The 60,948-nt window shown below is 36.1% G+C and overlaps 3 protein-coding genes across 5 annotated transcripts; 2 read left to right on the forward strand and 1 right to left on the reverse strand.

The window, feature by feature from the left end:
- Positions 1-27,190: 27,190 nt before the first annotated feature.
- On the reverse strand, positions 27,191-36,150 carry LOC136235521 (vacuolar protein sorting-associated protein 45 homolog). Of its 2 annotated transcripts, XM_066025234.1 has the most exons (14): positions 36,132-36,150; positions 35,805-36,016; positions 35,123-35,324; positions 34,951-35,030; positions 33,362-33,589; positions 32,840-32,965; positions 32,639-32,719; positions 32,391-32,532; positions 32,102-32,280; positions 31,391-31,546; positions 30,577-30,684; positions 30,359-30,480; positions 28,068-28,199; positions 27,191-27,590 (listed from the first exon to the last, which is right to left on the reverse strand). In XM_066025234.1, the coding sequence occupies exons 2-14, from the start codon at positions 35,892-35,894 to the stop codon at positions 27,530-27,532; spliced, it is 1,707 nt and encodes a 568-aa protein (XP_065881306.1). In that variant the 5' UTR covers positions 35,895-36,016; positions 36,132-36,150; the 3' UTR covers positions 27,191-27,529. The 2 variants fall into 2 exon arrangements, with proteins under 2 accessions (XP_065881306.1, XP_065881305.1); XM_066025233.1 differs by lacking the exon at positions 36,132-36,150 and having other exon boundaries at positions 35,805-36,111.
- Positions 36,151-40,759: 4,609 nt separating this feature from the next.
- LOC136235770 (putative UDP-glucuronate:xylan alpha-glucuronosyltransferase 3) lies at positions 40,760-44,272 on the forward strand. 2 transcript variants are annotated; one of them, XM_066025778.1, is made up of 4 exons: positions 40,760-41,039; positions 41,608-41,808; positions 42,127-42,764; positions 43,148-44,272. In XM_066025778.1, exons 1-4 carry the CDS (start codon positions 40,981-40,983, stop codon positions 44,188-44,190), a joined length of 1,941 nt encoding a protein of 646 aa, XP_065881850.1. In that variant the 5' UTR covers positions 40,760-40,980; the 3' UTR covers positions 44,191-44,272. The 2 variants fall into 2 exon arrangements, with proteins under 2 accessions (XP_065881850.1, XP_065881851.1); XM_066025779.1 differs by lacking the exon at positions 40,760-41,039 and adding an exon at positions 41,091-41,381.
- Positions 44,273-46,568: 2,296 nt separating this feature from the next.
- LOC136201541 (uncharacterized) lies at positions 46,569-50,010 on the forward strand. Its single transcript, XM_065992232.1, has 5 exons — positions 46,569-46,934; positions 47,168-47,235; positions 47,325-47,500; positions 48,512-48,620; positions 49,326-50,010. The coding sequence occupies exons 1-5, from the start codon at positions 46,661-46,663 to the stop codon at positions 49,623-49,625; spliced, it is 927 nt and encodes a 308-aa protein (XP_065848304.1). The 5' UTR covers positions 46,569-46,660; the 3' UTR covers positions 49,626-50,010.
- Positions 50,011-60,948: the final 10,938 nt, after the last annotated feature.

A 60,948-nucleotide genomic window follows, 5' to 3' on the forward strand; every position in this document is an offset into this window, starting at 1 on the left:
TAATAAATGATAAATAAATGATAAGCTCTATAAAAAATCGTACTTCTAACCTATATGTTCAAAACCGACTCAAGGTACACTCTTTCTAGTGTATAGTAGAAAGTCTAGTAAATATATATATTTTTTTTCATAATAGAAAGTCAATTAAGAAAAGAATAGTAAAAGAAATAAATATTAATCTGCTCAAAAAAAGAAACAAATATTAATAATAATAATGTTACTCGACAATATCATGCACAAGTTTTAGTGAAGAAGGAACACAATCTCAAAATTGCGTCCATAAAGAGTTTTCAAATAATAGGAGTATATCATAAAAATTCTTGTAATATTGATATTAAAAGTTAAAACTTTTACGAAATATTTTATTAAAAGAGAAAAAAATGCTATTAAGATATTAAATTATTTGAAATTATTTAATTATTTTCAAATATATTATAAATTGTTGTTTATGATCATAATATCATGAATTAGTTTTATTATCCATTAAATATAATTTGGATGAAAATATTAATTAAAAAAATCAAATTAGTGATTTTACTTAAAAAAAATACCGAAATAACTTAGGAGGCGTTTGGTTCAAACTTCGGAATCAGAATGTTACGGAATCAAAATTGGAATGACTATTTATTTGTTTTGTTTGGTTTAATCCGGAATCGGAATCTAATTATATTTAAGGTTGTTTGGTTCAAATTTCGGAATTGGAATCAAAATCAAAATGGAATAAAATTAAAATTTATTTTCAAACTAATAAAAAAATTCATTAAATAATATAATACATTAATATATGAATTAGTAAATTTAATATACCATATTTTATGTAACACTTGTTGAAAAAGAATCACATCTAAAAAATTCATATGAATTAATATGTACATATATGCAGTTTTTTATTAGTATTATTTTATTTATAAAAGCATATATATGGTAGTCGTTTTTAGTGGAAGCAATTGAAGTGATTTTAGTATGATGTATAGAAAACGTGAGTTTCTTAGTACAAAAACCCGTGGGTGTTTTAATTCTCAAAAGGAATGGGAATACAATTTGATTAATGCGAAACAACGAGGGAATCAAGAATTCTAAAGATGGGGAATGTAATTCTCATTACTAAATTAAATTGATAAAATCAAACCTCAAGAAAGGTAATGAACCATTTACATTCCAGTTTCCTATTATAAATTTGTCTAACCAAACATCGTAATCAAATTTTAAAATATTATATTTTTTTTTATTAATTGTACAGTTTATTTAAATTTAAGTTTGGGTTAAGGTGCAAAAATACCCCTAACGTTTTGGGTCAGGAGCAATTTTACCCCTAACGTCTAAAATGGTGCAATTTTGCCTCTAACGTTTGTAGCCAAGAGCAATTTTACCCCTAACGTTGATAAATTGGATCAATTTCAGAAATAATTCATCAAACTGTCTTCTCGGTAATGAATCTTATCATCTACACTTCACATGTGCGTCATTTTATCAATAACAAATCATAAACATATGTTGGGATGTGAAAAAAAAATAAAAAAAATAAAAAAAAATATAATGTATTTTGTATGAATTAGACAAAAAAAATTCAATAAATTCACCGAATTTATAAATATTAATCTCAAATTCTATTATTAAATTACAAAAGAGATGAAATCCTTTTTTTAGAATGAATTGATATGCAATTGGTGCAAAATAATGAACAAAAATATCTGTGTTTTATAATAGTGTCAAAAATTGACCCAAATTACTAACGTTAGGGGTAAAATTGTTCTTGGTTACAAACGTTAGGAGCAAAATTGCACAATTTTAGACGTTAGAGGTAAAATTGCTCATGACCCCAAACGTTAGGGGTATTTTTTCATCTTAACCCTTTAAGTTTTGTAAATGATAGCCGAAATACAAGGAGTCGACATTGTCACTAATCAGGAAGTTTCATTTACAGAAATATGTTTAAAGTGGAAATATTATAATTAGAGATATAGTGTAAGGATTGCTCGATTTACACGGATATATCATATGAATAGAATATTAAGTTATTTAGGAAGAAGTTGGAAGATAGATTAGATTTGACAGAAAGAATGATTACTGTACACATCTATTAATTTATTTACGGCTGCTCTGATTACAAACTCACAGAGAATCTAAAGATCTCAGACACCTAATTCTATCCGATCTCAATCTCATCAACCTCAAATAGTACCAAAATTTATACAAGCAATGAAAGGATTAACTATCATTTATTCTAATCCAATTATGAACACTAATAAATCCTTGTTTCTTCTACTTGTTTAAAAAAATCAATTACCCCTTTACTTTTAAAAATATCTTATTTATCTTCCTAAATTTCTTCAAAATGTGATTTTTATACAAGTACAAATAGTTAGATATCTATTTGACTAGTTCAACAAAAACTACACCTAACTATTTGATTCAACTAGTTGTTTGTAGGCTATAAATGAGCCGAACTCAGTTCGGTAGTCGGTTCAATAAAAGTTTGGATCAACTCGATTCGATTTATAAACGAGCCGCTCGCGAACATGATTTAAAGGCTCGATTCATAAACGAGTCGAGCTTGAGTATGACATACTTCTGCTTGAGAGCTCGCAAGTAGACTCAATTATAGGTTCGTGAACAAATTCATAACCAAGCTCGATTATAATGTTCACAAACAACATTGATTTAGGTTTTTTCTGAATCATCTTCATATCACTTCATGTCTTCATCACTTTTCACTTCTCTTTCAATTCCTCTTTTCATTTTCCGCCCCCCTCTCCTTACAATATTTTTTATTTAATAATTAAAATGAGCTTTTAATGTTTATGCATGTAAAATTGTATTATTTTATTTGCTAAACATGCTATTATGTTATTTGATATTTTTTCGTTCGTGAACATTGGGGTACATATTGACTTACAATTCTCAAGTTCATACTTCTTCAATATCTCCTTAGCATACTTAGTTTGACTGATGAAGATGCCATTTTTCCCTTGTTTGATTTGAAGTCCAAGGAAGAAATTGAGTTCTCCCATCATTGACATTTCAAACTCATTCTGCATCTGCTTACTAAATTCCTTGCACATTGACTCGTTAGTGGCACCAAAAATAATGTCATCAACATATATTTGAGCCAGCAGGGTATCTTTACCCTTCCTCTTAATGAATAAGGTTGTATCAGCTTTACCTCTGACATAATTTCTAGTCAGCAAGAAACTGGTCAGCCTCTCATACCAAGCACGTGGTTCTTGCTTGAGGCCATACAGAGCCTTTTTTAGCTTATAAACGTGGTTTGAGAATTTAGGATCCTCAAACCCTGGAGGCTGATTAACATAAACTTTCTCGTTTATAACTCCATTAAGGAATGCACTCTTAACATCCATTTGAAACAGTTTAAAGTTCATATAGCTTGCATATGCACATAAAATTATAATAGCCTCTAGCCTTGCCACTGGGGCAAAGGTCTCACCGTAGTCAATACCTTCTTGCTGACTGTAGCCCTGAGCTACAAGTCTTGCTTTGTTTCTGACCACGTTCCCTTGTTCATCCAGTTTGTTGCGGAAGACCCATCTTGTTCCTATGGTCTTCTGGCTTCTTGGTTTTGGCACTAGATCCCATACTTCATTTCGTCTGAATTGATCAAGTTCTTCTTGCATTGCATTCATCCAGAATTCATCATACTCAGCTTCAGCGAAATTCTTTGGTTCCTGGATTGAGACGAATGCTATGTTGCTGAGGTATCTCCTGAGTTGATTCCTCGTCATCAGGGTATTCTCAGCGGCATCAAGAATGGCACTCTCTGAGTGACCTCTTGGTATCCTGGTCTCCTTTGGTAGATTGATGTCTTGCGCTGGTTGTGTTTCAACAATCTCTGCAGGTGTAGATTGGTCAGTGAAAGTAATTTGAGTTTCACTTTTACCTTTGGTCAGCCCTTGAGGAAATGACTCAACGGCAGTTTCTTGTCAGCGGGTGCTGAGTGTGGATCATCCTCGGTCAGCGGCTGGTATCTTCCTGCAGGGTTAGTTTCATCGAACTCAACATGTACTGACTCTTTTAAGACTTGAGTTCGTTTATTGAAAACTCTGTATGTTTTGCTGTTTGTTGAGTAGCCTAAAAAGATAGCCTCATCAGCTTTTGAGTCAAACTTAGCTAGGCTGTCTTTAGTATTCAAGATAAAACATTTACAACCAAAGACACGAAAGTATCCAATGTTGGGCTTTCGTCCTTTCCAAAGTTCGTAGGGGGTTTTCTTTAGTATAGGTCTAACTAGAGCCCTATTAAGAATATAGCACGCTATGTTGACAGCTTCTCCCCAAAGGAACTTTGGAAGCCTATGCTCACTCAGCATTGTCCTGGCTATTTCAACCAAGGTTCTGTTTTTCCTTTCAACAAGCCCATTTTGTTGAGGCGTTCTAGGAGCAGAGAAATTATGGTCAATGCCGTTGGTTTCACAGAATTCAACAAACTGTTGGTTCTTGAATTCTCCACCATTATCACTTCGGATGTGAGCTAACTTAAGGTCTTTATCATTTTCAAGTTTTCTTACTAAATTTGAAAACGTCTCAAAGGTTTCATCCTTGCTACTCTTCAAGATGATCCAAGTGTACCGAGAAAAGTCATCTACAATGACCAAGGAAAATCTTCTTCCACCCAAGCTCAGCAGCTGGACTGGACCGAAGAGATCCAAGTGTAGCAACTCTAATGGACGCTTAGTTGAGACAATGTTTTTACTATGAAAAGATTGTTTGGTTTGTTTTCCAGCTTGGCAAGCGTGGCATAATTGATCTTTTTCAAACTTAAGTTCTGGCAGTCCCTCAACCAATTGCTTTCTTGCTAATTTGGCCAGGAGGTCCATGCTTACATGACCAAGTCTCCTGTGCCATTGCCAGGAATTTTCTTCCTTTGACATTAAGCATACAGTTTTTGAAAACTTCTTTTCTAAGTTCAGCATAAAGACATTATCAATACGAGGGGCAGTTAGAATTAACTCATTTGTTTTACCCTCAAATATTTTACATCCAGTTTCATCAAATATAACTTTTCTCCTATTGTCACATAGCTGAGCTACGCTGAGTAAGTTATATTTGAGTCCGCTGACTAGGGAGACTGACTCAATAGTAGGATTACCACCAATGGTTCCTGACCCTACTATCTTACCCTTCTTGTTGTCTCCAAAACTTACACTTCCTCCTCGTTTACGCACAAACATGATGAACTGAGTTTCATCACCAGTCATATGCCTCGAGCATGCGCTGTCAATGTACCACATCTTTGACTTCTCAGCACATCACAGGCTTACCTGCAATATAGCTAGTTGCTTTTAGGTACCCAATTCTTTTTGGGTCCTTGCTTGTTAGGTTCAACATGTAAAGCATCATATTTCATTTTATGATGACATACTTGGACAGTATGTCCATTCTTTCCACATAAGTCACAGCTGACCTTCCGTTTAGGATGTCTCACTGACTTGTCAGCATCCCAGTGCTGAGCGTGCCAGCACACCTTTGTGGTGTGTCCTTTCTTCCCACAGAAGTCACACTAGACATTCCGCTGAGGATTCCATCTCTGCTGACTAGTACTTCGGTACTCAATGTTCAAAGGAATATTTCTTTTATTCGGAACCTTAAGTTGGTTCTGAATTGATGTGACATCCTTTCTCAGTTTCTTAGAATCTGATTGGACCTCAGAGACAAACTTTTGCATAATTTATATATTACTATGCAAAGTTGAGTTGTCATGGAGAAGATATCGAAGGTCACTCAGTTTGACCTCCTCAACCTCGTCACATCGCCTGCTGAGTGCTCTAACCTTTTTAGAGGTCACTCAGGGCATTAACCATTTCATTTCTGAGCAGGGATAGTGATAATACCTCAGTTGAGTGTTCCTCATCGTCAGATGCAATGGAGGGGTCAGCATGCTCAGAAACACATGGCTCAGCAAGTTCGTCAGCCATGAAACAAATCTTTGCTGACTCAGTGGCATCAGCTTCTAATGATGAAGACTCATCATTGTCGCTCCAAGTTGCCACCATTGCCTTCTTGCTGTTCTTCTTTCTTTCCTCAGCGTGGGACAGCTTGACTTGATATGGCCAGTTTGATGACATTCAAAGCATGTAATGGGCTTTGAGCTGTCCTTCTTGTACTTGCTATCGCTGGACTCAGCTTTGTACTTATCAAACTTCTTGTAAGGCTTCTTAGAATATTTGTCATTCTTTCTGAACAGCCTTTTCATCTTTCTAGTGAACATAGCCATTTCTTCATCGTCTGTTGAGCTCCCATCAGTGGAGTCAGCTTTCATGACAGAGACTTTTGCTTCTTGTCTTCAGACTTCTCCTTCACCTCGAAGTTCTTCATTGATATCTTGTGGGTCAGCAGCGAGCCAATGAGTTCATCATACTTGTAGGTGGTTAAGTCTTGAGCTTCCTCAACAGCAGTTTTCTTTGCTTGCCAGCTTTTAGGAAGACTCCTAAGAATCTTCTTGACTTGCTCTTCCTCAGTGAAGATCTTTCCAAGTCTCTTGAGCTCGTTGATGATGTTTGTGAACCTTGCATTCATGTCAGAGATTCCTTCATCATCATTCATTTCAAACAGCTCGTACAACCTCATGTGCTGGTTGACCTTGGATTCCTTCACCTTGTTGGTTCCTTCATAGGTGACCTCAAGCTTCTTCCAAATCTCCTGCGCTGACTCACAACCTGAAATCTTGTTGTATTCTGCAGCATCTAAAGCACAGTGAAGCATGTTTATAGCCGAAGCATGATTTTATAGCTTCTTGAGATCATCCTCTGTCCATTTAGTCTCAGCTTTGACAACCGTTTGGCCATCAACAGTTTCAACAGGAACAAATGGGCCTTGGACTATAGATAGCCATGCACTCATATTTGTTGCCTGAATGAAATTTTTCATTCTATTCTTCCAAAAGGTATAGTTAGACCCGAAGAATAGAGGAGGCCGAGTTATGGACAGACCCTCAGGTAAAATCTGAGTTGTCAGATTTCCTGGGAGAAACCGAGTGCTGTTCTCAGCCATAGTGGGGATCAGCTCAAGGTAGTTACACCTTGCACAGTGAGCTTTTAAGCTCTGATACCACTTGTTGGTCCCTTATAACGTGACAAGTTAGTTCCAAGGGGGGGGATATGAACTATTTAAAAATTTGTCCGTTAAGGCTGACTTCTTTTCTTATGAAAAGGTTTACACAGCGTCACTAAGTAGATTCAAGACACAAGCTTAGTCAACTTGTGACTAAGTCTGCTTCTTTACTTGAGTCAGGAAATAGCACTTAGAGTCTATTCCTGAACTCAGCTTCTTAGTACTCAGCGTGAGTTCTTTACTTAGTCAGTTTTATAGCAAGCAATATATATTTAAGGAGTTTAAGGGTTAGAAAGATATTACTCAGCAGACTTATCCTGGTTCGGCCTCTCCGCCTACGTCCAGTCTCCGGAACTCGTTCCGAGCTTTTTGAATTCTCTACTGAGCTCTTTAAAGGTAGAGCACGAAACCTTTTATAGATAGAAGCTGAGTATAACAAGAGTACCTTCCTCTATACCTCTACTCACTCCTATATCTACGCTGAGTACTATAACCGAGTACTCAGCCTCTCCTTTCTATTCTTCTAGAAATGATAAAGTATTTGCCCTAAACAACAATTGCTAAGACACTTTAGATGATTGAAAATCACTCTAGACTTTTACACAATAATATGGAAATTGGTGTAAGGTATTTGCTTTGCTTTTCTCATAGTAACTTCAAGTATGAATTTGGTCAGCGTTTCGACTAATTGAAGATCTGCATCGATTGAAGCAAATGGATGGCCTTTATATAGTGACACTTGAGGCACCTGGTCATTTCGAATTTCGAAATAACCGTTGGAGGGAAACGGCTTCCTGTCGTTATCACTCTGGGCATGCTCAGCGTCGTTGGCCAATAGGATTCTTGCATCTTCTGTCTTCGTCAGTCTTCGGCAGAATGTTTCGATATTTAAGGAAAAGTCCACGAGACAGCTTCCTGCGCCTTCTGAACTTTTCCCAAAGTAGAAATACTTTGTCTAGAAGTTGAACATAGTCTGCTGCTGTCCAGACTGCATTGTCGTCCAACTCAGCAGCTTCCACTTGAACCTTTTGCTTCGAAGGCTTCTCGATCCTTCTTTTGCTGAGTCATCGTTTTGCTTGATACGGCTTCGTTTTGAACTCTTGGGCCGAATGGTCTTGATGTGTTGACTTGGGCTTGACTTCCACTTTAAAGGCCTTTGGGCTTTTTAATCTTAATGTCTTGTAGACAATTAAACTCAACATTGAACAAACACATTAGTGTAATAAATCAAAGCATTTAAATTTAATGTGTTAGAATATTTTTATCATCACTTAAATAATTTTGTCAAATCAAAATAATGTGGAAATGTGTTTCAACAAACTCCCCCAATTTCATGTTGGCAAAAATATTCAGTTGAGGAACTCAGTGTTGAGCTCCCCCATGATAGTTGACCTAATTTTATCAAATAACTCCCCTGTAAGGGTTGAGCTGCTGACTTAGTTTTACTCTAAACATTTTAAGGTTTAATCGAGTAGGTCTAAGGTCAGTTTTCAAAAATAGGTCAGCTCATGGAACATATTCTATTTAACTCAATTTTATGCGGAAGGTTTAAATATCAGAGAGAGCTGAGTAAGCTTTGTTCAATGAGTTTTTCTTAAGTGGACATATAAGAAGTAGTCAACATATTTGATCAACACAGCAGACATATCATTAATCAATATAGACAGTGTAGCACAGTTGATTTAATGAAGATGCGTTTTAACAAGTTATAACAATCACTTAAGTAGGCATCGCATAAGAGTAGACAGTATGAAAGAGATGCATATACTTTGTTTGAATTTAAAAGTCAGCACAACAAAGTTCACAAACAGAACACAGATATGAAGGTTAAAAAAAAGCTAGCTATTCTAGTCAGTGCAAGTGAAGCTATTTCTTCTTATGAACGGCATGTTCTGTAGTAGCTTTGCCTTTACTCTTGACTGTCTGCTGACTAACTGAAGCTTCTTCAGTTCGCTAAGTTCTTGGGGCTTGTTCTTTCTCCCCCGTTTTGCCAGCATCGGTTTTGGCAATGAAGGTTTCTTCAATGGCAGCTTGAGGTAGGCGTTTAGAAAATTCCTTTAGCCTTCTTGTGCTTTCATTAATTCCGTCAAAGATTGGGACACCGTCATCCACAATAGCTCGAGGAATACCGATAGAGGCAGCACTCAGCATACTCAAAACAGCGGCTTGAGACTTGCCAACCCAGTGTATGGTTTTGGTGAGCATTGCAAAAGCTTGATGAAACATTTTTAGCAAAGATGAATCATAATACTCACGCTGACCGTTGATTTGGCGCACATGATTGAAAGTCACCCGAGAATACTTCAGAATCTCGTTGGTTTTAATCTCGTCAGTTGCCATCTCTTGCCTGTTTAAGTTTAGCAGACGTACAACCTCGCTAATTTGCTCAATGGAGCATTGGGAGGAGGTGGAAAGCTGGTGATTTGTTTTCTCTTGCTCAGTATGAAGCTGGCTGAATAGATGATGGACTTCGGCAGAAGTGGCATATGCTGAGTTCGCAGCTGACAATTGATGAATCTGCCCTTGCAGTGAGTTCATGTGGTTTACCATGGTCAGCTGGAGTTCGGCCAGCTTTGTTATAGAGTCTTGCCTGAGCTGTTGAGATTGTAATGAAGTCATGACACTCAGAAGATCCTTCAGACCTTTGATCTCAGTTAGAAGCTGAGTGACAGACGAGAGTGGAGTTGTCTCAACATTAGTAGACCCAGCGGCATTGGTACTGGTTTGATGGAGGTCCTGGATAAGAGCTTGGGCTGAGTCAACGATTCTTCGACCAGACTCAGAGGCATTCAAATAGCTTAAGGATCCATCATTGGTTGACCCAGATGCCGGAGGAGGAGTAGAAACGAATGAAAGCGGTGTTTGGTTCTGCTCATCATTAGAAGGCCCAGCATTATCAGCAGCTGGCCTAGAATTAGGATTGTTAGTAGAAACTGACTGAATTTGATTCTGCACGTTGAGTTGTGGAAGTGGAGGATCGGCAGAAAGTGTTACTTGCTCAGTGTCAGGCTGAAACTGACTGGATTGTGGAAGCTGAGGAAGTTCAGTGTTCACCTTAGCAGGTAATTCCTTGGCTTGCTCAACATTTTGAGGAGCGGAATCTTCGAGCACTTGCTCGACATTACTTTGGTTGGCGGAAGCATTTAAGTCAGCATGTTCCTTCGGCTGAGAAACAGAGGCTTGATTTTCTTGTTGCTCTGGTTGAGACTCAGGAGGGATTGAGAAGTACCGAAGATGTACGTCTGTAAGGTCAGAGATCTCATCCCTTAGCGGTGAGTCACCCATGAGGTCAATGACAGGTGCTCGAAAAGTCTTCTTCTTCCTCAGTCTCTTTAGCTTTGGAGGAGTAGGGTCATAAGGAATGGACTCAATGGAGTCAATGGGTGAAGCTTCCCTTTGAACAGCGAGAGCATTTGCTGTGTGATCAGTTTTTGCTTCGTCAACCAACTCAGTGTTGATTGGTTCAAGGTGCTCATCATCAACTGTTTCTTCAGTGTCATCCTGACCACTCTCTTCTTCTTTAGACTCATCATCCAGTTCTTCTTCCATAAACTGTTCCTCCAGCTCTTCCTCGACAAACTGACCATCTAGTTGGTCTTGTTCTTCCTGATCATCTAACTGTTGCTCAGCGTCAACGTCTTGACTTTGTAGGTAATGTGAGTTAGGAGGAACGACGACATCAGTTGGTAGTGCATCGGTAGGTCTTAACTCAAAATTGAGCTGCTTCTTCCTCTTCTTTAAAGGTTGGTCATCAACCTGTCTTTCTTCTATCTCAGGCTCAGCTTGCCTAGGACTTTTCTCAGCTGACCTAGATCCACCCTGTCTTTGTTGTATCTGAGGCTTAGTTCCTCCACATACAAATTTAAGCTTCTTTGGGGCAGAAACAGCATCTTTAGAGGTGCTCTGGACAGCCTTCCTTTTTCTTTGAGTTCTTCCCTTTCGAGTCACCGCCCCCTCAGCGTTCTGGATAGCTTCCCCTTTTCCTTTCTTCGGCACAATAGGTAGATCATGTGCCAAACCGAATAGGGCACCAGCTGTAATCTCTGTTCCTCGAGTGCTGATTTCCGCAACCATGTCCACATTGTGATCCCTGAGGATTCGGGTGATAAAAGAGCCTAACCTAAGAGTTCCTGTACTTCGTAGAAACCCACCGATTATGAATACGAGCATGTTTATCGGTGTGTAGGTCAGCATGTGCCATATAAAACACTGCTCAAAGTTGGTTGCTGAGTTGGTGCAGTTGATTTTAGGGAAAAGGAAATTGGTCAGTATGTAATGGGCCATCTTTTGATGCTGACCCATGGAAGTGCTCAAGATTTCACCTACATGACCCTCAGGTTTACAGAAGGTCTGAACGTAGTCGGTTTTCTCATGGTCACTAGATTTACGAAGTATAGCTCCTTCGTTTTTCAGCTTGAACAGTGAGGCAAGATATGCAGGGTTGATGAAGATGTCCTTTCCTCGAACATGAGAAGCTAGGTAGTTTCGGTCATCATCGGTGACCTTTAGGTTGGCATAGAATTCTCTTACCAGCTCAGGATAAGTAGCATCGCGAACTGAGAACAGCTCGGTCCAACCATTGTTCTTGATCCACTCACAAAAAGGTTGCTCGGCATCCACGAATCCCTGTGAGAACCATCGTGAGTAATCAATCTTAAACCCCCTCACACTCTCGAAGATCTGAGTGTAGGTGCGTTCTGCTACTTTCTTGCCCTTGTCCTTTTGCTGTTGTTTCCCTTTGGAAGAGGTGGCTTGGGCAGCTTGAGCTTTCTTGCTCGGCGTAGTAACTCCAGCGTGGTCATGCTGAGTAGGAGAAGTGGGATTGTCATCGGAGCGGTTATGGGAGAGACCGGCACCGGAGATGTTTAGAGAAACTCTTGTCATATTCTCGGAGAAGTTTTGGGAAGTTTGGGAATTTTTAGAGAGAGAGTATGAATGCCAAAGATTTCTAAGCGTAAAGAAATAAAAGTGGGAATTCATCCACTATTTATAGAGATGTTGAGTTAATCCAAGGTGTTGGGTTGTCCGTTTTACCTCGAGATTCTCAATCGATAAAGATTCTGGCATTTATGACACATACAGTGCGTGTATTTTCTAATTATAGCCTATACGTCATCCTAGGTGGCTATTTAATTCGCGTGCTTTGCATTAAAGTTTGCAACGACTCTTCACTCAGTGTTAAGAATTTCAAGCGTTTAAAATTCTGAGTAGTCAGTGTTATGCAAAGGAATAATTCTTATGCTTAGTTGCTCAGCTTAAGATAAACACACAGCATGTAATAGCATAAATCATTCAGCATGGTAATTCACTCAGCATGCATACTATACTTGAAATTTATTGAAGAGGATTAAACATACCAATGGCTTCTCTAAGTATGTTGAATTGCTCACGAGCCAGTGGCTTTGTGAAGATATCAGCAAGCTCCTCATTCGTTGGGACATAGGTCAGCTTGATCTCTCCCTTGAGTACGTGATCTCTGATGAAGTGATGTCTTATGCTGACATGCTTCATCCTGTTGTGCTGGATTGGGTTCTTTGATAAGTCAATGGCACTTTTGTTGTCACATTTGACTTCAATTGTTTTAGTCCGAACGCCAAAATCTTCAAGTTGTTGCTTAATCCATAGGACTTGAGCAACGTAGCTTCCAGCAGCAACGTACTCAGCTTCAGTGGTTGACAGGGCTACTGACGCCTGCTTCTTGCTGAACCAGGACATAAGACAGCTCCCAAGGAAGTGGCATCCTCCTGAGGTGCTTTTTCGTTTAAGCTTGTCTCGTCCGTAGTCAGCGTCAGTGTATCCAATGAGTGTGAAGTCATGAGTATTGGGACACCACAAATCTGCATTCACTGAGCCTTGCAAATATCTAAGGATTCTTTTTACACCTATGCAATGAGATTCCTTAGGGTTAGATTGATATCTAGCACAATAACATACCGAGAACTGAATGTCCGGCTTACTAGCAGTTAAGTAAAGTAGAGAACCGATCATACCTCGGTACAATCTGCTGTCTACTGACTTACCATTCTCATCAGCGCAGAGGACAGTGTCAGTGCCCATTGGGGTAGATATTGACTTACAATTCTCAAGTTAATACCTCTTCAATATCTCCTTAGCATACTTAGTTTGACTAGTGAAGATGCCATTTTTCCCTTGTTTGATTTGAAGTCCAAGGAAGAAATTGAGTTCTCCCATCATTGACATTTCAAACTCAGTCTGCATCTGCTTACTAAATTCCTTGCACATTGACTCGTTAGTGGCACAAAAAATAATGTCATCAACATATATTTGAGCCAGCAAGGTATCTTTACCCTTCCTCTTAATGAATAAGGTTGTATCAGCTTTACCTCTGACATAATTTCTAGTCAGCAAGAAACTGGTCAGCATCTCATACCAAGCACGTGGTGCTTGCTTGAGGCCATACAGAGCCTTTTTGAGCTTATAAACATGGTTTGGGAATTTAGGATCCTCAAACCCTGGAGGCTGATTAACATAAACTTCCTCGTTTATAACTCCATTAAGGAATGCACTCTTAACATCCATTTGAAACAGTTTAAAGTTCATATAGCTTGCATATGCACATAAAATTCTAATAGCCTCTAGCCTTGCCACTGGGGCAAAGGTCTCACCGTAGTCAATACCTTCTTGCTGACTGTAGCCTTGAGCTACAAGTCTTGCTTTGTTTCTGACCACGTTCCCTTGTTCATCCAGTTTGTTGCGGAAGACCCATCTTGCTCCTATGGTCTTCTGGCTTCTTGGTTTTGGCACCAGATCCCATACTTCATTTCGTCTGAACTGATCAAGTTCTTCTTGCATTGCATTCATCCAGAATTCATCATACTCAGCTTCAGCGAAATTCTTTGGTTCCTGGATTGAGACGAATGCTACGTTGCTGAGGTATCTCCTGAGTTGATTCCTCGTCATCAGGGTATTCTCAGCGGCATCAAGAATGGCACTCTCTGAGTGACCTCTTGGTATCCTGATCTCCTTTGGTAGATTGATGTCTTGCACTGGTTGTGTTTCAACAATCTCTGCAGGTGTAGATTGGTCAGTGAAAGTAATTTGAGTTTCACTTTTACCTTTGGTCAGCCCTTGAGGAAATGACTCAGCGGCAGTTTCTTAGTCAGCGGGTGCTGAGTGTGGATCATCCTCGGTCAGCGGCTGGTATCTTCCTGCAGGGTTAGTTTCATCGAACTCAACATGTTGGACTCAGCGGCTGGTATCTTGGTCAGCGGGTGCTTGAGTTCGTTTATTGAAAACTCCGTATGCTTTGCTGTTTGTTGAGTAGCCTAAAAAGATAGCCTCATCAGCTTTTGAGTCAAACTTAGCTAGGCTGTCTTTGGTATTCAAGATAAAGCATTTACAACCAAAGACACGAAAGTATCCAATGTTGGGCTTTCGTCCTTTCCAAAGTTCGTAGGGGGTTTTCTTTAGTATAGGTCTAACAAGAGCCCTATTAAGAATATAGCACGCTGTGTTGACAGCTTCTCCCTAAAAGTACTTTGGAAGCCTATGCTCACTCAGCATTGTCCTGGCTATTTCAACCAAGGTTCTGTTTTTCCTTTCAACAACCCCATTTTGTTGAGGCGTTCTAGGAGCAGAGAAATTATGGTCAATGCCGTTGGTTTCACAGAATTCAACAAACTGTTGGTTCTTGAATTCTCCACCATTATCACTTCGGATGTGAGCTAACTTAAGGTCTTTATCATTTTCAAGTTTTCTTACTAAATTTGAAAACGTCTCAAAGGTTTCATCATTGCTACTCAGCAAGATGATCCAAGTGTACCGAGAAAAGTCATCTACAATGACCAAGGAAAATCTTCTTCCACCCAAGCTCAGCAGCTGGACTGGACCGAAGAGATCCAAGTGTAGCAACTCTAATGGACGCTTAGTTGAGACAATGTTTTTACTATGAAAAGATTGTTTGGTTTGTTTTCCAGCTTGGCAAGCGTGGCATAATTGATCTTTTTCAAACTTAAGTTCTGGCAGTCCCTCAACCAATTGCTTTCTTGATAATTTGGCCAGGAGGTCCATGCTTACATGACCAAGTCTCCTGTGCCATAGCCAGGAATTTTCTTCCTTTGACATTAAGCATACAGTTTTTGAAAACTTCTTTTCTAAGTTCAGCATAAAGACATTATCAATACGAGGGGCAGTTAGAATTAACTCATTTGTTTTACCCTCAAATATTTTACATCCAGTGTCATCAAATATAACTTTTCTCCCATTGTCACATAGCTGAGCTACGCTGAGTAAGTTATATTTGAGTCCGCTGACTAGGGAGACTGACTCAATAGTAGGATTACCACCAATGGTTCCTGACCCTACTATCTTACCCTTCTTGTTGTCTCCAAAACTTACACTTCCTCCTCGTTTACGCACAAACGTGATGAACTGAGTTTCATCACCAGTCATATGCCTCGAGCATGCGCTGTCAATGTACCACATCTTTGACTTCTCAGCACATCCCAGGCTTACCTGCAATATAGCTAGTTGCTTTTAGGTACCCAATTCTTTTTGGCTCCTTGCTTGTTAGGTTCAACAGGTAAAGCATCATATTTCATTTTATGACGACATACTTAGACAGTATGTCCATTCTTTCCACAGAAGTCACAGTTGACCTTCCGTTTAGGATGTCTCACTGACTGGTCAGCACCCCAGTGCTGAGCGTGCCAGCACACCTTTGTGGTGTGTCCTTTCTTCCCACAGAAGTCACACTGGACATTCCGCTGAGGATTCCATCTCTGCTGACTAGTACTTCGGTACTCAGTGTTCAGAGGAATATTTCTTTTATTCGGAACCTTAAGTTGGTTCTGAATTGATGTGACATCCTTTCTCAGTTTCTTAGAATCTGATTGGACTTCAGAGACAAACTTTTGCATAATTTATATATTACTATGCAAAGTTGAGTTGTCATGGAGAAGATATCGAAGGTCACTCAGTTTGACCTCCTCAACCTCGTCACATCGCCTGCTGAGTGCTCTAACCTTTTTATTACACTTTTTGACAAGTGTGTAGAGGTCACTCAGGGCATTAACCATTTCATTTCTGAGCAGGGATAGTGATAATACCTCAGTTGAGTGTTCCTCATCGTCAGATGCAATGGAGGGGTCAGCATGATCAGAAACACATGGCTCAGCAAGTTCGTCAGCCATGAAACAAATCTTTGCTGACTCAGTGGCATCAGCTTCTGATGATGAAGACTCATCATTGTCGCTCCAAGTTTCCACCATTGCCTTCTTGCTGTTCTTTCTTTTTTTCCTCAGCGTGGGACAGCTTGACTTGATATGGCCAGTTTGATGACATTCAAAGCATGTAATGGGCTTTGAGTTGTCCTTCTTATACTTGCTGTCGCTGGACTCAGCTTTGTACTTATCAAACTTCTTGTAAGGCTTCTTAGAATATTTGTCATTCTTTCTGAACAACCTTTTCATCTTTTTAGTGAACATAGCCATTTCTTCATCGTCTGTTGAGCTCCCATCAGTGGAGTCAGCTTTCATGACAGAGACTTTTGCTTCTTGTCTTCAGACTTCTCCTTCACCTCGAAGTACTTCATTGATATCTTGTGGGTCAGCAACGAGCCAATGAGTTCATCATACTTGTAGGTGGTTAAGTCTTGAGCTTCCTCAACAGCAGTTTTCCTTGCTTGCCAGCTTTTAGGAAGACTCCTAAGAATCTTCTTGACTTGCTCTTCCTCAGTGAAGTTCTTTCCAAGTCTCTTGAGCTCGTTGATGATGTTTGTGAACCTTGCGTTCATGTCAGAGATTCCTTCATCATCATTCATTTCAAACAGCTCTTACAACCTCATGTGCTGGTTGACCTTGGATTCCTTCACCTTGTTGGTTCCTTCATAGGTGACCTCAAGCTTCTTCCAAATCTCCTGCGCTGACTCACAACCTGAAATCTTGTTGTATTCTGCAGCATCTAAAGCACAGTGAATCATGTTTATAGCCGAAGCATGATTTTGTAGCTTCTTGAGATCATCCTCTGTCCATTTAGTCTCAGCTTTGACAACCGTTTGGCCATCAACAGTTTCAACAGGAACAAATGGGCCTTGGACTATAGATAGCCATGCACTCATATTTGTTGCCTGAATGAAATTTTTCATTCTATTCTTCCAAAAGGTATAGTTAGACCCGAAGAATAGAGGAGGTCGAGTTATGGACAGACCCTCAGGCAAAATCTGAGTTGTCAGATTTCCTGGGAGAAACCGAGTGCTGTTCTCAGCCATAGTGGGGATCAGCTCAAGGTAGTTACACCTTGCACAGTGAGCTTTTAAGCTCTGATACCACTTGTTGGTCCCTTATAACGTGACAAGTTAGTTCCAAGGGGGGGGGATATGAACTATTTAAAAATTTATCCGTTAAGGCTGACTTCTTTTCTTATGAAAAGGTTTACACAACGTCACTAAGTAGATTCGAGACACAAGCTTAGTCAACTTGTGACTAAGTCTGCTTCTTTACTTGAGTCAGGAAATAGCACTTAGAGTCTATTCCTGAACTCAGCTTCTTAGTAGACTTAACTCAGCGTGAGTTCTTTACTTAGTCAGTTTTATAGCAAGCAATATATATTTAGGGAGTTTAAGGGTTAGAAAGATATTACTCAGCAGACTTATCCTGGTTCGGCCTCTCCGCCTACGTCCAGTCTCCGGAACTCGTTCCGAGCTTTTTGAATTCTCTACTGAGCTCTTTAAAGGTAGAGCACGAAACCTTTTATAGATAGAAGCTGAGTATAACAAGAGTACCTTCCTCTATACCTCTACTCACTCCTATATCTACGCTGAGTACTATAACCGAGTACTCAGCCTCTCCTTTCTATTCTTCTAGAAATGATAAAGTATTTGCCCTAAACAACAATTGCTAAGACACTTTAGATGATTGAAAATCACTCTAGACTTTTACACAATAATATGGAAATTGGTGTAAGGTATTTGCTTTGCTTTTCTCACAGAAACTTCAAGTATGAATTTGGTCAGCGTTTCGACTAATTGAAGATCTGCATCGATTGAAGCAAATGGATGGCCTTTATATAGTGACACTTGAGGCACCTGGTCATTTCGAATTTCGAAATAACCGTTGGAGGGAAACGGCTTCCTGTCGTTATCACTCTGGGCATGCTCAGCGTCGTTGGCCAATAGGATTCTTGCATCTTCTGTCTTCGTCAGTCTTCGGTAGAATGTTTCGATATTTAAGGAAAAGTCCACGAGACAGCTTCCTGCGCCTTCTGAACTTTTCCCAAAGTAGAAATACTTTGTCTAGAAGTTGAACATAGTCTGCCGCTGTCCAGACTGCATTGTCGTCCAACTCAGCAGCTTCCACTTGAAGCTTTTGCTTCGAAGGCTTCTCGATCCTTCTTTTGCTGAGTCGTCGTTTTGCTTGATACGGCTTCGTTTTGAACTCTTGGGCCGAATGGTCTTGATGTGTTGGCTTGGGCTTGACTTCCACTTTAAAGGCCTTTGGGCTTTTTAATCTTAATGTCTTGTAGACAATTAAACTCAACATTTAACAAACACATTAGTGTAATAAATCAAAGCATTTAAATTTAATGTGTTAGAATATTTTTATCATCACTTAAATAATTTTGTCAAATCAAAATCATGTGGAAAGGTGTTTCAACAACACCCTGGTTCTATACCATGTAGATATTGTCCGCTGTGGCCCAAATCCAACACATTGGGCCTCACGGCTTTAAAACGCATCTTCATGTATTGGATTACCATCTTACTAATAAGCCGCAATCACTTTCTCTCCACTTCCGATGTGGGATTCAGTTCGTTTCTGCCACCTTCGCCATCCCTTAGGGCCGCTCCTTGCTAATGCCTTTTACCTCGGTGCCACCCACTCCGGACCGGGTCGTTACAGGCCCACCAGCTTCCGTCTGGTTCGTCCCCGAACCACACATCGTACGTGGAGAGTAGGCTCTGATACCAATTGTAACACCATGTTCCAATACTATGTAGATATTGTCCGCTCTGGTCCAAATCTAACACATTGGGCCTCACGGCCTTAAAACGCGTCTTCATGTATTGGATTCCCAACTTACTAATAAACCACAATCAACCCTCTCCATTTCCGATGTGGAATTCAGTTAATTCCTGTCCCCATCGGCATCCCTTAGGGTCACTCCTTGCTCAGGCCTTCTACTCTGACCCCACCTATTCCGGACCAGATCGTTACATTTTGCGTCTAAGACTTGACTTCTAAAAATCGAAACGATGGATAAAGGACTTAAAGATTGAACGAAGAATCCTCATTGGATTTATAACTCTACTATAAAAAGCTTAACTATATGGTCACTAAAAGATAAAAAAAATAACACAAAATATTTTTGATTTTTTTCTTCTTATTAATTTTTTAATAATATTTATAATCTATAATATTTGTGATTATAAATGGTGAATTAGGAAGAATATCAATAATTACAACCGAACTAATACATTAATTTCGTAGAGAAATTACATTTAAATAAAAATAATTGAAATAATTGGAATTGGAATGATAAAATATTGATATGACTGAAATTAAATTGACAAACTTGAAGTAGAAAACAAATATCAATTCATTTAGTCTTGGAACTAAAGTTAACTTTATAGTTACCGACGACATCCACTGTGAGTAGAATTGAGTGATTATATACCAAAAACTTCTATTAAAACGGTTTGGAAATCGCAGCAAAAATAGTCAAATAATAATGCAGCAATAGTGTTGGATGATTGGGGGGTAAAAATGGCTGGTTTTGGAAGTAAGAAAGATTATTTTGAAGGCTTGAGGCTGCTGAAATTTAGTGTAAAAATAAGGTAAACTTAGTTTTGAGATGTGTATTCAAGTTTGAGAACAGATGGAATTAATCAAAATGAAAGTCTTATAAATGATTTGGGAGCTTGAAGAAAACAAAAAGCAGTAGTGGAAATAAGAAGATGAAGTTTGAGGACTTAAAAAATGGGCATAATAAGAATCTCAATTTTATTTTGCCTTTTGTGATGGAATATGTTGGAAAATATATGAAGATGGTAGTTTTAGGGGTTTCGGCCAATGATGTCCAAAAATTGGGGAAAATGCATTTTGGTCTCTTCTCTTTCCTTTTTCACCATGAAAATGTTATAACATGTTAGAAAAGAGAAAAACAAAGCTCAATTTCTTGAATATTTCTCTTGAAACACTGAATTTTTAAAGTATTTCTTGAATCTCTTTCTTTTGACTGCCCCCAAATCACGATCATAAAAATTATCTTTATCCTGATTAAATTATAGTCATTGAAAATATCTTCATCTTCTCCTTGACTTTCTAAAGGTGCTTCTTCATCAATATCAGATTTTTTTTTTCATAAAAACTATTCATTTTAGAGAATTTACAAGAGTGAAAGACTCTTCTAAAATAAATTCTTGTTGAATCTCTTCCTTATGGATGCCCCTGAGCTGAAAATATCATCCTCTTGATTTTGGCAATCATGTCATCAAAGTATATCTCGATTTCATCTCTCATTATATCCTTGAAGATCTTATTCACTAGTCGATGGTAAGTTACTCTAGCTTTTTTTAGACCGAAAGGCATGAACTTATGGTATATGTCCTTTCTAGGGTGATAAAGCTAGTTTTTTCCTTGTCCCTTTTGGGCATTAGAATTTGGTGATATCTGACTATTGCATCTAGTAAGGAGTGAATGGCGTATCCGGTTGAGGAGTCGATCAAAATACTGATGCACGGGAGAGGATACGAGTCTTTGGGGCATGCCTTGTTGAGGTTGATGAATTCAATGAATAATCTCCACTTGTCGTTGGTATTTTTAACTAGGACCACGTTAGATAGCCATAGAGCATAGTGTACTGCCTCTATATGCTCGCATGCTAGCAGCTTGTCAACTTTAGCCATGATTGTGTTTTGCCTCTCTGGTCCATGGTTTTGTTTATTTTGCATGACTAGATCTGCATGTGGATGGACATCCAAGGTGTGTGTCGTTACTTCTAGTGATACCCTCGTGACATCCTTTGGGGACCAGGCGAAGATAGATATATTTTATTTTAATGTTTCAATAATTTTCTCATTTGCCTCTGCATGAAGCTCGACTTCTACTTTTACAGGCTTTCCTTTAGCCAACCATACTATTTCTATTTCTCCCACTCGTTCCTCCCTTTTTCCGAATGACATCATCCTTGGGCTTCATTTGGAGGGAAGCATGCCATATATTTCTTTGGTGATTGTTTGATTCCCCTTAGTCATTTCCATTCCTCCCTCTACAAGTATTTGCATAGTTGTTAAACCTAGACCGAATTGGTCGAGTGAACTAGAATTAGTCATATTTCCAGCCATTCGATTACTAGAGCATCTTCATGGGATTATTTTGACGTACCTTTTCAACTGATCAAATGAAAACTCAGATAGATAATCATGCAGTCATTGTTAATCATCATACACTCTATATTTTTGCTGTATGATCATCTAAAGGTCCTCTAATAATGACGTTGATTACCCTATGAGGTGCCCGCTCTTTTGTGGCAAATTTATTTCTTTCTGTTGTAGCTGCATTTTCTTCCATTTGTAAGAAGCGATCCAGAATCCCTCGTCCAATGAGCTTGTCTAACTCAATGGCCAATTTTTTACAGTCTTTTATGTCGTGTCCTTCCCCTTTGTGGAAGTTTCAATAGGTCCCATTACTTAGGTGCCTGATTTGTTTAGCTTCGGAGGGTAGTTGATCTGTGGTTTGTTCTTTTTTTGGAGTTTTGAGGGGTATATAATTTCTTTCTGGCTGGTCTTTTAGCTTCCAGTGATCTCGGTCTCTATCCCCCATTCGATGTTGTTTAGGAGAATGTTTAGTTTGTGACAATCCCACTTGACGAAGTCTCTAGCCCGTCGATTAAGTCTGGAAAGGTTATGGGATGTCGAGTTGTGAGTTCTTGGAAGAGTACTTCGCTCCGAAAGTTTATGGTCATGGCTTATATTGTCACATAGACACTCAAGTTTTGGATTTGAATACCTACTCCCTAGAACTTTTCCACCCAGTCCTTGAGGGATTCTTTTGGTTCCTGCACAATGTAGTTGAGGTCTTGTATGGTTTTATTTTCAGGAATTGAGGTGATGAAGTGTTGGGTGGAATCGTTGACCAACTGATCGAAAGATCTAATGGACACCAGAATTAGATGTTCGTACTAGTATGAGGCTACTTTTTTAGTGTGGTTGAAAAGAGGCGGTACATGACTGTGTTTGTTGCATTGGTTGTCTCTAGGGCCCGTCGTTAATTTTTTATGTGGGTTATGGGATCTCCGGACCCTTCTACCTATCTAAAGTGGGGTATTTAATTCCCTATGGGAGTATCTCTCTCCAGAGACATGGGTAAAGGGGGGAAGTTGTATTAGTGATTTCCAGTGTTAAGGATCAAAGTGCCGAACCTCCCAAAGCACCTCATATTTCTCTTTGGATGAGCTCACCATGGACTCATTTTCTTTGATTTCTTGCTTCTAGAGGCTCTTTTCGGTGTTTGAAGTGTCGATCATTGTAGGATTTGTGACCTAGAGTTTTCTTTTCTTGATTAGTTCAGTCGATGGAGCCGCATCTCTTGATTAATTTTTTTATGCTAGGGACAAGATTTGGAGTCGATTGGGCTCTTTTGGATTCTACACTTATGACTTAGAGCCACATTAGAGGGGGCCTACTCTTCGCTCTGCCTTCTTTGGATGAGCGACGTTATTTGTTTGCCTTCTTTATCATGTAAGCAATGTGGGGGAGTCGTCATCCCCGAAGGACTGCTTCTAGTTATTCTCGTCGTATGCGGACGAGAAAGGCATAGACCACTTTCTACTATTTTTTTGAAGCGGGAGGATTTTTATTGCAAGATCTGCTTCTTATACTGTCCCTCACATATTCTTGGGATATGTTTCTATTGACTGGGCGATCCAAGATTGAGTTTGGTCGGGCAGAGCGAGCAATGGAGCTTTGGTCTTTGGCCAGGCAAATATATTCTTCCGCCACGACCAACTTCTCATTCAATTCCGCTACGAGTGCGACTTGCTCATTGGTAACATGTTGCATCATGCCCATGGTATAGAAGAGTTGTTTAGTGATTCGGTCCTTGAACTCTCTATCCTCTAGGACGAGGGAACGTAGAGCGGTGCTAATACGTTAGTTTATATCCGGGGTGATTTGGATGAAGGGACGGTCTCGTTGTTGGTGTTACTATTAGGGCCAAAATCTTGGGAGGAAATAGGGATGTAGTTGTTATTTTGTTAATTCATGGTCGCTTTTGTTCGATCCACGCTCACCGTACCAATTTGATATTGTTAATTTTGTTTGTGAATATTCCGATGAATGATGTGGACCTTCCGGTGCCTGAGATAAGATAAAGAAAATGCCAAAGAGAGGTCATTGACAAACGACTCCATTCCGATGATAAAATCATATGAATGTCGAGGTAATTATGAGGCTCCGTGTATAATGGTCTAGAATGTGAGTATGTGCCTTCACTATGAGAATCTGGGATATATTTATTAGGTCTTAATGGCATTGATCTCCATAGATGATAGTTGGACACATATAAGACAAGTCGTATTCTATTTTGTGGCGGATTCCTTAGAGTCTGGGCGGATTTGACGGGATATAATTTGGGCAGAATTTGGAGTCCCTCTCATTGATCCACGTGTTAGAAGGAGAGAGTCACATTGTTTGGGGATATCGGGCGGTTATGGTTGTTTCGGTCAGTGATGACTTTTTGAGATTGAAACACTACATGATAGTTGAGATTTTTATGAATTGAAATTATTTTGGAGGTATAGAGTAATAGCAAATGTAAAGGGTATAAGAGAATATTTTGTAGATGTTAAAAACGTCATGGACCATTTATAAAAGTAAAAATATGACAAGAGATAGATATATTCATATAGGTTAGGGAAAGAGGATAGGATAGGATAATGTAGAAAAGATGTTCCCAAATAGAGAAGTAAAAAAATGTCTAGTAATGGTAAGGATTTGGAGATCTGAAATGAATGAAGAGTGGGAGCTTCAAAGAGACAAAGTGGTTGGAGTTGGAGATTTCATGATTGTAAATTAGTAGTAGGTAGGTTATGCAGTGCATAGCCAAACCTATAGCTGCCAGTTTTTGCTTACCCATATAAATTCATCAGCAAATTACCACTAAAGGTACCTGCACTGCACTCATCTCATCCTCTAACCAACATGTCTAATCATCAAAATCTATTTCAATTTCTGAATCACTACCATGCTCCATCCAATTCCCATTTTTTCTTTCTTTCCTCTTCTAATTGTGTTTTTTTTTTCTCTCCCGTACTTGTAATTAAAACCTAAGTGTGGTGATAATTAGCACAATTCAATGACGTTTTTTTTATTGTAACAAAAAAAAAAAAATTACTGGTTAAGGTATAAAAATAACTTTAACCAATGTGGTTATTGTAATAAAAAAATTTAATGGACAAGGTAACTAATATCATAAATAGTATATTTGAAGGTTTACCGTTGACAACTTTCATCAATTTAAAACGTTATTAACTTAGCGCTTTTCACATGTGATAACTTGTTACCTGATCTTGGTTACGTGTCCAAACTGTGATGCTGATCCGACATCATGTTGAGCCTACAGGTCAGACGTGCCCGAGGTCCTGCAAAATCGTTTCGATGTCTAAGTCAGTTTGTGATGTAGGACAGAATGGAGGGGTATGGACTAGTTTAGAGATATTAGTTAACGTACAAAACCTTATGTCTATACATGTGTATTTATAGTGTTTGATTAGGTTTAAGGTTGTCACCATCTTTGGGAATCCTTACAGAGCTAGGATTCATGATCATTTAAGGAGTCCGAACCTTGGAAGGAATCCTTTGGTTCGTAGGATTCTAAAAGATTCTTTGAGGCACCGAGGTTAGAACCTTGTGAACCATGATGGCCCGTCACTCGTTGGGTTTAGGCCACATTGATCGTTTAAGACTTGTTGAAGTGAGTCTAGAGTTATTTTGGATGTTTTTGGGGCCTTATTACGCTTTGGGTTTGGGCTGCAATTAGGATAGTGATGATGTCACGCATGTGATATCATTTAGGCTGATATCAACATAGAAATTCGACTTAAACGATGATTAACCAAATCCTCCTCGCTAAGATCAGATATTCAATTAGTCCTTCTAAAAGCGCATTGTTTCTTAATTAGGGTATTTCAGTCATACTCTAATTAGGAATATGGTAGACACAATTATCTCTTAAATGGATGTTATCTTGCCTCTTTGAGGATTCATTCTTATACAGATTAGAGTCCGTTTGTTTAGGTTTATAATATTGACTTTCAACTCTTATATAAAAATGTCTTACTCCATTAAAAAAATACATTACTCTCTTGCATAATACTTCCCGTTAGTGTTGCTATCTTAGTATTTATCTTAATATTAGAACCAAGTTCTCAAAGAGTCCCTCGATGGGATCCACCTAATCTTTGTCTTACATGAATGTTGGATCAACGTTGAACAGGATCTTCCAAAAAGACTATCATAATTTTTGTGATATTTTTTACCTAGGATACCATTGATGCAATGAACGTAAACCTAAAAAAATAGAAATCATCATGAGTTCAACATGAATCGATTCTAAGTGATTTGATTCGTTACCAATGCAATAATAACCAACGACTTCATCATTCCCCAAAATCCCAAGTTCATCTTACCAAATGAGTTAGAAAAACATCTCTTAAGTAGAATTATAAGCATAAAATACGAAACACTATATAAATATACAATTATAAGCATAAATACGTATACAAATATCAAATACTATATAAACATAACATTAAGTAATGAATTGTATTAAGCACATACTTTCTGCATGAATCCAGTGCTCTCGCTCATCTGTTGTAGCAGATTAATGAACCACTTCCAAGTATCCATAGGTTCATGGTCAACTTCTGCCCAATCAATGGGAAAACATTTGTGAATTTCCAGACAACAACCGTCCCTTACAAAAATACATAAGCATACCAATGCATTTTTGCATCTCCACAACATTTAGCTCTCATTCTATGATAGTCATTAGGTCTTATTGTCAAATGTTCACCTCTTCGAAATAACCTCTTTAAATTCATATACACTTCGAAATAACATACTAAGATCCAACAATGGCTCCTCATACATTGGATCATAATGGACCCTTCTCGTTCTTCTTCTTTTTGGTCCATCTTCATCTTCTTCGTCATATAAAAAAAATCATCTACATTTGATGATCCAATTAATGTACTCTTCATACCACCAAGTAATCATTAATTCCTTGTTTTTCCTATGCAACAACTCAGTCCCTTCCAACCTTTTATCCCAGAGGTCCTAATTTCACTTCTCCCTTAAATGAAGGTTTGTTTCTCTTAATCTCTCTTGTGGCTTGCAACACTCTATCTGACTTCTACTAGCTCTTTATCATATTCACTTTCAGTCCAATCCTTTCCTTCACTAAATGAATAGCTTCTTGATTTTGAATGTGTATTTGTTTAGAATCAGAATTTTGATAATATTATAGTTCATAAATTCATTCTTTTTAGTTTGAGTGTATATGATGGATGAGAATTATGATTTCTTCAAATGTTTTTGTTTAAAATTGCTTTAACTTTAGTTTAAAATTGCATTAACTCTTTGTATTCGAAATCGAAACATGCTTTTGTTATTGGAATACTATGAGAAATCAACATAGAATTTTGTTTTCCAAAATATATATAATTAACTTCATTATTAAGCATTTATGTAATATTTGATATTTTAAGAAGGTTAGAAAACACATTTTAAGAATGTTGATTCTTATTTTATGGTATTTGGGATATTTTTAGGTGCTTTGTAGTATTTAAGTGAATCCCCAATAATAAAGTTGGATGCTTAAAGAGAAATTTTAAAATACTTCTGAAGTACATAAATATATATAAAAAAAAAATCTATATTTTTTATTATACTCTAAAAAACCTTAACAAAAACAACTTACGCATATATTTTTAAAAAACACCATATCTAAAAGTATCCTTAGGCACGCTGCAATTCCAGCAAAATGTCACGTTCAAACAAAAACACAGAACAAATGTTTCACCAAAAATGTCCAAGATATTGTCTTTGAAGCCAAGTGGTTAATTTTTTTCTGTTTTCTACACATACTGAAGACGATGACAGCCATATGGAAGTATACAACACTGCATTACACAAATGTATAGTTGTTCTTTTTCTTTTCTGGTGTGCCAAATTACAACTTTCTTTCTTTCTTTCTTTCTATACCATTAAACATACAAATTTCTGCCAACTCACTATCAAGTATAAACATCTAAACATAGGTATAAAGTTCAACGTCGTGCTTCCTGTGGGTCAAATGGAAGGCAAAAGACCTATTCCTGCATATGAATTTTTTTGATCGGTTTAAGGCCTTGTACCTTTTTTTTCTCATTCTGTAATTCCAAGACAAGTGGGAAAAATTGGACCGGCTGGCAATAATCTTTGTCCCAATGGTGTGGGTTTATGTCCTTCAAAGCACACTTGGGCTGGATTTAGCTATCCTTTGAGCTTCTTCAAGGTCCTTCAAAAACCTGCATTTCCCAGAAACAAATAAATATACACTAATATGCCAAAAAGATTTCTCATTTCATTCAGAAACCTTGGTTCCTTTCATTTTTTTTATCACAAGAATATTTGGAGAAGGACAAGCATGTTCTAACTGCGAAAAGGATAATAATGTCTCCTATCAATTATATACTCCGAAGCTTCTTCTTTTATCCCTTTATGATGAGGAATTTAAGCATTGAAAATAATCTAGAATGCTAATGTTATTCTGTTCGTGCAGCTTAAAGGCATGCCAAGTGGCAAGCGCAAACATACACCAGCTTAAAATAAGCCCAAATAGAAATAATTTGTTCATCCTGAAGCTGATGGAAGAATGGCAAAGGCTGTATGGACACGCATATGATTATTCTACAGTTGGTGTTCCATGCAAAATTTGAGTAGCACTGCTGAAGGTCACCCTTCTTACATGTGAATATCCATGAGAATGGAAAAAACAACCATACCTCTTGGAATTAAGAACTACGGAACCACCAAGCATGAAACGAACTCCTGAATTGGTAGCATTTTGTAAAGCAACAGAGCGAGATTCTTCATATGTTGTCCCACCAACAATGAAAATAATCACATCCTGTGGCCTGCACCAAGTTTTAATATAGTATATGTCATTGCCTACAAATGATTTAGCTCTGCTTCTTCCACTAAAATTACAATATTATCCCATGACAGAACAGAATTAATCACTCAGGCTACATAAATGAAACCCCAAAAAGAATAAGAGCAGTGCAACAGAAGGAAACAAGAAAAAATAAAAAATGCAGATACAGATATCTTAAGGGTAAATTACATACGTGGTGTACAAAGTTTACCTGTTTTCACACTTTGGTGTACAACCAAAATTTTTTCACACTAGTGTACAACCTTCAGATGACCTCCCACTGAAGTCTACAGCCGGTTTTTGTGACCGGTCAATGCAAGTCAACTATGCCACGTCATCATTTTTCACCTTTTCTAATTTAAAAAAAAAAACCACTAAAAAACAAATGACCCTTATACCCTTCTATTGTTTCCCTCACTGGAATCCAAATTTCTCCCATATTTTTAATCCATTCATCTCCAATCACTTGATTTTCCAGAAATTCATTCATTAGATTAAAAAAAAAAAATCATTTCTATTTGTTTAACTTTTCTAGAAAAAGGAGAAGAATTCATTTATTCAAACTATTGCTTTCAATCCCAAAACCTAGATCTGGTTCTGTTTTCACCTATGGTCATCATGAACATACAAGAACCAAAGAAGGAATTAATCCATCTTGCCAAGCACCAGAAGCCTAGATCTGAAAAAAAAAATAGAGCTTCAGATCAGAATCAAACTAAAGAAGAAAGATCTGAATGAAAAATCAAAATGTAGCAAGAAATCGTTGAAATGAAAATCGAAGGAGACAAAAACGAGAAAAGGAAGTTTCTACCTTCATCGGAATGAGTTGAATCGGCGGAGGAAGAACTCTATTGGAACGTTCATCGGTGATATGAGGAAGAAGAGCATGCAACTCTGTCGCTGTCACGGAGAGAGATAGACCCTGAAAGGGGGCTGAGCTATGGTTTCAATCTTGTGAGAAAGAAAGAAGAAGATAATAGGGGACTGTCCGTGTTTTTTGAGAGAAGAGAGAAAGAAAAGATAGAAAGAAAGAGAGTGTAAGCAGGGAAGCCATAGAAGAAGTTCTGCATTCTTTGGAGAAAAGAAAGAAAGAGATGGAGGCTCAGAGAATGATTTAGGGTTTCTATAAATAAGGGCATAAAGGTCATTTGGTTTATATTAGGTCACATTTTTTAATTAGAAAAAGTGAAAAATGATGACATAGCATAGTTGACTTGCGTTGACCGGTCACAAAAACCAGTTGTACACTTTGGTGTGAAAATTTTTTGGTTGTACACCAAAGTGTGAAAACAGGTAAACGTTGTACACTAACTATGTAATTTACCCGACATCTTAATGAGACAACGTTTTCTCAAGTAGGCAAGTCTGAAAGAAATAATACTGTTGATGGAATCAATTATAAGCAAGCATCAAGCTGGAAGAATTGCTATGAGCCAACGCTGCTATTACATTGAGCAATGGAACAGAGTATAGTGTCTTGGCACACAATTTGACTTGAGCCACCTTTAAATTCCTCAAGTAATATAAGTTCCACCCACGTGATTGACCATCATAAAATCTAATACCTCTGGTGCACATACCATCTATTTTTCCCACCTCTTATTTTGATGCTCTAATTATACTTGGATAAGAGGAACAAAAGCATTATACACAAAAATAAAGAAATAAATAAATAAACACAAAAAATATGATTGAGATTGAATGAAGAGACACTCCACTAACTATGTAACTTACCAGCTAAAAATACAGCATAAGTTCATGCCATACATTCTAACCATCTATTGTGATTGAGAATTAAGGTAAATAAAGAAAAAACAAATTGTCATTAATAGTAATGAGTTACTTCTATGTCTATCCGGAAATGGGGAAAAAAACCCTATAAGGTATGGTAAGGTTACGCCTAAAATAGTTGCAACATAATAGACGTCAACAGCATGTTAAGTGGATCAGATTGAATCACCTAACTTATTATCAGCTAGCATTTGACTTCATAACTATAAAAACTGTTGCTACACGGATCTTACTTTTAAGGATCCCCATTGCACGACACAAACTCAAGCTATCAATACAGATTGCAACTTCACAAGACAATCTAAAAGCGTACAAGATCAACCAATTTACAAAACATCTACTACAAACCTTCCCTGTTGATAATGGTTCCCAACAAAAGGGTAGTCTACATCTTTCATCCGGTTTTTAATTATGCTTTCCATGGTTTGCAACAGAAGAGGCTGATGCTGGGTGTAAACGTTTTCAACCCCCTACAGAACAAGTGGAAAATATTTCTATAGATAAATAATATGGATTCCGAAGAAGGATGTTATATCTGAGTATTTTTGTGATTTTTCTGCACAAACCTTCAAGCCACGAGCCATATTACGAGCAATATTCAAAAAGTCTCGATTCCCATAAAGATCCCCAGTCCTCTTATCTACTCCAGCTTGCTTCAAGAGAAATTGGACAAGCTGCCATTCCATGATGATCAAAAAATTTAAAATAGCAATTTTTTTATATAGTTACAAATAGAACAAACTCTCTTAACATAATTAAAACCTAACTAAGACAGTAAACTGCAAATGTCTACGTATAAGAGCAATTGGAACAAGACAATCTGCTTCATCTATTTTAAAATGCATCTTCATTACATCAAATGAGATAAGAGTATTATTATAGAAGAGGTACAACAATAGTCAATTTCACAACTAGCCTAACTAAATCTAATCTTCCAATTACCAAAGCAAACGACACAAAAAACCACTGGTGGGCACACAAATATGTATTTGCAAGAGCTAAAGTATTTTTGACACTATCAGAAATAGTAGAACTATCCTTAGGATCCTCACCTACAAGTTCACTTTTAGATTCAGTGAATCTTCCATACCAAAAAGATCCAAAGTTATAATCTTAGGCACCACCATCTCATTAATTAAAAAACTTCAACTCAAGGTAAAGTGAGCATGTGCTTATCCACGCACTTCAAACCCTAATGGACATCTGCATGTGGGGGATCTCTTAGAGATTATAAAGCTTTTCTTCAGGCTTTTCGCTTACATGCTTAAGCTTTTAGGTTGATGCCTCTTTGACATATATATTACTCGGAGATTATACATTGGCAGGATAATATAGACGCAACTCTAAGCAGGCAGGGAATAAGCATAGAATATCAATTACCCCAGGCTTGTACTTGGGACATCGAGAAGCTAGTTTGTTGAAAAGCTGCATTAGCTGAACAGGACTCTCCTTCTCATACCGCAAAGCATATAACATCACCAGGCGTAGACGGTCAATGTCAGATACATTATCATTGTTCAAAAGATTCATCACAGCCTACAAAGAAGTATATGAGAAAAGAAGGGCATGATTCACCACTGTCAAATATTCTAACTGCAATTCAGATTCGCACTGATATTTGGTCAGCTAAGATAAAGAGTCCATTTCATACTGCATTTGGAATGATAACAAAAGTTTGCTACTAGATGGTAGTGCAATTTAAATGTCAAGACAGAGATCCATAAAGCCAAATGATAACTGCAATGTAACGGGAATGATAATTAAACAGCAACAATCTTATGTAATCAATTCTGCATTGTAAGATAAATTAAGCACAAGACTATTATTACTCCGGGAAATTTTGTTTATACTGACAATGTTAATTTTTAAATTTATGCAGATTTCCTGCATATACCTCATCAACACATCATGCCATGAGGAATTTTTGGAAAAGATTAACTATATGAGGAAAACATTTTGCTAGATGTTGGTTTCATTTAAATATATGTTATCAACTCTCAATCCCCCAAGGGCCAAAATGGAATTTTGCTCTCTCGTGTAAATATCGTTTGCAAGGTATAGAAAATTGGATTTCGGTTCATATTAGACTACCTCAAAAGCCGCCCCTTGCCCACCATTGCAAGCCAACTCCTGTTCTGTTTCTGAAACTACCATAAGCTTTCTCTCTTCAACAATCTTGCTCATTTCTGTTACCAATGTCACATGCTTTGAAACATTCCCATGCATTTTTCGGTACTCCGGATAATTATCAACAAATTTGGCCATATCTTCTGCAGAAATTCAAAGCATGTACTGTTTTAATAGTAACCCAAAATTTGAGTGTCGTATAAACAACCAAATTGCCATGTACAGGGGGGAGTTTGCAATGCTACGTACTAACCTACTGTCTGGATATTTTGATTACTTTTTGCAACTTGCTGGAAATCATCTACCATCCGCTTGATATTCATTCCAATATCCCCAAAATTCTCATACATGTTAACTTTGAAGAAGGCATCTTGCTCTGATGAAAGCACAACCTCCTACAACAAATACCAACAATATGAAGATAATATTAATTCATACCACCAATTACTATAGTTCAGTAGCATTTAAAGCACGAGATGGAGGGAATGAATAAAAACCAACCTGTTGGTCTTTCGATAATTTGCCAATGTTTCTTAAATCTACTTTATTGTCCTGAATCCCTATTAACTCATGAACCATAGCCTGCATATAAAAGAAAGCAATAGAGTTAGGATATCAATGTGGGAGCAAAATTATTCGAGAAACATTACCCATTTATGAACAGCACATAAATCGTATCAAATGGACAGTCACAACATGTACCTGATATGTCCATTGATTCAGCAACGGAGTCACAGGGTCATCCCTCCGATCAAGTATAAGCAACAACGGAGATATTTCTGTGCGCCTGAAATCAAACAGGGCACTTTCCTGTTGGTACATCAATTTCTGACGTACCATAACAAATAAAAAGAAATCATTTTCTGTGATGTCAAACCATACAGCATTTTGTGACTAGCGTGAAAATAAAATAAAATATATAGAGACACGTAAGGTTATATATATGAATTCAGATCATATGCCTATAATTCTATGAGGCAGCTTTAAGAAAAAGCAGATGCAGATATATTTACTGATTTGGTATGTTTCAAGCACATATATAATGTACGTATAATGCATAAATAATATATCCATGATATTATCCTGTGAATTATATCTATGAAGAAAGAAAGAAAAGAAATGCAATGTGAAGTGCAATATCAACATGAGATAATGGCTTCCAATGATTCAACAAATGCTAATATGCTGCTTATGTAGTAATATTGTCGCTTAAGTTTTACTCACTGCTGTTTCTTGTGCTATCCTCTTTGCAATATCTGAGGTTCTTTGATATCGAATAACAGGTCTTCGTTTAAATGCCAAAAAAACAGCAGCAATGCCATCAACAACTCTTTCACAGAAATGCTGCAAGCCTGAAGGATCTACAACTGCTGGAAGCATGTAAATGTGATTTGAAGGAATATTCAAGGTAAAATGATAAGGATCAGCGGCAACAAAGTCTGCATAAAGTTCCTGCAAAAAGAAAATAACTGCAATAAAAATCAATTTCCTATCAAGGACTGAAAAAACCAAGACCAGGATAAGTAATAGTAATAGTAAAAAAAGGAAGAAATGGTGTTGGACCTATCATAGTATTACACATGTATAAAAGACTTACCACACTGAAACGGATGCAATAAACATACTCATGCATGAAATGCAAATCTACTCTGTAAGTACAAGTCCCAATCAAATAGCAAACGAGAGACCAATTAAATTTTGGCATATTATGGTTTAGTTTTCTGAGCAGCAACATCACATACCAAGCGCTTTGCAAGACAATATATCTCTTAGCACATTCTAAACATCAGAGCAATATGGTTGCAAAGGCTTTATCATGTGAAGAAATCTATAATAAATAAATAAAATGCTGATGCTTAGAAAGGGATATCTGAGAAACCAACAGATCCAAGCTTAATCATTCTCACTCAGAGAGGTTACCAGCTTCTCTAATGCATGTTAAGCTGCACAGCCAAATATAATACAATACACTAATATGAACTTGGACATAAGAGTGAAGACTGCAAAACTGCACTCATGGGGAGACTAAACCAGAGTACATCCAAGAGGCCACTTCTTGCATTAGGCTTCTGAAGGATGGAAATTCTTATTTTTGAGTTCCTATTGTTCATTCCTAATAACTGAAGCTAAGATGCTTCCCTAAACACTAAGCATAGAACATCACTCTATCAAACGGTTTCTTCCTCTTTAATCAATTGAGGCTCCAAATTTTATGCATTTTGCAAGTAACCGCTGTCTGCAAAGACTGATCCCAAAGAACTGTATCCTCTCAAGTGCTCAACATGAAAAACTAACACATCAACTTGAAGGGAGAAAAGAAAACAAAGATGCTTATTTTAAACAGAAATAGGCCTACTTAGAATGTTGGCTCTTTATGGATGCAATGTCAGCATGATCAATCAAACCAGAGCAATCTCTATAACCTTAATGTTCCTATATTTTATTGAGATATACCATAGTATAAATTGCAATTATCCATACCTTCAAATAAAGCACATTTTCTCAAAGGTCTGATCTAGATACCTCGACATCTTAACACAAAAGTGGCTCAAGAGCACAAGTTTGCAGTTTGACCGTAACATAAGACATTTAAGTTTTTATTCGCACTTACCATACTTTTCATACATACATGGCAGTTTATAAAATACTAAGTTCAAATTTTAATTGTAATGTCTATGATGTGTTAGTAAATTTAGAAACATCAGTTTCCATATTAATTACATTATTCGACAATAAATTATAGAACATTTACTCAAGAAAAAGAAGCCAGAATAGAATTTCAATAGAACAAATATAACTAAATGACAAGTTACCTGAACTTGCTGCACAACTTCTTGTTCATCTGAATCAGCTAAAATGTGAATCTGTGTGTCCTTCAACATGTTCGAGAAAACTATACATGGAACATAAAAAATGGTATTGGTGACTGGTTACAGAAAACTCTAGAAATTGATAAATTGAATTAAAATTCTCATAAAATCATACACAGGTGATACTCCCCAAATCTAGGAGTAGCTAGCTGCCGACGCAAATGCTGGATATTCTCTGAGATAGGGCGAAGGAAGTAAACTGCTTTCAGATGCGACATAGATTCTTTTGACATGGAAATGGAGTCTACCAATTCTACCAAAAACACTTCCTTTTGAAGAAGCTCCGATTGTGAATAGACAATACTTACAATACTAACCTGAAGCTCATATAAAAAGAGAACAGAACTCAAAAATTAATATTTTCTCACGACATTGGTTCTCTGAATTAATAGCCAAAAACAGGGGAAAAAAGAACAAGTCAATCAATTGCCACATGTTCAAGATAGCCAGAGATTACATGGCCTTTGTGTAGAATTTCAGTCACAATTCATCATCACTTTTGCCCGTTTGGCAAGCCGTGCTGACTTTATAACACCTAAAAACGGATGAACTACCATTGCTAGACTATCAATCCCAAATTTATATGCATCTATACAAATATCAGTCTCTGTTTGAGCAAACTTGGAACAAAACTTCCATTGATCCAGCCATAACTACAGTGCACAATCAACCTCATTGCAACACAGTTTTTTGTGAATTAAGCAAATTAATTGAAGCAACCAGCAAAGAAATGAGAACAGTAAAAACAAATGAGGAAGTCATGGCATAAAGAAAAATAATAGCACGCAAGAGATTACCGTTTGCGAATCGAGAATGAGAACCTTCATGCCGGAAATGTCCTGCAGCATGCGGTTAACGTAATCCCGTACCGCCGATACCAGCACCATCTTCCGTTACCCGGTGGTAAATTGACGTTTAGATCTAAAAATCAGATTATGCTGACGATGGCTGAAATTGAAAGGAAACTTGGAGTAATTTCGTTCGAAGTGGAGCACAGAGACTAGCAGATCTGGAATTAAGGATCAATTTAATTCAAATAACACTTGTTAATATATATGATCGAATTAGGTGTAAAAAATGGTGCTCAAAATTAGCTTAAAAAATCCACACAAATTTTGACATACCGAAGCAAATTTTATATATTTTTTTTTTTCTGGTTTTCTTTTAAGAGTTGTTTGTTGGATGGGGTGTAATTAAAGTATGATCGGTAAGGTAAAGGTGAAGTTTATAAAATAAATTGTTGTATTTTGTTAGAATGTATCATAAGTTATGATTTAATAATATAATTATGTTTTTTTTATATAATAAGATAATTATGTTTAGTTTGAGGGTAAAATAAGGTAAAGTTATGTATAAAATTACTTTTATATCTTTATTAGAGGAAAATTATAAAACTATGTCAAATGAAAGGCTCATTTACATATTTAATCCATTTATTTAACCTACTATACTTCTCCAAACGCGAACGGTCTCTCCCATTTTCTTCTTGGTTGCGCGAAACGGTTGGCAGCTCCTCCATTAATGATTCCAAGACTTTTGATCTTCCCATCTTCCTTTAAATTGCACGAAATCTCCACAATTTCTCCAACTCATAATGTATTTCTCTTCTTCCTCTCTTCATCTCTTGATTCTGCAACTTCATAATCCTAGAAAACGAAGTCATGGTTCTTCATCTTCCATTTCCTGCTCGTTTCTTGGTTTCTTTCTTCTTGTGACCATCGAAGAAATGGTGATTCTACGTTATTTTCATCATTTTCCCCAGTTTATCATATTGGTTTCGTTGAAAAATGTAAGTATATACTGTGTTTTCTGCGTTTTTCCTATAAATCCACTTAGCATATGCGGTTTTCGCGAGGTCTGTGGGGAGAAATTTATCGATTTCACTTCGTGAAACGATGATTACGCGAAGTTTGCGAGGTAATTCGATAAATTTCTCTCGCAGACTCCGCGAAATCATCGTTTCGTGAAGTCAGAGCGTCACATTTCTCCTCGCAGACTCCGCGAAACCATCGTTTCGCGAAGTCAGAGCGTCACATTCCTCCTCGCAGACGTCGCAAAATCATTGTTTCGCTAAGTAAAATCACCCTCTTCCTTGCACATTTATGTTCGCATACTTAGCGAATCATCATTTTGCGAAGCCAAATCTTCTTTTTTTCTGACTGGGAGACATCCATTCCAAAAGGCCTGGACTTCCAACCATCAGTGGTGAATAGGAGTCTACACCGTGGGACACGTCCATCCCTAAGTGGTTAATAAGAGCCTATGTATTGTGAGACATCCATCCATCGTTGATGAATAAGAGTTTATGTATAATGAAGTGATTTGTTAGGAGTTTATTGTGGCAATCTTATTTTGTACCGTGAGACATATCCATCCATCGGTAGTGAATAGGAGCTTATGTATTATGAAATGATTTGTTAGGAGTTTATTGTGGCAATCTTGTTGTAAATTTTGATAATGTTAGAATCCATTGTTGTTTGGCATTTTTTTGTTATATAACACTTCGCGAATTAGCTTCAAAACACATTCAGGCTTCGCATATGCTAACTAAATTCATCAACTAAACCAAACATTAGCTTCGCATATGCTAATTAAATCATCAAGTAAACCCAAACATTAGCTTCGCAGGCTTCGTATAAGATCGAATCTGCGAAGTCAGACGGGAGGGAGACAAACGCGCGTAAATATTAAGGGTATTATGGAAAAGTCACATAAAATCAGTCTAGATATGTAGTAGGTTGAGTAAATGGGTTAAATATGTAAATGAGCCTCCCATTTGACCCATTTTTGTAAGTTATCCCTTTATTAATGATAACTTCTATCACGAGGGCCTTATCTTTATAAGGAACTGTATTAATATTTATAGTTATAACATGATAAATTTTTAAAGAATTATTGAAAGTGTATGGACTGAAAATGAGAATTTATAAAGAAAATATACTTTAATCTAATATTGAATGATATTGGCAAATATCGAATAAAACACAAAAATAATGGACTGTTTTGGAAAAAATATAATTTTTTAACCTTGGCTCACTCCGATTTGGGGTGCAACAAAAATAATGGAAAACTTCCCTTCAGAGCAACTCTAATGGTGTAATTTGCTGGTTACTTTTGGTAAATTGGTTATAACCACCCATTAGAGAGCTTGTAACCGATAGGAATGTAAACAGGGCAGGACGGAGAATGCATTTTCCATCCCCATCCTCGACTAGTCGGGGATTCACCATCCCCATTCCCGCAAGCTAAACGGGGACAAAGTTATCTCCATCCCCGTCCTGCGGGGAATCCCCGTCCTCATGGGGATCCCCATTCCCCGTTTACAAATGTTCCAAAAACGTTATCCACATTCCACATTCCCCGTTCACTGCATGGAATCACCATTTATTCTTAAAAAAATCAGTAAAGACAAATATGTTTAAGAAACAATGGCTAATAATACCAAGTATTAACAACCATTCTCAAATCTTTCAAATAAAAATAAAAACTAAAAATTGAAAAGAACCAATCACCTAATTAAAATGTACTTAAATCATCCAAAAAAATCAATTATCACAGGGAATAATTGGGGATTAACGGGGCGGGGACGAGGATCCCCGCGGGGTGAGGTTACCTTTCCTCATCCCCATCACGGGGGACAAATGTATCCCCATTCCCATCCCATGGGGATCCTTATCGAGGATTCCCCGTTCCCATCGGGGCGGGTCACCGATGGGGACGGAGAATCTCCGCCCCATTTACATCCCTGGTAACCGATATTGCTTTGTTACTAATTTTGGTAACAAGCATTTCCTTGGGCTTATTACATGAAAATTATATCTAGTTATAAAATTACAATTAAATCATATTACAAAACTTAATTCTCAATATGTCACTATTTTATATCTATATATATGATTTTATACCCTAATTTATAAACTTTAGAGAGAGCAACTGTTCGTGAACTAGCAGATAGTGCAATAGCTCGGGATCAGGCAGAAAATGCAGCTGTTTGTGATATTGTTATCTTGAAGGAAGAATCAGGTCGTGATCCAATAGAAATCATAGAAATTGCAGGTGTCCGTGATGCAGTTCAGGTTTCGGCAGAACTTGTAGTTAGTAATGCAAGTACAGTTCGTGATGAAGTTTAGGTTTCGGTAGAAATTGCAGGTCGTAATTCTGCAGAAATTGATGCTTGCGATGCTATTTGTGACTAGGTAGAAACTGTAGTTGTTTGTAATGATGTTCGTGATTTGGCGGAATTTGCAATTCGTGATGAAATTACAGTTTGTGATGTTGCTCGTGATGCAGTTCAGATCTCGACACAAATTGCAGGTCATGGTGCTGTTTGTGATTCAGTAGAAATTGATGCTCGTGATACTGCTCGTGCTTCGGCAGAAGCTGCAACTGTTCGTGTTTCGGTAGAAACTGCAGTTGTTAGTAATGTTGTTATCTCGGAGGAGTGGCATCGAAATCTGGTAAGAAGTAGGCCCACGAATGTTACTAGGATGCACATGGATATCCGCTGGAAAGAGCCGTTATTTGGGAGTGTGAAATGCAATATAGATGCAACATTATTTGCTGAGACAAGGACTTTTGGAGCAGGGGCAGTCCTTCGTGATAGTGCGGGATCTTTCCTCGCGGGCTTTAGCATGCATGCTGAAAGAGTTAGGGTTGTGCATCGGTCTAAAACCGAACCGAACCGAATTTACCGAATACCGAAATATCTAAAAACCTTGTACCGAACTAAACCGAAGTAAGAACATAAACCAAACCGAACTGATTTTTTCGGTTCGGTTCGGTTTTTCTCAAATTAACTGAGTTAATATAAAACTTTACAAATAATCTAAAAAGCACAAAGCTTTAATTCATATACTAAGTAAGATCATAAATTAATGGTTATATTAAATGTTTTTTTAAGATAAATAAGTGTTAGATTAGAATTTAATGGTTATATTAAATATTTTTTTTGGTAGAATCATAAATTCAAAAATTAGCAGGTTGTGTAATCATTAGATATGTGGTGTGTATAAATTTAGGAAGGATTAGAATTTTTTTTTCCAACGATACATGTATAAAACGACATAGTAGCAACTAATCGGTGCGGTTCGGTTATTTCGGTTTTTATTAGAAACCGAACCGAAAACCGATATTTACCAAAATAACACACCGAATCCGAACCGTGTAATTATAAAACCGAACTGAAATACCGAATAGTGTCGGTTCGGTTCGGTTTTACGATTTCAAACCGCATAATGCATAGCCCTAGAAAGAGTGGTGTCGGTCAAACTCGCAGAAGCGATTGTATTAAAAGAAAGTATCGAATAGGCTCAGACTTTAGGCCATCATAACATTGTTTTTGAGTGTGATGCTAAACTAGTAGTCGATTGCATTTTGACACAACGTAGAGATCTCACGGAGTATGACAACGTGATTAATGATGTGAGCTCACTACTAAGTAACCACCCTAAAATCTCGATGGGTTTTATTTCAAGGTTAGCGAACGATGCGGTCCATGTTTTGGCACGAAGCGCACTTTCTATGCTAATTTTTTTTTATTCGTTATTCTATTCATGTATTCATTGGAAGCAAACTAATTCGGATAGTTGTCTTAGTGCTTAATAAAGTCATAGTTGATTAAAAAAAATTGTAATAGTTAATTTGATTTATTCAAAAAAATTATTCCTAAGAAAAAAAAAATATATAGAGAAAAATCCAGAGATAAAAGGTTTTAAAATAGATAAAATAATATGAGCAAAAATAGGCAGATGCATATTAGTTGCCCACCCTGTCTAAATATTAAGGAGTTCGCTGACTGGCGATTCTCTCTCTCTCTGTCTCTCTATAAGCTTGTTGACTTGCGATTTCTTTCTGTTTCCGAAAAATTTCCATATTCATTTTCTAGTGTCTTTATTACTATGATTTGGATCATGAATGAAATTAAAATTCAATCAGATGCCGCCTTCCTCAGCTTGTGACTGAATCTTCAAGAAGATGAGAGCAGGCTCCTCCCCCAGTCCCATTGAACCCAGACTCCGTCTCTCTACTTCAACGTCAGTTTCTCTCTCTCTCTCTCTCTTATCTCTTTTACCCCATTTCTTCTGTGATCTGTTTGGGTAATAACTTCAGCTGAAGCTCCATTCAGCTTGTAATTTAACTTATAACTACTACTATTTTGATTATACTAAGATCTACTTGTTGAGGATATTACTTTCTTTTGCTTCCGTTTTTTTGTTGATTCTAACAGTTTTGTGAAGTTCGGTTCCCTTCTCTTCTTTGCTGAAGCCTTTTCATAGCTCGCTAATGATTTCGCTTAATGCTTGCTAGAGCAGCAGAAAAGAGTGTTTCGATGTTGCTTACCCTATGAGTCAACTTAATTATTTAAATTTTAAAATGTGAGTGTCCATAGCATATCCTAAGAAACTGAATCAGCCCTAGTTATGTAATGGGATAAATTTTGAAGTGTGGAACTGCTTCCTGTTTCTCTTAATTGTTATAGGGAGGGATTGATTTTATGCAAGTACTATTGTTGGTTCTTTCAGTGATTGTCAGACACTTCCATTGGAGCTTTTTTATTTTGATTTTGCTGATCTGCACTTTTTTTTTTCTGGTTTTGTGTAGAGAAAGAAAGTCGCTAAGAGAACGGAGCCTTAGAGATGTGGAAAAAGACCTTTATTTTCCTGTTCAATATAGGAATTTGAAGTGCAGGATATCTACTCTGAAAATCGTGTTAGTCATTATTGCATTGGGAACTTTGGTGACTCTTTTCCACTCACCAGCAGTATATATTGCAGATCACCCTTCCACCTCCGGATCTAGGAGGTATGCTTTATTGCTATTAAGCTTTTTACTATGTTGTAATTTTCATTTTGACGTAAGATTCTCTATCAAAATTTTCCATGTTGTTTGGCACTTAAGTTCTTCACTTAATATCATGCTATTAGCTGACTTAATATCTGACTCAGTTTTTAGATTGTAAGGTCACTCTTAGACAGAAGGAATGGTGCATTTGTTTTATCTCTAAGCAAGAAGTGAGAACCAAATAACAAAAATCTTAGCTACAATTATGTACCAAAATTGAGAAGAAAAAAAAAAAAATTTGTGGAGCTATAACTCGAATGAAAATGTTGATGTATACAGGCCAACTTTTGTTGACCTATGGACAAGGGATGATGCTTCTGCAGATCCTCGTTATATCTCAACTACAGAGGTTGACTGGGACCAGATTTCAGACATCATTGAAAGACTGAAAGATAGTAATGAATATCAGGGCATTGGCTTGTTAAACTTTAATGATAGTGAGATTGATAATTGGAAGCAGCTGTTACCAGATATTGAGCATGTTGTGCTACACCTCGACAACATAGCAAAAAACATAACTTGGGAATCTCTATACCCAGAATGGATAGATGAAGAAGAAGAATTTGAAGTTCCCATATGTCCTTCATTGCCCAGAATTAGATTTCCTGGCAAACCACGCATTGATGTTATTGCTGTCAAGCTTCCATGCAATAAAGCAGGGACTTGGTCAAGAGATGTAGCTCGTTTGCATCTGCAGCTTGCAGCTGCAAGTCTTGCTGCTTCTGGTAAAAGTTATCATCAGGTTCGTGTGCTTTTGGTGACTGATTGCTTCCCAACGCCAAATCTATTTATTTGCAAGGAACTAATTTTGCACGAGGGGAATTTATGGCTGTATCAACCCAACCTCAATACTTTGCGGGACAAGCTACAGCTACCAGTAGGATCATGCGAGCTTGCAGTTCCTCTCAAGGCTAAAGGTCAGTTTTTAAAGTATCTGTTTCTAGGTTTTTTGCTTTGTTGTTTCTTCCAGAGATTTTGGTGCACTGGAACCAGCTATCAATTTTCTTTCCTATGTTCATATGCTTCTAGAATTTTTTAGCTCCATGGAACTAGCCCTTTAGGCATTTATACCTTCCAATTTATGTCAATGGGACTATGGGAGGTTGGCATAAACAGATGGAACTATATGTGTTAGTGCATGATCATTAATAGTTCGGATCTGTAGAAGTGACCCACCAAGTGATCATTCTTACTTCTCATTGGTGATCCTAATTCCAAATCCATCTTAGAATTTTAATTATTGCAATATTAGTTCAAATGTCAAATGCTAGAAAAAGAAACTAACTAAAATTTCCAACAGAGAACTTCTATTCAGAAAGAGCACACAGGGAAGCATATGCAACAATCCTGCATTCTGCACATGTTTATGTTTGTGGGGCAATTGCTGCTGCTCAGAGCATCCGTATGACAGGTTCAACACGAGATCTTGTCATATTGGTTGATGAAACTATTAGCGAGTATCATAGAGGAGGCTTAGAGGCTGCAGGCTGGAAAGTTCATACAATCCAGAGAATCAGGAACCCGAAAGCCGAACGAGATGCTTATAATGAATGGAACTATAGCAAATTCCGTCTCTGGCAGTTGACAGATTATGACAAGATCATTTTCATTGATGCAGACCTGCTTATTCTGAGAAATATCGATTTCTTATTTGAGATGCCAGAAATATCTGCCATAGGGAATAATGCTACACTGTTCAACTCAGGGGTGATGGTAGTTGAACCATCAAATTGTACATTCCAGCTGCTAATGGATCACATCAATGAGATTGAGTCGTACAATGGGGGAGACCAGGGGTATCTGAATGAGATCTTCACATGGTGGCACCGGATTCCTAAGCACATGAATTTTTTGAAACACTTTTGGGAAGGTGATGAAGAGGAAAAGAAAGAAATGAAAACTCGTCTCTTTGGGGCTGATCCTCCTGTCCTTTATGTTATTCACTATCTGGGCAATAAACCATGGCTATGCTTCAGAGATTATGACTGCAACTGGAATGTGGGCATTTTACAGGAGTTTGCAAGTGATGTAGCTCACAAAACATGGTGGAAAGTGCATGATGCAATGCCAGAAAACTTGCAAAAGTACTGTTTACTTAGGTCCAAGCAGAAGGCAGCATTGGAGTGGGACAGGAGACAAGCTGAGAAAGCTAATTATACTGATGGTCATTGGAAAATGAAGATCAAAGACAAACGTTTGGAAACTTGCTTCGAAACCTTTTGCTTCTGGGAAAGCATGTTATGGCACTGGGGTGAAAAGAATTGGACTGATAATGCAACTGCAACTGCAACCCAATTGCTTCCTCCTCCACCAGTTAACACGAAATCTCTCTCATCTTTATGATCCATTATTCTTTTATACGTTAATTTTACTTGTAGATGACATAGAATTCGATATATTGAGACTTCTTTATATGTTTCAATTCGATATATGAGTACGTAGAAATGATGCCATTAGAATATATGCAAGCTTTCTCTGGTGACTGTCATCAAGTAAAGTAGCATGTTGAATTATATAATTAAAATTGATTTAAATATGTATACGTAATATGATTTAATCGCAGTTATATCACTGCCATTGAGAAACTTTAATGGAAGTCCAAGTTTATTACTGTTTAGTTTACATGTTTCATGAGAGTTGAAAGGCCCTCTCTCGTTTACATCTCACAACTGGACTACTCCTTTCCTTAGGCTGTCTGGGAAAATAGCCATTCTAACGTAATACTCAAGATCTATTATTGAATATTTCAAGCATGATATTGCTTTCATTATTTAGAAAATCTTCTTTCTTACTTATTCGTTCTTGCATTTTTCTTTGATTCTGGTAATTGTGTATAAGCCACTTTCTTTTCCTATACTTGTTATGGTTTTCCTAAATGTAGTGTAATATCACTCCTCTACTCTACTATATGATATTAGTAGAAAGAAGGTTACAATTTGTAGAAGAAAGTGACAATTAGTGGAAAGAAGGTTTCAATTAGTAGAAAGAAGGTGACATTTACGGCTTGTTCTCGTTTCTTTCTCTATTCAAAGGTCCCCTCTAGCCTAAGCACAGCAAAGGTCCTAGGATAAATTACATCCACGACAACTAAACTTTACACATTATAATATTATGGTCACTGAATTTCAATTTTTAACAATATAGTCGCTGAACTTCACACCATTTAACACCGGTTCTCTCTCTAAAAATTTACTCTCTCCTTTAACCAAATAACACATAAATGACCTCAAAACGAAAATTTTCAAGCATTAAAGTTTTTTAGAATATCATCAACTTTTCGAATTTTTTACTTTGAGACCGTCAACGGTCGTTTTGAGGCATTGAGTGGCCACCGGTGTTAAAAAGTGTAAAGTTCAGTGAACATACGGTTGAGAATTGAAGTTCAATTGTCAAAATGTTAAAATAGGTAAAGTGCAGTGGCCATGGGTGTAATTTACCCTAAGTTTCTATCTGTTCATTTTTATTCAACCTTCCTATCTCACCCCACCGAATTAATGGATAAAAAATACTTCTGAAATTGTTTAGTTAAAATCTATATATAATATAAAACACTAAGGATCGAACTGAGGTGTCACTTGCTCATCTTTTACGGATAAAAAATATAATATAATATATAATAAATTACTTGTAATTATATTATTATATTTATCTATAAAAAGTGTATTATATTTAGATTAATTCTTAAATTCTCTAGTAAAATCTCTCTAATTCTATGGATATCTATATATAATATAAAGCAGTAACGATTGAGTTGAAGTGTCCATTCTTTATTTTCTACTCATAAAATATAATATACTATGAATTTTAATTATATTGTTATATTTATCTATAAAATGATTATTTTAATTAAATGTAAAAATAAAATAATAGAATTTAATTTAATTATTTAGATAACATGTTATTAATTTTAATTATTAAATTATAAATTTTTTAATATTTATATATCAAAATGAATCTGTACGGTGTACGAAGCAAAAAACTAATTGAAATTTAAACATCAATTTAATCTTAAATTGCTAATATTTAATAAATTAATCAGTTTTAACTAATTTATCAAATATTGATACCTAAAATACTATTTGATACCAAACACTTTTTTTGGATAAATTACCCATGATGAATTTTACCAATTTTAACATTGCCATTCAACTTCAATTCTTAATAATATGACTACTAAACTTCATACTTTTTAACATCGGTAGCCACTCAATTTTAACTAACTCCTCAAAATGACCGTTAACGACATTAAAATGAAAATATTCAAGAATTAGAGTTATTCAAAACAACATTTACCATGAAACCACATTTTTTATTTTCCAAACTCACATTTTTTGAAGCTTTCTCTTTTTAAAATTCACACTATCTCCTCTAACCAAAGAACATCTAAATGATCTCAAAACAAAAAATTTCAAAAATTAAAGTTCTTTAAAATATTATTAACTTTTCGAATTTTTTATTTTGAGGCGTTGAGTGACCACCAGTATTAAAAATATAAAATTCAATGATTATACCGTTAAAAATTAAAGTTCAATGGTCATGATATTAAAATTGATAAAGTTCAGTGGTGATGCGAACACTTTTTTTACACTTAATTCCCTCAAACTGTTGACATCTTGGACTATCATACGATTTCGTTCCATTGTAAAGTTGAACGACGTCGTTTGAAGAACGACAAATTTTCTTATGCTGCTACAATAAGCATATCTGCACAAAATATCACTTTTTTTTTGTTAAGAATTTGCTCGAATTCTTGTTCTCGCACCGCCTGCATTCAGGAAGGAAAAAGAGCAAAAAACCCTTCCAAAATCAAAATATGGATTTGATTCCACATTTGAATCTCAGAACCCCTTTGTTTTCCTTTCGACCAAGCATAAGCTTCTCCAACAGAGCTTCTCTGTTAAACCACAACTTCCCTTTCTCGTTTCGGATTCAGCAGTTTAGTGAAACTCCAATCAAATCCTACAAGCCTGGTGCCAAGAAAAAGAACTCGCAACCTGCGCCTGCTCTTGACCCCACATTAATTGAACAAGTATCAATGGATCCTGATGATGAAGGCCAACTGCTTTTATCTGAAGATATTGATGATGGTATAATTTTTCTCATTTTTCTCATTTCAAGAAGTTGGTAGTAACAGTTCGAAGTTCACATTTATAACATGCTCATCCTTTCAGTTTAACCATATTCCTGGTTAAGTAGCTACTTTTGGCTGGCTTGAATTGCTCTTAATGTAATGGAAGTAGTGTAGTTATGTTCATGGCTTTTAGTTTTTAAAGATATTGGAGCTTGAAACCAGTGTCCAAATGAAATTTTCATTCTTTAGAGGCATTTTTGGATGGAGAAGATGAGAATTTTGAGGATGAATATTTGGAAGATGAAGCAGAACTATGTGTAAGTTTTTGCAAGATCTAATTTTATGATTTTGTTACTTTTTCAATTCATAGCCTGATTTTGTAATCTGCTTTCTTGTTTTGCTCAAGGTTGGAGATGGGAGCGGGGGAGGTGGAACTTCCCTTGCTGGCACATGGTGGGATAAAGAAGCACTAAGAATAGCTGAAGAAGTTTGCCAGTCCTTTGATGGTCAGTTGAAATTATATGCCTTCAAGACATTGTCAAATTCCACCATACAAGTGCGCATAGAGAGACTTACAAACAAGTAAGAATCTTTTGCCTCTCTAGGTTGTCATATCATATATCTACACATTTATTTTCTGATATGCTATGACTAACAACTATCAAATGGATGTGAGAGATATACTTGATCTCTTTTACATGGCTTATGGCATCTCCTATAAATTGGAGTTACAAGTCAGAGGCTTAAATTGCATCAAATTTCAAGAGAGCGGTGCGATTGTACTTGTACAGATATGGCTAATCTGATAAAGGCTTGAGCTTGAATAGTATTGATATATCTCTTACATTGTCTACCCAAATTTGCATCTTCATTTGTATGCCAATACTGCCGTAAAGTTATCACATATTTTGTTCTTTTTGTCCTCTGATATGACACAAGCAAAATGGTGCTAAATAACTAACCCTTTTCAAAGACTTTAAATTATGAATGTATCTTCCCAATAACAATTTCTTAATTTTTGGACAAACATCTTGAGATTTAAACTTTCTGATTATGATCCTAATAGAGAGTTTATGAAGATTGATTGTTTGTCAACGAAAGTCTTGAGTAAACTAGCTCAATTTTTTTCTCTGGGTTTTCTGGGATAATTTTTCTTAACCTTCACTTATAATTTCCAGCTAATCTTTCATTTACCCTGAGTATTGTATTTTAATAACTTCTATATTTTACTTTTGGAATTGTAATTATTTAAGATAAACTTCTGACACCAGTTGACAAATTTATGTGCTCGAGTCCAAATGTTGGAACTTAAAACTTGTTGACAGTGATCCTGGTGTTCCTATACAGTTAGTGCATTAGCCTTGTTACTTATTTTGTGATATTTTCTGGAAAAGACTTAATAGCTTCTAAGACTGCATCCTCAGGGATTGTCAAGAAGTGAAATATGTGCAAGTCATCAGTTTTCTATGTTTTATGACTTGGATGTTTTTCCTGTTGATTAATGATTTTTAGTGGTGTATTCACTTTTCCTTTTCAATAAATTGCACATGATAAGGAATGATCGGATTTCTAACTCAGCATTATATCGCATAGATCTGGTTCCCCTAATATGGAAGATATTCAAGCTTTTTCGAAAACCTATAGAGAATGGTTGGATGAAGCTGAGCTTGCTAAATCTGTACCAGAAAATTTAGCTTTGGAGGTAATAAGTCTTTCCGAGCTATTTTGTTCCTTTGTTTTTTTCCTTGGGGATTGCTTTGCATACGAGGGGAGGGATGTATCCTTGCTAGCCAAATCATGAATAAAACTTAGGGTGTGCATAGTGCATGCACTACGCTTAACTTCATATTCTATTCACCAAAAATGATTCTTCTTGTATTCAGTTTTATCTTCTAAAAAAAGATTGGGAGAAGAAGCTGCTTTTTTAACCCGTAGTCTGACTTGAAATAATCTCTGACCTACTAATTTCAGTAATTTTGTGTTTTTCAATTTAATGGTATCTTATCATGACTTACTCTTTTAATAACAATTATTTCCTAATCCATGGGTGTGTCATTTTGCATTTTTCGCTATATTTGTGAGTAGACATCACTTCCGTCATTCTATAATGTAAAAACCTGTGCTATTTTCATCAAGAGCTACTCATTTAGCCTAATATGCTAGATAAAATGGGGGGGTTAAGCAAGCAACAATTACAGCAAAATACTAGTCTATTTTGTTATATGTATAAAGATAGATTTGGATTAAAAAGAAGACTCAAAATTAAGAATATATTGAGATGTTACTGTAACTCCCGCTATCTAGCTAGCTTTTAAAATTGAAAGTTGAAAGATGTTTGCGTTCTCAAAATTCTAAAAATTCTAAAAATTTAAATGTTTGATACAGTTATTGATGTTGTTTGAATCAGGTGTCATCACCTGGTGTTGAAAGGGTAGTTCGAGTTCCGGATGAGCTAGATCGGTTCAAGGATAGGGCAATGTATGTGAAATACATGAGTGAAGAAAAATCATCATCGGAAAGTGATGGTGTTTTGAGGCTGATTTGTTTTGACATAGAAACAAAATGTTGCACTTGGGGTTTAGCTGATGTGAAGATAAATAGAGAAAAAGCAGGGAAGGGAAGACCACTTAACAAAAAGCAAAAGGAGTGGCGATTGATCACACCCTTTGATTCTTTGCGTTTAGTTCGAATATATCCTCAATTTTGAATATGAACTCAAAGAGTGTATGTAGCTCTCCACTCCACTCCACTCCTTCTATGGGCATGAACTTTTCCTAAAGTAAATAATGAGTATGCCATTGTACATATTTGAGTAAAGCTCGGTTTTGAAAGAGTTGATTGGTTATGCAATTAAAGTACAGGAATAAGAAGAGATTCTATGGTGGAACTTGATCTTCAAAACTACTCCATACAGCCAGAGATTAAACAATACAAATGAGCAGAGGCTTCTTCTCTGATAACTGTTTCAGATGAAGTGTGTGCATACATTCAAGTACTACTGTAGCCTGTTTAGGTATGAAGGTACCGATAAAAAGTATGTTTTAATTTTAGTTGAGAATAAAAATAAAGAAACAGAAAGAAGATAATTAGAATGTCTTGCTATTGATGATGGTTTGCTCTTTTCCGCTGCTATTTCGTTTCTCCATGGATCTTGAGACTGAGTTTGGGAATACTGTGAAACTCAAGAGCCCCTATTATAAAGAACACATTTGCAGATCTTTGGTGTCCGTCCAAAGGATTGCTGATTGAGGATTTGGGGCAGAATCACTTTGGATTTGAATTTTTTTTTTTTTTTTTTTTTCCTCATCTGTTGGAGCGTGATAGAGTTATCAAAGGTGGTGGCATCCACAAAGGTGGTGACCCGTGGATGTTTGAACAACATTTGTTGGTGATTGCTAAAGTGGAAGCGTTAGAAAATTTAGGATCACAAATATAAAATAGGGACGTGATTAATCATTGTCTTTAAGGAAATATTAGTCTCCACTATCAATTCCTATTGGGTTCTGATTAAGTTTTCTCTAGGATTTTCCTAACGTGAAATTAATGATAGCAATTCCATTAATTTTCCTATGAACGTATTTGAATAATTAAAACACAGTAGTTAAAAGAATATGAAGAATTGATGATATTTATAACCAAAATGTTGGTTGCCAAACAGTTATAAAACTGTTTATTCTTATTTAAAATATAGATGTCTTCAGACAATATAAAATACTGATGTCTTCAGACAATATAAAATATGGATTTTCTTTTTATTCTTTTCATGTGAAATTCACACAACACTAGTATTAAAGACTAATATCCAACAATCTCTCACTTCGGCTTTATTTATTGATGTTTAAACAAATCTCATTAGAGTTGTGCATAAATATCGGTATCTTGCGATTTGGACCTCCACTTAGTGTAACTCTTCAAGGAAAAACAAAATTAACTCTTCAAAGAAATGACTGACATCGGTTGTGGCCATAACTTAATATCTAATAGCATATTGCTCAGCCATTCAGCTTTTTTCCTACTGCCGCTAAGGTCAAAAATTCAGCCTCCATTATGGAATGAGTAATACAAGTTTGTTTCTTTGAAGCCCAAGAAACAGCTCTTCCACCAAGCATAAAAATCCAACCACTTGTGGACTTACTATCACGGATACTATTTATCCAACTAGCATCTGAATAACCCTCAAGAACTGCTGGAAATTTATTATAATATAATCCAAGGTTTTTGGTTCTCTTTAAGTAACCTAAAACCCCTCCCAATTGCTTTCCCATGTTCATGACTTGGATTACTCGTAAATCTAGAAAGTTTACAAATAGCAAATGCAATATCTGGTGTAGTACTATGTGATGCATACATCATACTTTCAATCGCACTTGCATACTCAAGTTGAGCAACACCTCTTCCTTCATTTTTACTAAGTTTACAAGATGAATCATAAGGGGAGTTAGCCTCTTTAAACTTTAAGTGCTCAAATTTATTAAGCACTTTTTCAATATAATGAGATTGACTCAACGCAAAACCCCCACTTCATTTAAATCTTTCATTTTAAAACATGAAGTCAAATAGTTCTTAGTCTCATCAATTCCTTCTATATTGGTTCCAAAGATTAACATGTCATCAACATATAAACATATGATGACACCATAATCTTTTATGAATTTAGAGTAAATGCACCTATCTGCTGAGTTATAAGTAAAACCATGTGACAAAATAACAGAATCAAATTTTTCGTGCCATTGTTTAGGCGCTTGTTTTAATCCATACAAGGATTTAACTAATTTGCAAACTTTATTTTCATTTCCAGGGAGAAAAAAACCCTCAGATTGTTTCATGTACACTTCTTCTTCTTCTAAATCTCCATTTAAAAAAGTCGTCTTCACATCCATTTGATGTATGTATAGGCCAAAAATAGAAGCTAAAGCCATAAGTACTCTAATGGATGTAATTCTAGCCACGAGTGCATAAGTGTCAAAATAATCCACCACTTCTTTTTGAGTAAAGCCTTGTGCAACCAATCTAGCTTTGAAAGAATTTATAGATCCATCTGTAGTATATTTAATCCTAAATATCTATTTGCATCCAACAGTTTTGGACCCCGGAGGCAAGTCCGTAATATACCAAGTATTGTTTGATATCAATGAATCCATTTCATCATTGATTGCCTCTTTCACTGAATTTCTAGAAGCCGTTGCTTCTTGAAAAGTTTTTGGATCATTTTCTACAGTAAGTATAATGAGTATTTTATTAGTAACCTTATTTCTATTTCCCTCCGCAAGAAAGAGAATAGCTTGAGAATTAATAAAATCTGGACCTAAATTCTTCTCTTTCTAGTTGTTAAGCCCAAAATATACCTTAAATATCATATATAAATACGTTAAATTTACATTAAAATTGTGCTAATTATATTCATTTAGAGTACTTTTACGTCTTTATATACTTCTTTGATGCAAGATACTTAATTATTTGGTTAAATCCAAATAGGAGATAAAACGGAGCTAAAACGAGGGAAAAACCTAAGTTACGTGCCAAAAATCCGTATTAATCAAAAGACCGACTCAAGGAGACAAGAAGCAGCCGAGAGACGGGGGAAAATACCCCTGTCGCGACTGAGATTCTCAAAATCTCAGTCGCGACACGCTAATGCCAGTCACCAAAAGTTCAAAGTTTTTCAGCCTTCTTCCGTTCCCCCTGTCGCGACTGAGATTCTCAGAATCTCAGTTGAGACAGCGAAGATTTCTGCACAGCTTTCACATGTCAGAAATCCAAAAAAACGCGTCTGTTCGTTTGGATAAAAGCGACCATTCACCAGCGGACACGACCCCTCAATTACAACCATTCACCAACTATAAATAAGTGATTCATTTCAGAATTCAAGAGTTGGAAAAGTTGGAGAAATTATAGTTTAGAGAGTTGTTATTATGTTCTGATTCAGAAAAGAGTTAGAAGTTTAGATACATTTCTGTAAAAACAAACTTGATGTACACAAGTTATTCTTAGATTAGTTATAAACACAGTAGTGATTAGTTTAGTTTCAAAGATTGTTCAGAGACAAGTTTTCATTCTGGTAGTGGACATAGCGGTCTCTATTTCGAAGATTCAGCGAGAAGAATTAACGGCTGAAGCGCAAAAGGGTCTGACAAACCTACAGAGTTTGAGGGAAAGATTGACAACCCGGATCTCAAAGTTTTCGTCAAAATGATATCCATGTTTCTTCATCTCTGTTAACTTGTGTAGATTAACAATTCATCAATAATACATTTATCTTATTCAATATATTCTTCCTGTTGTTATTTTGATATTGTTCTGACAAAATGATTTTCAAAATGGTAAACTGGTGTTTTTATTAAAACGTTTTATACAATTATATTTACAAAGAAACTTTGTTGAACACTTGAAAGAATTAGTTTTTACGATTGATATGATCGTTAGCGCGGCTTATCAGATATAAAATACTAATTTGATTAAGGTAGAAATCTGCTCCGATCCAGAGAGATTTCTACGGTTCAAAGCCATTTAATTGCATAAATTCTTGAATTATTACATGTTCATAATCTTACCAAAGTTATAGTTGCTTTCTTTGCTTAATACGAACAAGTTTTATACATATTTCTTTTTCACAAAAGCTACTGGCTTGTGATTAATTCTCAAGACAGAATTGTACTCTAAGTTAATAAAACGTTCTCATCTAATCCTAATTAATCCAATCCAATTCAAACCAATACAATTAATTAAACGATTTTCTTTAGTTAAACCTGAAGACGTTAATAAAACTGAATTTAAATAAGTTTTAGTTAAAAAGCGTTCCCTGTGGGTTCGATATCTTTTATTACTACAAGCGTATACTGTGCACTTGTGGAAATCGCTCAACACTAGTTCTTTCACTTCTTCTAGGTTCATTAGAAGAATCAGACACAACTTTTTTCCCGTTTGAGTTTGAAGAAATTTGTAGTGCTATTGAGGTTTCTGTTCCTGTGGAATCCCCATGAATTTTATTTTAAAAGAATTCAGCATCTCGTTATTCCACTATAACATTAGAATTCAAATCCAAAACCTATATGCTTTTGAATTTTCAGCATAGCCCCCACAAAAACACTTTTCAAAGCCCTTGGTCCTAATTTAGTTTTCTTAGGATCTGGGACCTTGTAATATGCAAGACAACCCCACACCTTAAAGTAACTTATATTAGGCTTCCTTCCCCTCCAAAATTCATAAGGTGAAACCTTAAATTTCTTAGAAGGTACTCTATTGTGTATATGACATGCGGTTATCAAAGCTTCTCCCCACAAATTAAGTGGCAAATTTGCATTAACAAGCATTGCATTTAGCATATCCCCTAAAACACTGTTTTCCTTTCAGCCACTCCATTTTGTTGAGGTCTATAAGGAGCACTAACCTGATGTATAATTCCACTAGATTCACAAAAAGAAGAAGATTCTGTAGGAAAATACTCCCCACCTCTATCACTGCGTAAAATTTTAATTTTCTTATTCTTTTGTGTCTCTACCATGGCTTTATAACATTTAAACATTTCAAATGCTTGGTCTTTTGTTTTCAACAAATAAACATAGGTAAAACGAGAACTATCATCAATGAAAGTTATGAAATACCTATTACCTCCTCTAGTTAAATTTCCATTAAATTCACAAATATCAAAATGAATAAGTTCTAATATTTTTATACTTCTTTCAATTTTAGGAAATGGTTTCCTTTTCATTTTTGCTTGAACACATACCTCACATTTATCTTCATGATCATTACCATAAGATACCATTCCATTTTTAGACATATAATTCATGGTTCTATAATTGGTGTGTGCTAAACGATTATGCCACAAATGAAAAGAAGTACATTCAATTGCATGCACAAAAAATAAGCAAAATTTTCAACTTTATTGATAGACATTTGAACATTCCATCACAAACATAACATTTCCCAACAAATGCTCCAATCTTAGACATAATTACTTTATCGGATTCTATTACAGCCTTTAACCCCTTCCTATATAACATAAAACCAGAAACTAAATTCTTCCTAATTTGAGGAACATGAAGAACATTGGTGAGAATAAATTTCTTTCCAGAAATAAACTGGATTTCAACTGTCCCGGTTCCTTGAACCTTGGAAGAGTGATGATCACCCAACAGAACTTCATTGTCTGGAGAAGAATCAATATAAGTCTTGAAGAGTTCTTTGTTGTTGCAAACATGAGTAGTTGCACTAGAATCATACCACCAATCATTACTTATGGCAAAAGATGCCATATGCAATTCTTGGATCATGCCAATCTGCAACTCAGAAACCATGGCAATAATTTCATTATTGTCAACATGTTCAACAACATTTGCTTTATCCTCACTCTCCTTTTTATTCTGGTTTTTGTTATCCTTCTTCTTGGGGTTCTTACAGAATCTTTTGATGTGTCATTTTTCACCACAATTATAACAAACAACATCAGATAAATTTTTCTTAAACTTTTTATTGTTGTTGGGATTATTATGATAATTTCCTTTCCTCTTTTTGCCTCCCTTCTGATTATTACTGACATAATTAACTTTAGAACTAGAAGCAACATCATGTTTCTTATCACGAATTCGAGTTTCTTTTTCAATTCGTAAATGCTTCTGAATCTGTTCCAAATTAAAATCCTCAGAAGTGTGTAACAGTTTCTTCCTATAGTTATTCCAACTTGGAGGTAGTTTGGCTATGATTGCCCCCACAAGTAATTTCTTTGGAATGTCTATAGTAAGATCCTTATATTTAGAGGCCAAGATAAGAAATTCATGGACTTGATTAAGTACAGATGCAGAATCATTCATAGTAAATTCAAAAAAATTCATAGTGATAAACTTATATGCGCTCTGCTTTTATGAATTATACTTTGTCTCTAGAGATATCCATATATCCTTTGCCTTTTGGACAGAGATGTACAAATCATAAAGACGATCAGAGAGATGGTTCAGAATATATCCTCTACATAGAGCCTCGTCTTCTTCTCACTTCTTATGTTCAGCCACGATTCCATCAGTATCTTTGTCACTCGGTTATGGAATAGACTGCAAATCAATGTCCACAATGTAAAAAAAATTCAGAGTGACTAGAAATTTTTTCATAGTCTACTTCCAACAAGTGAAATTTATCCAATCAAATCGATCAAGTTTACCAGCATCACCAACATTCTTCAGTGCGTTCTCCATAATATTTTTTTAAGAGTGTTAGAAAACTTGGGATCACAAACATAAAATAGGGACGTGATTAATCACTGTCCTTAAGAAATATTAGCCCTCACTATCAATTGCTATTGGGTTTCTGACTAAGTTTCCTCTAGGATTTCCCTAACATGAAATTAATGATAGCAATTCCATTAATTTCCCTATAAACGTATTTGAATAATTAAAACACAGTAATTAAAAAGATATGAAGGATTGAGGATATTTATAACCAAAAAGTTGGTTGCCAAACAGTTATAAAACTGTTTATTCTTATCCAAAATACAGATGTCTCCAGACAATATAAAATACATATTTTCTTCTTATTCTTTCCATGTGGAATTCCCACAACACCAATATTAAAGACTAATATCCAACAGGAAGAAGGTCGAAAATCCTTTGGAAATCTCTCTGATCGTTAAGGAATTCTGGATTCAAGTTTATGTTTATGTCTGGAAAAAAAGTTGTTAGCATTGGTAATTTTCTGGGGCAATTTGTGGAAGTGAATGCTAACAATTTTTCTAGTGTTGGAAGAACTTATATGAGAATCCGTGTTCTTGTTGATGCCATGAAACCTGTGAAATGTAAAATGAAGATCAAGAATGCTGGTGGGGATTTCTCATGGATCCATTTCAAGTACAAACAACTCCCTACATTTTGTTTCTTTTGCAGTACGATTAGGTACATAGATAAATATATGAAGCTCTTCTTGAGCTCAATGTGGAGGATTATAGGGATCGTGTTTAAGGAACATGGTTGACAGCTTCGACCTATCGAAGTGCTACTCCGCCGTAATATAAATTCCTTTAACAGTACGTCATCATTTATTGGAGTCCTGTCTAATATGGAAACTCCAAAAACCTCACAACAGTCACCTATGATTGAGGAGATTCATGTTGTTAATATCAATTCCAAGATCTTAGATGTTAATTTTGGTACAACCAATGATTTTATTTCAAGAAAATCGAATGAGGAGGGAAGTAATGAGGTGGAAGAATTAATCATAACATATCCTAAAAGGAGGAGACATGATGATGTGGCAGGTGGAGCCAATGCAGACAATAACCTTCAATTATGGAGGAGAAATACCCAACGAATCGATACAAAAAACACTCTTTTGTGGTGGGTACTGGTCCCTAGGCCCGTCGATCCTTATGAGTATGTTAAATTGGAACTGTCGGGGGCATGAACAACACCGTAGAGTTCATATGTTGACTGAGTTAGTGTCCAATTTCAGAGTTGGTTTTATTTTTTTGATGGAAGTGAAATATAATCGATTAAAAATTGAAACAATAAAAAGAAACTTTCTTATGTTGGTTTTTTCTTTGAGGATCCTATTAACGTGGGGGGCTTGAGTTAGAGAATGACCTAGCCCATTACTAGGAATATTCTGGAATTGTGAATTGTAGAGGGTATATGTATTTATGGTAGTCATTAGTATATAAGTTAGTGTTATAGAAAGGAAAAGGGTTTAGGATTTTTTTAATTGTTGTTTGACTTCTATTGCAATGACTTTGCTTAGTAGAGAGAGAGAGAGAGAGATTTTCTCATGTGGGGATTAGAGGGTTGAACTCTATCCATTCTATCTTTGTTCTTAGTTTTCCATCTTTATATAACAATACAACAATATTTCTCTTTTTTTTTACGAAACAATATTTCTCTTTTACATTATCATATATGTTTTGAGTTTTTATCATTGGTCCGACTTGCCGGATGCATTGACAGCGGAGTCATGGCAAATACAGAAGAAACTGATATATTTTTGAAGAGTTGTGAGAAAATTAAGGAACATTTAAGAGATAGAGATGCTTCGAAACATAATGGAACTGCCTATTTTCTGTGGTAAAGATCCAGAAGAATGGTTAAGATCGATTGGAACGTACTTCAAGTTCAATCCAACGCCGTTTGATCGTCCATTCTCTGTTGTTCGATAATGTTTGCAGGTTTCCGGAAATACTGGTTCGATCTTATTTCTGAAACCTATCCATATTTAACTTGGTCTGAATTTAATGAATTTAACCTTCAATTATATTTCAAGTTATGAATCAAATTTTAATAGTCAGTTAGTTAATAGTTTTTAGCCGTTTGTTGTTGCAGTTAGTTGTTTGTTATTAGCTATTTAATTATTAGTATGTAGTCAGATTGTGCCGAGTTGTTGTTGTCAGTATGTATAATGTCCAATTTAGATATATTTTAAAATAAAAAATATATTACACAAAGTAATAAAATAATCTAAAATTAAAATAAAATATTACTCTAAAAGTAGAGTAAAATCTTATTCTTCCAATAATGATATTATATAAATAGAAATAATATCAAAAAAACATGTTTTGTTAAAATAAGAAAGATTATTTTGTTAATATCAAATTATTCGAAACAGTTGTTTATGAAAAAACTCTAAAAATAAGCTTTTCATAAAAAATTATGAAATAAAACTGTTTCCATAAAAAAAAAAAGCTGTTGTTTTCTAAAACTAACAAAACACTATATTTTATACAATTTGAGGTAAAATATTAAACACTACTCTGAAAAGCTAAAACAACCCTAAATGTTTTTATTAAAAAAGTATGAAATTTTAAATTTTTAAGTTAGTTCTTTTCTTAATATAAAAACATAGGTGCCTTCTATAGTTATTTTGTTTTTGACAAAGTAAAGCTTACTTTGTTTTTTTCACCATTGGATGATGGTAGACTTTAACAAAGTAAGTTCATCCAATGATGGTAAAAACAAAGTAAGGCTTACTTTGTAAAAAACAAAGTATTAGCAATGTTGTCAGGCCCGGACCGGTTCGACCGGGAACCGCCAGCCAGTCCGGCCCGAGCTGGATTGGGTTTTTGAATCCTTAGAAAACCGCAGTGAACCGGCGGTGGGCCGGTTCGACCAGTGGTTAAACCGAGAACCGGCTGACCCGGTTCACACCGGGTTAAGGGAGTAATGCCTCTATTTTACTTATTACACCAGCCCCCATTTAACGTTTTTAACTAAAACTTCTCATTTTCTCTCTAATCTCTCCAAAAAGCACAAACCCTTATACGGAAATTATAGCGGGAGATTACGATAAATTTACTGGAAAGTTACATTTTTTTTATTAAATTTTCATTGAAAATACGAGTTCCGTCCCCATATTTGGAGACGGAACTCATCATTCACTTACTAGGCGGATGAATCTCGTCAAGGCCAAATACGAGTATAATTTTTTTTTTTCAAAATCGACCTTTTCTGAAGTTTCGGGTCCATTTTTTTTTTAGAATTTCAGTTTTGCTCGGGAGATATTTTTTTTTCAGTTTTTTATCAAAATAAAATAAGAATGACATAATTGTCAAATAGGGGTTGGTGATAAGCAAAATGGGGTCAATAAACAGCAACACCCTATTTGAAATCCGAGAAATTTTCAATTATTATTAAAAGAAAACTCTAGACAATCATGTATTTTTGTTATTTCAACTTTGTGTACGTTTATTTCTATTTTTTGATGTGCTTTTTGGTCCTATTTGGCAAATAGCAATTAGTTGTTAGCTGATAGCTGATTACATTAGCGGTTAGCTTATTATTTTTTTGGTTAGCTGATTTGACTAGCTGATATTGTAAATTTGTTTGGTAAAACTTAATTGATTGTTAATAATTGGTTGGGTAAATGACAAATTAGAACATGATAAAATATTTATTTGGGATTAAAGGATAATAAATAGGGATGGATACAAATGTCCTTCAAAAGACATGAAGCAATAACTAATTGAAAAACTCTCTGAAATAAGCTTTTTTAAAATTAGTTTTTCTGGATCCAATAATTTCTTTCAAATCTCTTCTTATCAAACACCATTGTTAAGGGCTTGATTGGATGAATGGTATGGAAGGGTTAATAAAGGAAGGGTAGAGAAGGGTAAGGAAAGGTAGAGAAATGTAAGGAAAGGGAATGAAGGGGAAAGAATGATAATTTCTAACCCTTCCAAACCCACCAAATTGGAGGGTTCAAAATTGGATGTAATTTGTTAAAAAGAAACCCTTCAAAACCCCTCCAAACCCTTACCCTCCTAAGTTTTTTTATGTTCCAAACATGGGTTTGTAGAAACCCTTACTAACCATTCCTCCTTCCAAACAAGGGTTTCTATCAACCATTACTAACCCTTTCCTTACTAACCCCTCTAAACTCTCCATCCAATCAAGCCTAAGGTTTGATTAGTCAAAACTTCAAACTTCTAATTTTACCTTAAAAAACTCTTTACTAAACGTGACATTTATCTTTTAATTATAAATAAGTGATAAAAAAGTGTATAGTAAAATTTTTAAAAAAAACTGCTTTTTAACGTAAAAACAACCATAAACAAGTAAACCAATACTATCTATTTGTGCTTTAAGAGAAAAAAAAATTCATCTATAGTTAAACTTCGATAAACTAATAACCTCATTTATATAATAAATTCTTTCGGTCCGGATTTGGGCTAATGGACTAAAGTAATAACCTCGCTAAATGCATTAAGTAATAAAAATATTTAAACAGGGCCGGCTCCAGGGGGAGGCTGCCTAGGTGGCCGCCTAGGGCCTCCAACTTACGGGGGTCTCCAATCAGAATTTTTTTTTTTAATTTGATAATTATTAAAAATTTATAGTTAAAAGGTATATAGATTTAGATATATAACAAAAAATAGTGCTAGGTTGAATGGTAAAGAGATAGTGGAGATGTTTGTAAGGGTCAGAATTCAATTCCTTGGTTCAGCGTTTTTTTTTTCACATTTTCTCTTATTTTTCTTTTTTCTTTGACAACACGAATGTATAAAATTGATGAAATTCTACTTAATGAAATTCTACTTAATTTTGATGAAGTCTTGATAA

This window comes from Euphorbia lathyris, chromosome 7, assembly GCF_963576675.1.
Source record: "Euphorbia lathyris chromosome 7, ddEupLath1.1, whole genome shotgun sequence".
Taxonomy (NCBI): Eukaryota; Viridiplantae; Streptophyta; class Magnoliopsida; order Malpighiales; family Euphorbiaceae; genus Euphorbia; species Euphorbia lathyris.

Bases quoted from the DNA above. Each gene is read 5' to 3' on its own strand.
- LOC136235521 (XM_066025234.1), bottom strand. From the start codon at position 35,894: ATGGTGCTGGTATCGGCGGTACGGGATTACGTTAACCGCATGCTGCAG. The intron at 32,533-32,638 runs GTTGGTTTTTAT...TATTTGTTGTAG, and splicing joins AATTATCGAAAGACCAACAG to GAGGTTGTGCTTTCATCAGA. The intron at 30,685-31,390 runs GTAATTGATATT...ATGGAATGGCAG, and splicing joins GTCCCAAGTACAAGCCTGGG to CTTGTCCAATTTCTCTTGAA.
- LOC136235770 (XM_066025778.1), top strand. From the start codon at position 40,981: ATGAGAGCAGGCTCCTCCCCCAGTCCCATTGAACCCAGACTCCGTCTC. The intron at 41,040-41,607 runs GTCAGTTTCTCT...GGTTTTGTGTAG, and splicing joins CTCCGTCTCTCTACTTCAAC to AGAAAGAAAGTCGCTAAGAG. The intron at 41,809-42,126 runs GTATGCTTTATT...TGATGTATACAG, and splicing joins TCCACCTCCGGATCTAGGAG to GCCAACTTTTGTTGACCTAT.
- LOC136201541 (XM_065992232.1), top strand. From the start codon at position 46,661: ATGGATTTGATTCCACATTTGAATCTCAGAACCCCTTTGTTTTCCTTT. The intron at 46,935-47,167 runs GTATAATTTTTC...TTCATTCTTTAG, and splicing joins ATCTGAAGATATTGATGATG to AGGCATTTTTGGATGGAGAA. The intron at 47,501-48,511 runs GTAAGAATCTTT...TATATCGCATAG, and splicing joins ATAGAGAGACTTACAAACAA to ATCTGGTTCCCCTAATATGG.